Source organism: Nicotiana attenuata, unplaced genomic scaffold (assembly GCF_001879085.1).
Source record: "Nicotiana attenuata strain UT unplaced genomic scaffold, NIATTr2, whole genome shotgun sequence".
Lineage (NCBI taxonomy): Eukaryota > Viridiplantae > Streptophyta > Magnoliopsida > Solanales > Solanaceae > Nicotiana > Nicotiana attenuata.
This window is the reverse complement of record NW_017670879.1, coordinates 347,296-405,949: the sequence shown is the minus strand read 5'-3', so window position 1 is coordinate 405,949 and position 58,654 is coordinate 347,296. Positions and strand designations below refer to the sequence as shown.

Genomic DNA, 58,654 nt, shown 5'->3' with positions numbered 1-58,654 from the left:
CACAACAGTAGAGGGGTTAGACTTCTGTTATTCTGCATTCAGCAGAACTTCTTTGAAATTGTAAGTATTGTTCTCTTAGATTTCCAATGAAATAAGTGATTCTCCGCTAGCTTGATTAAAATATGCCTGCAATGATTTTCTGGGATCACAGTGTGAACAGATGCTGGCCAATCAGGCATCACAATAAGTTGTTGACTTGTTTTATTTTTTATTGCTAGACAAAAAAAGGGATACCTTGTCCTGGTTGACTATTGACTATATTTAACAAATTCGTAAGCAAGATTCCAGTATGTAGACTCTGTTTTTGGACTGTTGTAGATACTGACTGAGAGTTGAACACTATAGGAGTGTCAGGTCTAAGTAACAGTTAAGGTCTAATAGTTAACCTAATGAGTCTTTGATAGCCTGCTTGAACTGTTAGTACAACATCTTCTGCTTAGTTTGTCTTGGCAGAAATGTTCATCCAATTCTCTCTGAGTGAAGTTTTTATGTTTTGTGTGCATAGGTGTGCTCTGACAGGTTTAGATGGCTTGCATAATCAAGTTCAGATATTTAGTTTCCAAAGGAATACTTTCCTTTGATGCATTAGGATCCTTGCTTTGACCTTTGCAAATTCTAATGTCCAAGAAAAATTACCTTTAGTTCTCCTAGATCCTTCCTTTGAAAGCTGTTCAAAGAGCTGCTTTTGGTATGCCTTGTATCAAGTTTCAGATTGTCTCCTGCCTAAAGCAATATCATCTACATATACCAAACAACAACAATAGTTCCTTATCAGTTTCTTAACAAATTATGAATTGGTCATATGGGCTTTGTTTTGAATTGAAACTTTCAATAAGTTCTGCAGCTTTGAGTTCCATCTGCCGATTGGTGAGCTTGTGTAAGTGCCATACAAGGATTTTAATTGTGGAGTCTTGACACACAGGTTATACTCCCCTAACTTCGTTAATCCTTGTGGAAGAGTCCATGTAAATCTCATCTGAAGAACACCTGCAAAAATTGGCATTTATAGACATCCACCTGATTTGCACATGCCATTTTCTAGAGGCTGCAATTTTGTAATACAGTTCTGACTGTTACCATTTTTAACCACTGGAGAGAAGGTTTCTTGATAATCGATATACCTTCTCTTTGACTGTAGCCTTTAGCTACAAGTCTAGCGTTTTAATCTCTTCTCCCCTGTTAGCCTTATATTTGATTTTGTATATCCACTTGCACCCTATAACAGTTTTACCTTCTAGCAAAGAAACAACTTCCCAGGTGTGGTTGTTTTCAAGGGCTTCAATCTCTGATTTCATTGCATCAACCCATCTAGGATCTTTAACTGCTTCTACATAAGTATTTGGTTCAGTTGTTGTGGAAAATGTAGATATGTATGCTTGATACTTTGGTGAAATGTTTTCATAAGACAGATAGTTTGATATTGGATAGTTGACATCATGATGCACATTTAAGGAAACAAAGTCCTTCATCCATATTGGAGGATGTTTTTCCCTGCCAGATCTTCTAGTAGTGTTGTTTTGTTGATTCTGTAGATTATCTACTGAGGCATTAGGAAGAATAGTTGTTAAGTGATCCTGTTGTAGATTTGCAGTAGCAGATTCTGTGATAGCTTGTGAGTTTGAGTTAGGAACCTCTTCTGCATTTGTATCTGTGTAGTCAGCTTCATAGACTTGAGTGTTTGAAGGTTGAGAAAGGCCAACAAGCTGCTAATTGTAATCCTCAAATTGTCTATTGTCTAAGTTAGGTTGAGATACAAATATAGGAGATGAAGATGTAGTAGTATTCCTGAATGGAAATACATCTTCCCTGAAAATAACATCTCTGCTTACAAAAAAAGAATTAGTAGTTAAATCATATAAGATATAACCTTTTTGTACCTCTGGTTAGCCCATTAATACTATAGACTTAGCTCTTGGTTTCAGTTTGTCTGATTCTTGTATAATCTTGGCATAACAAAGACACCCTATAACTCTTAAATGAATCAGTGAAGGTTTCTTTTTGTATAATTTTTCAAAAGGGTGAAACTCCTATAACTGATGAAGGCAGTTTGTTAATTATGTATACAGCAGCTAAACACAATGACCCCAAAATTTAATGGGTATATTGGCCTGAAATCTGATAGCTCTGGTTACTTCTAGAATGTGTCTATGTTTTCTCTCAGCTACTCCATTTTGCTGAGGGGTATAGGCACGTGTTCTCTGATGAATAATGCCTAATTTCTTAAACAGATTACTGCAGATAGTATTAACAAATTCTGTGCCATTGTCTGTTCTTATTATTTTAACTGTTTTGTTGAATTGTGTTTGAACAAAATTCAGAAAATATTGAATGATAACACACACATCAGACTTCAATTTTAACAAGTAAATCTATGTCATTCTAGAGTAGTCATCAACTATAGTCAAGAAAAACCTATTTCCATCAAATGTAGGAACCTTATAAGGCCCCCAAATATCCATATGAATTAGTCAAAGCACTCAGTACTTTTAATACAACTTGCTGGAAAAGGTAATCTGATTTGTTTTGCACAAGGACACACATTATATTTATTTGATACTTCTGCTATAAACTCAGTTTTATTCTGAACCATTTTCCTAAGAACAGACAAAGACACATGACCAATTTTTTTATGCCACAGGCTTATATCTTCTGCGCTAAGCACTTCCTTTACAAGGAGGCTGAAATTCATATCTTTATTAGCAAGTTGACTCAGTAGAATGTATAGGGCATCTCTTTCTTTACCAATCTCCTTCACCCTCCCATTGAAGAGATCCTGAAAAACACAAAAATGAGGGTAGAAGGTTGCTGCACAAGCTAGTTCCTTAGTCATTTTTGACACAGTCATTAGATTAAATTTGAACTGAGGCAAATGAAAAACATTTCTAAGTGTACATCTAGCAGATATTGAGCTAGTTCCAGTGTGAGTAACATTTGAAACTTCACCATTAGGAAGACATACCCTCTTAGGATTAGTATTTTCAACTATAGAGTCATGATTTAACATTTTAATATCAGACAACATGTTGTTAGTTGCACCAGTGTCAATGATCCATTCTTTTGGACAATTTGAAACTAACAAAGCAGTACTCATACCTGCTATATTTGCTGCAGAGTTATTGTTGTTTCCTTCTGTGTTAGTTTTGTTTAGAATTTGTAATATCTGCTCATATTGATCTTTTGTGAATGCTCCTATTTGAGGCATTGAATGTGAATTATCAGTGTGGCCCATGTTTTGAACATTTGTCATCTGAGATGCCTGCTGGTAAGTTCCCATTGAGTTCACATTAGGCTGGTGATGTGGAATTTCTGCAAGAACATTATAAGCTGCTGGACCTGCTGGACCTCTTGTTCCATTGTTATAGGTTCCTGGCCCTTTCTTTTTAAATTTGAAATCTGGAGGATAGCCAACTATCTTGAAACAATTTTCTTTGATATGACCTTTAAGTTTGCAGAAATCACATTGAACATTATAGTTCCTTTTATATCTTTGATTCCCCATATTTTTTGTATACATTGCTATATCATAATTCTCTGTAGTAATAGCTGGATTTGCACCTAAGATTCCAGAAGTAGCAGTCACAGCTTTTTGACTTTCATCACTTATAACCATTGAATATGCTTGATTTACTATTGGGAGTGGACGTCTCATAAGAATTTGACTCCTCGCTTGAGTATAGGACTCGTTGAGGCCCATAAGAAACTGGTATACCTTTAGTTTCTGTAAGTAAACCACAAAATCTCTAGACCTTGGACAATCACAACCAGGAACTGGAATTAACGCTTCAAACTCTTCCCACATGTCCTTCAATTTTGAATAATACACTGACACAGACGAAGTGACTTGAGTAAGAGTGGAAATTTCTTTGTGCAAGTTAAAAGTTCTTGCATCATCTACTTTATAGAATCGTTCATATAGATCATCCCAGACTGTCTGAGCATTAGATGTATATATTATACCACCAAGAAGGCTACTATTCACGGAATTCATGATCCAAGAAAGTACAATAGCATTTACTCTCTCCCAATGGTTCCACTTAGTGGCAGGAAAACTTTCTTTCCTACAAGAACCATCCACCAATCCTAATTTGTTCCTTCCTAGCAGTGCTACCAGCATGGAACGATACCAAACAGAGTAATTCTCAATTACAGTCAGCTGAAATGAGATAATTTGTATTCCACTGACATCTGAAGGGGTGAAGAAATAGAGGATGATTGTAATCCATACCTGCTTGTTGAGAAGTCCCTCCAGTGGTTTGATTTAGATGAGAATCGGCTTGATTCAGCTGAGACCCATCTTCTTGATCATTGTTTAAACTCATTTCTTAGTTCTTGAATTTTTCGATACAACCAAGAATCAACAAAACTGAATTGAACTTGCGGAAACTTTAATCAAATCAAAGCTGTATGAACTTAGCTTTGAGGGCTCTGATACCATGAACTGATCGAGAGAAGAATGATAGCCACAAATCAGTGACTTAAGTGAAGAAGGAGACGTAGCAGAAGAAGATAGAAGAAAGCGAGAGAGAAGAGAGTAGAGAGAGAATTAATCATTCTTTATTATTTGAACTTACTGGAAATGATAATGTACACCATTATTTATACTATCTAGCTAGTTTAAGCTAAGTAATCTAAATTAACTAACTAACTAATTCTGGTAAAAGTGAATTAACAGAATAACTAACTACCATGGTGATATTATAAAACTGCCCTTATGAGCTTTGAAGTATATTTTCTTTAACAACAAGAATATCTTATAGATCGCCATAGTGGCGGAACCGCATGTATTCAAGGGGTGTCAACCGGCACCCCTTCATTAAAAAATAACATTGCATAACTAGATAAATATTGCTACACACACACACTACATATTGACATCCGTTGGCTTCTTCGCAGGTCTACCTTTTTATATTTTGATCCACTTAATAAAAATCCTAGCAACGCCACTGGTTGGGATATCACACGAGATTAGCTATCATACATTCTATATGGGACAGCTAATTCCCCCATTTTAATATATAATTTAGGACAAAATGTGTATCGTTATTAGTTAATACTCATACCAAACATTGAATAAATACAATCTCAAATTTTATCCCGAAATTAGTATTATAAGCAAACTCTTAAAATGTCGCGAAAAATTGGCCGGACTAGTCATAAAGTTGCTAAGAGAAAATTTAGTGGCGTGAATAGGCCAATGAAGGAAAAAAAAGTTTAAAAAATTTATGATCCTAGTCATGAGTTTTTTTATAGTTATAAAAGCATATCATTAAAGATAAAATGAGATATATAGAATTAAGTTATTTTCAAATAATGTATTATTTATTTTGGAACAGATAATAAAGAAAATAATGTCCCTGTTCCTAGTGCAACATAAAATGGAACAGAGTGATACTAAGGGTGTTAAACGGGTCGGGTCAGCCCGGTTCCGGACTGGCCCAGACCGGTTAAAATCGGAACCGGCCCGGACCGGTAGAAGGGGACTGGGTTGGGCTGGGTTAAGGGTATTTCGCGGGTTGCACCGTTCACATTAGATATACCGATTATCCGGACCAGTATAACCCGGTAGATGAATAGTGATATGAAACCGGTTAACCGGCCCGGACCGGCCCAGACCGGTTTAACGGTAATTTTTTTTTAACTGGGCCCAGATCTGACCGTTGGCAATGGTCCATTTCAGAAAATGGCCGTTGCCCAACGGCTGAATTGCACAATTAGCCCAATTTTGAGTTTATTTNGTATTTCGTGGGTTGCACCGTTCACATTGGATATACCAGTTACCCGGACCGGTATAACCCGGTAGATGATCAGTGATATGAAACCGGTTAACCGGCCCGGCCCGGACCCGTTTAATTAGCCCAATTTTGGGATTTGTTTTTTAAAAATTAACCCTCCTTTCAAAAACTATAAATACCCCCCCCCCCCTCTTCCTCGTTTCTTCACTCATCTCTCAATTCTCATATTCTCTCATTCTTCAATCTTCATTCTTCACCTATTAAAGTGCAATCAACTATTTGGCTCTTCTTTTTTTTGGAATTTAATTTATCGTAGTATTTATTATTTAAGTTTGAACAATTGAACTTCAAAATTGGAACAATTGACGTTTCTTCGTGGTAACATTGGAGTTGCGAAATCATCAAGTGCTCAATTTATTGCTGAATTCGGTGCACTCCCTCCAACTCTTTCTCTTATTTACTATTTTATTTGCATATTTATTTGTTTTGTTGCTAGTAGTTAAATTTTTACAATATGTTTAATGCTGCAAAAAGAGTTTGTAACAAGGTTACTAATCGGAAAAATAAAAAAAGAGGTAGTACTTCAGCTTCAGCATCTGGTAGTAATTTAAATACCTCTCCTAATATTCCTGAAACATTACCTGCTAATAATATAGATTATGAACAATTGCAGGAAGATTTTGGTATAGATGATAATGAATTAGAAATGGAAGATGAGATACTACTTACACCTAGTAGTGTTGGAGCTGCTAGCAGGGGTGGTGGGCTAGTAGTAGACCACCTGTGGCCCTGACTAGTAATCGTAGAAAAAGAAGTAAGGTTTGGAAATTTTTTGAGGAAATAGAAGGTACTGATAGAGTTAAATGCAAACTTTGTAATGATACTTTTAAACATAAGACTGGGGGACAATTAGGGGGGACTAGGATACTTAGTAGACATATGAGAATTGAGCATCATATAGAATGGGGATCTGATGGAGATGAAAATCAATCAACTCTAAACCCTACTACTGGAGGTCTTGTGAAATATGATAAAATGAAGGATCGTGAGGAGTTAGCAAAAATGATTGCTTTGGGTTGTCTATCTTTTTCTTTTGCTTCTTCATCATATCTTATTATGTATATTCAAAGGATTTACAATCCTTTATTTAAAGGTATCCCTAGAAGTACTTGTAGATTTGATATCTTTAGACTTCATGGACAATATCAAACATACATACGTTATTTGTTTAGCCACCTTCCTTGTAGAGTTTCTCTAACTTCTGATATTGGCCATGCTGTTAATGAAAATGATTATTTGACAATTACGTGTCATTGTATATATGATACTACTTGTATGCAAAAACGTATTATCGCTTTTAAATATGATGAAGATCAGAGTCATACTGCTGCGTTTATAAGTAGTACTATTTTTGAAGTTGTTGAATTTTATAATCTCAAGCAAAAAGTATTGTGTATGTCTTTTGATAATGCTTCTAACAATAATGCCGCAATTTCAATATTAAAACTGCATTTGGAACCACCTCTTGATGAAAATTTTCATGTTAGGTGTGCATGTCATGTTTATAATTTAATTGTTAAAAGTGGCCTTGATTTATTTTCAACTGAGATTACTCATGTTAGAAGAGCAGTTGGTGTTATTTAAGGAAATAATAGACAATCTAGAATAAAGGAATTTAAGAATAAGTGTGTCCAGTATAACCTTAAACCCAGATTCATACCAGACGAAATTGTTACTAGACGGAATTATACATATATATTTTTAAAATGTTGCTACAAATATAGATTCCCAATAACTGAAGTTGCTAATGCGCATTGTACTGATCCAAACCGTATGTTAACAACTACTACTTGGGAGGTCATTAATGATGTTAAATTTTTACATAAATTTTATACAGCTACTGTTGAGTTTTCTGGAGCATATTACCCTAATGTTACTATGGCTTTAGTATATATAGCTGAAATTTCTTTTCTACTCTTTGAATTTAAGAAGAAAGAAAAATATAAGAATGTTGTGGAAAAAATGCAAGCAAAATTCAAAAAATATTTCTTTCCAATTCCTCCGATTTACTTAATTGGTGCTGTTTTAAATCCTTCTATTAAGATGTCTGATTGTCACCAATTAATGAATGCTTTATATACTTATATGAAGATTGGACCAACTGAAACCCTAGATTTATATAATTGTATGAACAAGCTAAATGAATATTTACAACAATTATATAATTATTATGCAAATGTAATTTGATGATGCTGCTCGTAGTGTAGGCAATGTTAATCCCACTATGCACTGTACCACTTCTGCTACTGTGGATGATGAAGAAGGCCTTGATAGTTTTAATATTTTTTCTACAGTTTCTAACACTCAAACCAGTAGTAGGAACATTGATGAACTTCAATTCTACTTGCAGAAGTAAAAAGAGCCTCGCACAAAGGAATCTTCACCGTTGGGATGGTGGCATGAGAATGGAAAGCAATTTCCTGTTCTTTTCGCTATGGCTCGGGACGTGCTGAATGTGTCAATTTCAACTGTTGCATCAGAGAGTGCATTTAGCCAAGCAAGACAACAACTTGGAGACACTCGTCACTCATTGGGAAGCAATGCTTTGGAAGTTTTAGTATGTTTCAGAAATTGGATTAGATCGGAACGAAGAAATCAAGGACGTGAAGATGTTGATAGCCCAGAAGACGAGGAACTTGGAGATATATTAACACATGGTAACCCATCCGAATTTAACACTCCAGAAGAAGGTCACTCAGTTCATATTGATTATGAAGAACTTACTAAGGCAATGCAAAACTTTTGAATTTACTCTTTTTTGGTTAATTTACTTGTTGTTAAATGTAAATCTTTCAATTTGTAAATTTGAATTTTGAAATAAATGTAGCACTTGCAATTTATAAGTGCAATTTTTTCCCATCTTCCTTGTATTCTTTATATTAATACAAAGTATTCATATAACTTACAATAGTTTACAAAATACAAAAAAAAAATTAAAAAATACACTCAACCCGTAACCGTATCAGTTCAATTTTTACCCGGATGAACCCGAACCCGTTAAACCCGGTAAGCCCCAACCCGTAACCGGCCCGGACCATAACCCGTACGGGTACAAAAAATCCCTACCCATCCCGGCCCACCCGTTAAACACCCTTAGTGAGTACACTTCATTAGAAAAAAGGTTTCCCAAATTTCCGACTTTCCACCTCCTTGCTGCTATTTTTCTTTCTCTTCACTTTTGAACTCAATTTACGGGAAAAACGTGCTGAACATAATCCGTACAACAAAGAGAAGAAACTGCTTTACACCCTTCAAATGTAACTCAAATGCTAAAAGATTGAGACTCACTTGTCCAAAAACCAACATTAGACAGTGGTTGCCGCCCAAAGTTAACCAAATACTGAAAATAACATATCACAATCCTACAACAATCAACTCAGTAAATTCTCATGTGGAACCTACACACATGAAATATACTTCTCAGCCAAACTACAAGGCGAAGCCCTTCAAATATTCTGGATCTCGCTTTGCTCGTTCCTGGAATTTCTTGAACCAACGATCCAATATATCCATAGGCACCACCAGCTTACTGCCATCCACCCCACAAAACGACTGCATAAAATTGAACAAGTTTTCACCAACTTTCAATGCCAACCTCTCGATTTTCTTCCCTGCAGTGACATCAAGGGAGGGAAGTGTTGCAAGGTCCTCAACTGAGACACCTATCTTGGCAGAGACTGGAGTTGCATCGGCAGTGAGCTGCAGTTGGCCACCGGACTCTGGCCAAGGGAGCAACAGCACGGCAGAGGGTCGCGTCAGCGTGACTGCACCACAAAAGAGGAAAGGTGAGCCAGGGGATTGGATATACACAGCAAGGGCCTTGTCTGGTGGCAGCGTGAAGTTGTTGATGAGGAATATGCAGACTTCACGAATTGAATCGTATTCTTCCCCTGCACGCGTTACGTTAGAACTGTCAGGCTGGTGAAAAAGCATAAACTGTCTTTGATTGAGCGTGTTGGAACTTACCAACAAAGGTGTTCATGTCAAGGACCCAATGGGTTGTGTCAATTTGAGCAAAGGTGGAGATATCCATAGGGAAGCTTCGGTTCGGGAACACTACTCCAAACATTGTTCGTTACTTTATTTCTTGTGCCTTTTTCCTGAGGAGAAGAAGAAAGGAACCACGGTTAGGAAAATAAATTTTCACAGCATCTAACCAACCACAAGCAGATGTTTCGAAATGATTCAAACTCAGAGCAACATCTGACCAACCACAAGCCGATGTTTCGAATTGATTCAAATTCAAACAGCCATACGATATCTGAAGTTGCACAAAACTGCCTAGATTGTAGTGTTAGGTAAAGATCATAATCTAATTCAAAGTTGCTACTTTGCGTTCCACACAAAAACACTGCAAAATTAAGTCACACTTGCTCGCAACCTTTGAAATTATGTTAGCAAAATGCACAATGAAAAGAGAAAAGCTCATACATTCTTACAAACAGCCCCAAAAAGAATCATCTGATACTGCTGCATGGCCTAAACTTACTTTAAGAACATAAATCAAAGAAAGTAAGAAAGGGAAATTAGGGAGCAATCTAATATCAAACTCAACTCGGAAAGAAAATTTACCCGCACATGATATTTACACCAAACTAATGGACGCAACATGTGTCTTGCATGTATACTTTTATTATCACACAAGGATTAAGTTTTATTACTACAGAACGATGAAGTGATATGTATTCTCATTTTAAATTTGACCCTAAAGTTAATTATTTTGTTTAGTGTAAACATTGGCTGCGTGTAAAATATACCTAGGAAAACACTTGGGAGCAATCCTCCTACACCAACTCTATTAGATTAACTAAAAGGGTGGACAAACTACCCCTCTTTCTTTCTAGAGTACAAAATTACATTTAACTATTCCCAGGACAACATTTGGGAGTTATCCTTCTACACCAACTCTATTACAACAACAACAACAAACCCAGTGTAATCCCACAAGTGGGATTTGGGGAGGGTAGTGAGTACGCAGCCTTACCCCTATCTTGTGCAGGTCCACACCAACTCTATTAGATTAACTAAAAGGGTGAAAAAAAACTACCTCCTCTTTTTTTTTCTACAATACAAATTTATATTCGACATGATAATATACCATGCAATATACCATTCAATTTACAGTCATCTGTGATCTGCCTAAGAAGGAACATTTACAGTAAACATGAAAGTTGAACAGACTAAAACATGCAAATAACACACCAAAGACATTAAAAAGGCAATGCTAATTCGATATGAAATGCTATGTTAACAAACCGGTTTACAGGAAGCTGAAAGAAAAAAAAACCCATGAAAACTCATCTGTGATCTGCCTAAGAAGAAAATTTTCTTTAGCAAGATAGCCCCTTGAAGGGGCTCACGCCAAAACGGGGTAGTGAACTTATCACATCCCCTTTTACAAAATCTAGATTTTAAACCTAACTCTAGCACAAACCCACAATAATTATGCCATACATGGTACTACCATAGCTCTATGAGGAGGTTTTATGGGAAAACCATCAGCTAAAGACAGAGCTTAATCAGCTAAAACCCACAAAATTTCCACTGGAATCACCATAAAAGTAAATCAATCAACTAAGCCTCAATTCCAAATTAGATAGAACCCACCATATGAAATTATCCGTATCCAAATCATTCTATTCGGGGTCATAATTACTCCCAAACTTTAAAAAATGATTCTTTTCCCCATTTACGGACTAATTCTGACACTTGCATACAACACCATAAAAAGGAGAATAATGACAGTTAATAACAAAAAGAGAATGTAGAGGGTGCTAAAAATTGAGTTGATTCTGTACCTGAAGTTGTGAATTTGTCCCAGCTATACAGCGAAGGAGAAATTTTAATGGGTACCTTTCAATTTTAACATATATGATAGGGTTTTTGGTGGGTTTATGTAGAGGGAAGAAAAGGGACGAAGATGGGGGAACAACAGATTGAAGATGTTATGTAGAAATGACGGGAAGATGAAGGCACAAAAAAAAAGAAAGATCTAGAACATTTGCAGTCGACTAAATTTTTTTCCCCCTTCATTTGCAGTCGACTATTAAGTACCTACCAAAAAGAGATGCAAGTATAGAAAAGAAAAATGCATTAGAAAGCCTTTTTAGAAACTAAAAACTACTTTTAATCCAAGCTTAAGCATCTTCCTGGCCTAAAACCCTAAACTAAAACCCCTTGTTTTGTGAATTTTTTATTCCTATAGGTTGGAATTATAATTTATGACTTACCGGTATGATTTAGGTTGAGACCCATAAAATTTAAACGCGTCCTCGATCAAGTTAAAATTTAAAATTTATAAGTGATAACATGTCTAGTATGCGTAAATAAATTTATAATATGTCATAGTTAAGTAAATATTTTAATTTTTAATTTTTTTTTACAAACCGACCAACTTTGGGTCGGTTTTCTTTGGCGCAAAAATACGGAAAACTATTTTTGAGTCCCGCGAAACTTATTTTTCAAGAAACCGACCAACTTTGGTCGGTTTTTGCAATTAAAATAAATAAAAATTAATAATAAAAAAACCGACCAACTTTGGTCGGTAAATTCGGCCGGTAATTTTAAAAAACCGACCAACTTTGGTCGGTAATTTTATTTTTTAATAAAACCGACCAACTTTTGTCGATTATTTTCGTGCGAAAATATAATTAAAGAGTTTAAATAAAAAAAAGACAATCTTAAAACAAAATGCACCAATGGTCTAGTGGTAGAATAGTATCCTGCCACAGTACACACCCCTGTTCGATTCCCATACGGTGAATCTTTTGATTACACAATTAAAATACCGACCAACTTTGGTCGGGCTTTTTTTGCAATATTTTTTTTTGAATTTAATTTACCGACCAATGTTGGTTGGTAATTTCCGACCAACTTTGGTCGGTATATTAAAACGACCATCAAAATACCGTTCAAGCGTATTTGCTCGCATTTTGGTCGGTAGTTGGCCACTTTAGTCGGTTTTTTTGGTTGGTATTTACCAGATTTCTAGTAGTGATGTTCAAAATTTAATATTTAACATATACATATAAAAAATATGTTTGACCTATATACACAATATAAATTTTTATATACGCAAAATAGTTTTTCGAAAAAGGATGTTCGGTCAACTACCCTCTAATATATGTGGCTACGCCACTGGTCATAAACATAGGAGCTCGGCTCAAGCAAGAACGCTGCAGTAGCAGTTGAATGTCTGGATTATGATGGTACTCTTGTATAAACAGATCAATTCGCCATTTTAGACCTTATTTTTACCATTTTTAAGTGTTAACTATTTTGGACTAGGAATTCACCTATCGGACTAAGAAAATTATTTTATTTAGTTGTTTGTGTTTAATACTTAATTATGTATGAATTTTTACACTTTAAACATGAAGATTCGGGAGTAAAATTGTGAATTTGGGCCTCAAGTTCCTAAAATTAAAAATTAAGGTTTTGAAGACCTAAATGGTTCTCAATTGAATATTCAATTATATATTTGAACTTTACGATATATGAGTGACCCAAAAATATAATTTATTCGAGATCTGACCAAAATCAAAAAATTAATGTTTGGAAGACCTAAATGAGTCTCAATTGAAAATCCAATTATACATTTGAACTTTACGACGTATGAGTGACCCAAAAATATAATTTATTCGAGATCTGACCAAAATTAAAAATGAATGTTTGGAAGACCTAAATGAGTCTCAATTGAAAATCCAATTATACATTTGAACTTTATGCATGCACTACTAGAAAATGGCTATTTTGCGACTGCAAAAACGGTCAGAAAGTGGTCAGAAAATGCTAATTTTCGACTACTTTTAGACTGAAAAGTCGTAGTCGCAAAATAGTTGGTCTAAAATAATTTGCGACCGAATTCGTCCGTAATTTGCGACTACAGCGGTCGCTAAGGCAAAATAGAAAACGACTAATAAATGCGGTAAAGTTTCTGACCGACGCGGTCGCAAACAGGTTAAATTAAATTTTAATTTTATATTAACTTTCTCACTACTTCGGTCGCAAACAGCATATCTAATTATAATAGTATTTAATTTTATTTGATTTTTCCCACTACTGTGGTCGCAAATCTGATTTAAAATTATTTATTTATTTATTATTCTGACTACTGTGGTCGCAAATCTAATTTAAAACTATTTATTTATTTGTATTTGCGACTACTATGGTTGGAAATAAGTCGGAAAACTGGCAATTTTTTGCCAAATTCCAGCTCTTTTAAAGCAATACCACCTACCAATTCAAATATACAACAACCAATTAATCTACAATGCTAACCAATCAATCCACCATTGCAACTAATCAAATCCATAAAATGCAAAACATAAATATTTGTAACTAAAAGATCCAAAAAGAGTTAAACATTCTAACACCATTCAATCTAGTCTAAAATATTACAATCATAGTCAAGTGTAAATATTACCAAGTCTAAACATTCAACTACAACAAATAATAATGTCTCAAACATCAATAACCATAACAAATTAAAACTCATTATCCCCGCCATTGTCAATATTCGAAGGAGCAAATGGACGTCCGCTCATAAATTTCTCCACTAGACTCTGCAATTTGTTAAAATTTGCGCGATCTTCTTTCCGTTCCTCCTTCAATTCTTCAACTTCTTTTCGTAATGCTTCCACCTCTTCGTGATCTTGCGAATAACTCGCATCACCAGACAACAATGTGGTAGAACGACCTACAGAATATTGTGATCCAAGACCGTAGGTTCTACCTTTCTTTGCGCCACCAACCACCTGCATCCATATTGAAGCTACATCATTGAGTGACACTTGGGTTGAGCTACCATCCTCGGAATCGGGTTGACTTTGACGCCATTCCTCAAAACGTTGCTGATAGGCTTCCTGAAATTAAAATGGAGACCGAAAAGATATTCAGATAGAGTACCAGCAGATTTTCCCTCTTTGTAAAAAAAACAGCACTTGAATTTAAGGATATAAAAGCTAGCTAGTTGCCCGGGGTGATTGTTCTGAGGGCACTCTGATTTTTTCACAACTATGAGGTAGAGAGAATTATCAGCTGCTGGAAATGATCAGAATTATCAGATGAACTGGTCAGACACCACAAGCAGCACATAAGTTGCCAGCCGCTTAGTATATCTAAAGTTTCTTGTAAGCGTAACAGTTCATGTGCATATGGTTCAACAGGCAACTGCAACTAAGCAAAACATAGGAAATGCTAGTTCGATTACAACTAGTGCAGTCTGAATCAATGAACAAGAAAGAAGATATAATTTACCAAAAAAGGGAAGAAAAAATGCAACACAAAGTGTAAATATAACCAATGTTGTCCTCAAGACAATGAAAAAGCAGTAACTATTAGCTAAATTTGAAGCAGCAACTCATCGATACTTCTTGCTAATGGGTTCAGTAATAAGGAATATTGTGAAAAGTCAAGGAATTCAACAAGACGTAAGACATTGAAAACAATGAATGAAACTTCTTATAAGAGATGACATACAACAACTAAAGCTGTCGAGTTAGTTAGACTGAATAACTAGATAAATTCTCCTTTTACACCAACTACCAGACCTGATACCCGTGATTTCCTGACGCTGCTCTTTTTACCCAGTTTACTAATCACTCGACAAAGTGAATACTGGATTAATTCTCTTAGCTAGATTATGCAGTTGGTGATTCGAGTTGCATGAGTAAACTATAAACATCATTGAACTGAGTTCTTCATTTTTCCTAGATATATGAGTCTTGAACAGATGACATGAAAATAGGTTCTTCATATTGATCCTCCAAAATGGTAAAATTAAATATACATACAGGACTTACACCAGAAATTAATACTTCTAACTTAGTCTGTTTTGACTCCACAACGGGCGATAACAAGTTCCAGAACCACGAGGCAAAGTATCAAATATTGATCAAAATCAATCAAAGACATTGCAAGAAGGATATCTCAATCTCGGGGCAATGAATCAAGTTCTAAAGGAGTGAAAAATAGAAAGGGTGAGGACTGGACAGTATTTAATCATGCACAGCAGTCAACTAGCAATAAAAAGGCTCCAGTTAACAAAAATTAGAATAGTGCATCGAAGAACTGTAGAGTTTCTAATTCCTTTGATGCTTTGATGAATGAATACGAGGAGGATGCTGGGAAGAACTGGCAGCAGGCTAGTCTTGAGGCAGAACAAAAATCTGGGCAATTACCAGGTGATGGAAAACAGCAACAATTACCCAAACACACAGCAGTTTCAGCAAATGTCTCAAAGGACATTGTTCTTGTAGATGGAAAATCAATCTCACAAGCTGGACAGAATGCCTCAAAGAAAAATCTGATGGGGGAACTAACAGGCAATCACAGCTCTAATACTCCTACTCTACATTTTTCTAACCCTCATGTGGAAAAATTATTAAAGAGGTTCAAAATGCAATGGTGTTGAATAATAATATGGTGAAACAACCTATGGTTACTTTGAACACCTCTGTTTTTGAAGTTCCAACACAATCATTGGAGTCTTGTGGAGAGCAACATATATAAAAGTATAAGGTCCTTGTCTTATGACTAGAAGAATCATCAACCCCAACAAATCAAAGAAGAAGAAGAAGAAAGAAGAAGAGACAAAAAGGAAATAGAAGGATCTTACATATACCCTCGCAGCACGCGGCCCGACCCATTCTCTTGTCCCATCCTTTTTCTTTTTCAAATGTTTGTCCTCAAAGACCTCAGCATAAGTCACAAGTCTCCCTTTTTCCTTTTCCTGCAAAAAAAAAAAATTAAGTTAGATAAAGTTCAATTGCATCTAGTTAAAATCAAAACAAATATAATAAGAAAGTTACCATTCTCCTTCGATGGGTCTCCATACTAATTGAACCCCCAGTGTGCAATGAGCCACCCGTATTGGAGGCTCGGGCAGCCTTTGCAGCATTGCTCCTCTTCTTAAATTCTTCGGAAGCCCATATCACAATAAGTCTATCCCACAATTCTTTTAGCATCCAACCGGGCTTCTCGCCCTTCTATCGAGCTTTATAAAGGAGATTTTTAAGCCGATCAGCAGCTTTTTTCTCGAAATTATGACTTATTTGCTGATGATATTTGGGAATCCATGCACACCTTGTCTGCAAATTATTTAAAACATTAGATGAAATAAGGGTAGTTTGATAAATAATACAAAATTTATTGATTTTGTACCCTAAATTGATTCCACATCTGATTTCTGTAAATATACGGTACATCTGACCATTTACTCCAAGCATCTCGATAAAATCCTTTAACACAATCCACAACCACCTTCGTAGATTCCTTGGAGGGAACAAACCTGCATTAAAATTAATATATGTTAAAAATATATTCAACAATTCAAACGAATAATAAAGTAATTTCTTACCCAGTAGTCCCATCAGGAATGATAATCAGTCTATGAAGGGAATCATATGATACAATCTCTTCAAAAGTCTGAGTCTGTGTATCATCAGGAGCAGGTGTAGATGTATCAATAGATGGGGATGACGGTATGGTAGAATCTCCAACATGCGGCCTAGAAACACTAGGAGTGGATGATGATGGAGATGAAGATGGAGTCATAGATGCGGAACCACCATTCTGACTAACATGGTAGCTTGGGTATGGAGTGAATGATGACGGAGGCATAGATGAGGAGCAACCATGCTGACTAGTACGATAAGCTGGCGAAGAAGATGGTATAGTGTGCATGCTCTGGGAATTAGAGATAGGCTTATATCGAACTGGATCACAAGAGGGCAAAGTGAAAAAGCCAGGTGGCACTGAAGTCTGCTGAGGAGGCGGAGGAGGAGGAGGCGGAGGAGGATGAGGATGAGGAGGACCCATAAATGGCACAGACGAGGTAGTAGGACCTGAAGTGTGCTGAGGAAGCTGGGAATTGTGTCTTATCTTTTTTTTTTTCCTGGCGCCATCTGTGTAACATAAGTATATTAAAAGCATTAGATAAAATATGTTAAGACATAAAAAATGTAAAGAAGAGGATAAAGTGTTTGATTAGCACCGAAGAGTATGTAAAGTTGGCCTCGTCTGAACTTTGTACAAAGAAAACTAAGAGGAGGCCACCAAGATCCTGAATACGATAAAACCTATAAATATCCTTTAATGTAAGACTATATGGAAGCTCTGTAAAAGAAGTGTCAACATATCAGCACTCTAAAACACAAATTTTTTTATCTGCATTCACACACCTCACTTTTCAAATTTTCTAGATATTTGAGGCATTGACTCATATCAAAGTTTGAACACATCTATTAATCAACCTAACTTTCAAATGTTCTTTTCTAGTGAAACATCACATATTACTATCCTAGAACATTTAACCAGGTTCATGGTAAATCGCGAATTAGTAACCTTGTACATGAGGATTGTAGACAAAGCACATGTGCTATCTAATTCACATCAGAGAACAGCATGAAAGGAATAGCACATTTAAGCTGAACATTTGCTATTTTTTGAACAAATGAGAAGATACTATCATGTACCATAACCTTTTGATATTTCAAGTGAATTAGGAATTAACATAGATATCTAGCAAATAAAGTAACCAATTCAATCTAATGAGTAGTACCATCCTTTCTCAGAATTCCAGTTTCATCTAGGTGAAAGAAAGAGCAAATGAAAAATTTGAATCAAACCAAAAGCTAAAAGTGAGAGAGACCAAGTAATAATGAAAAGAAGCTGAAATAGAGCCGGAGTAAAGTACAGAATATGCGACTGTTGAGTGCACATCTGCAAACGGTGTAACCTACCTGAGAAATTTACAGACCAAAAAACAAATTAGAAATGAAAATGGAAGACAGTTGTCTTACACAAATAAAAAAAGGCTAGTACATGTCGTTAAAATAAAACCAACATGTCAATCCTCTTCGCTTGATTGATATTCATTATTTAATTCTTCCTCATCGCTTGTTTCATTTTCATCAAGCAATTCTTCCTCATCGCTTGTTTCATTTTTATCAAATGATTCTTCCTCGCTTGTTTCATGTTCATCGGCGGGATCTTCCTCCATGTTTGTACGGGATGTTCCTTCCCCAAAATCATGCTTATTTGCTCTACGAGTAAGGACCGAAGGATCATATTCTTCATAGATGCCTGTACTATGCTGCAATTCGCCCACTAATTCATAATCAACACTTTCTTGAACACTCGAAATATCATTCTGGTACGCGACTTCTAATGCATTCTCAACTTCTACTCTACCAACGGGCTTTGTTTTTATAACTATCCGTCATGTGGACTTATTCTTGCACAAAGAATAAGGAACATAATACACTTGTTTCACATTTTGTGCAATGATAAATGGATCATAGAATCCATACTCCTTCGTGTGGTTAATTTCAACTATTTTATATTGAGGGTGAACTTTTGTACCTCTAGTAGGTGTTGGATCATACCACTTACACCAAAAGAGTACCAATTTTTTTTCGGCCAACCGAAATACTCTAGTTCTAAAATCTCTTGAAGCACACCATAATAATCAACATCTCCATCACCCTTTACCCACACCCCACTATTATTGGTTTTCTTATTCTTAGACCATTCTTCTGTATGAAACTTGTACCCATTGACAAAGTACTTAGACATCATTCTGACTTTATTATAGTCAGGTCCCCAAGCTATATCACGCAAAAATGGGTCATTAATTCCATTCACTGGATTATGAACCTATATAAAGTTAAAGAAAAGTTAGAATTTTAAAGATACATGTACTGAATTTGTAGCCACAAAATAGAACTTACAAACTCCTTAAACCACTCTGAAAATCTTGGATAAATAGCATCATGCCCGTTTACACCTATAAAGTAACTGCCGGACAAAATTATAACTTTCATTAGTTAAAATAACTTTGATAATGTAATAATCGCCTTTAGTATAAATTAAGACTTACTTATAATAAGGTTGGACCTCTGGACAATTCAATAATACATGTGTTGTAGCGGATTTTTTCTCCATCTCAGTCAAATTTCGCTTTTTACTAGTTTTGCGGGCCTCTACCTGGTTGATTGAATATGGAAAATGGTGGTGCCAAAGGATCATTAACACCTCCATCATCATGCCGATTTGGCCTATTTCTCAAACATGGCACATCATGTTCAAAATAATATGAACAGAAAAAAGAAGTTTCTTTAGCCAGATGTGCCTCGCATATCGATCCCTCAATCCTAGATCGATTTTTTACGGTCCACTTACATTTTCCAATAGTCCTACATAGCACAATGTTTAGATGAAATAATGTTTAATTAAAACAAGTCAAGGAAAAATAATTTAAAGTCATTACCTCTCGTAAGGATACATCCATCTACATTGTACAGGACCTCCAAGTCGTGCCTCTTGTGCAAGATGAATTGGAAGATGTTCCATTACATCAAAAAACCCAAGAGGAAAAATTTTCGCCAGCTTGTTTAAAGTTAAGCAAATGTTACTCTCCATGTAAGCTAAGTTCTCCACCTTCAATGTGCTAGAACACAACTCCTTGAAAAATAAACTTATCTCAGTAATGAGTTTCCATATTCTATCAGGCAACGCTTTGAATGCAATAGGCATCAAAGATTCGAGGAAAATGTGACAATCGTGGCTCTTCATAGACGTCAACTTCCCTTCTTTCATGTCAACACACCTGGATAAGTTTGACGCATATCCATCAGGCATCCTCAAATTCTTAACCCAATCACAAATCTCTCTTCTCTCATCCAAAGTGAATGTGTAACTGGCCTTGGGCTTCTGAATCTTGTTGTTCAAGTATGTCAGGTATAACTCACTTCGCCTACAATATTCCTTTAAGTCCATCCTAGTCTTCAAGTTATCTTTTGTCTTGTTATTGACATCCATTATTGTATTAAACAAGTTGTCAAAAAAGTTTTTCTCGATATGCATGACATCCAAATTATGCCGAAGAAGATTATGCTTCCAATAAGGTAACTCCCAAAATATGCTCTGTTTAGTCCAATTATGCGTAACACCATAACCGGGTATCTTATTAGATATTGGAGCCTCTGTTACCTTTGGTAGAAACCTAACTCTGTTCCAAATTTCTTCTGGCGACAATGGTGACGGTGGCTCCTCAAAATCAGTTTGGTTCTTCATAAATGCACTAGTATTTATCCTAAACTCGTGATCCATAGGCAAGAATCGACGGTGGCAGTCAAACCATGTATTCTTTCCTCCATGTTTCAACGTGAATGCTTTTGTGTCTTCCATACAAGTTGGGCAAGCTAACTTTCCTGCAGTCGACCACCCGGACAACATTCCATAAGCAGGAAAATCATTTATAGTCCACATCAAAGCAGCACGCAATCTGAAGTTTTGTTTAGTTGATATATCATATGTTTCCACACCTTCATGCCACAATAACTTTAACTCGTCAATTAAATGTTGCATGTATACATCAATCAAACTTTTCGGATTGCGCGGACCTAGAACAATGCAAGTTAGGAACAAATATGGACTTGTCATACACAGCTCAGGAGGAAGATTATACGGCATAACAAACACTGGCCAACATGAATATGGTGCAGCAGAGACGGAAAAGGGAGTGAATCCGTCTGCACATAAACCCAACCTAATGTTTCTTGGTTCACTAGCAAAATCCAGAAAAACCCTATCAAAATGCTTCCATGCTTCTCCATCTGACGGATGACACAGAATACCAGGTGGCCTTCTATTTTCATAGTGCCATTTCATATGAGGAGCAGAGCTCATTGATGCATACAACCTCTTTAACCTAGGTATAAGGGGTAAGTAATGCATCGCCTTAACTGGAACCTTCTTGCTTTTTGAATTTATGACTTTTTTGTAACGAGGTTGGTTACAAAATTTGCAATTTTCTAAGGCTGCATCATCCTTATAGAATAACATGCAACCTTTCTCACAACAGTCAATCCTCTCTGATGAAAGTCCTAACTTAGAAACCAATTTCTTTGCTGTGTAGAAATCTTTGGGTAGGTCAATTTTATTCGCATTAAGTTCATTCATAAGGCCAATGATAGAGTCCATGCCCGCTTGAGAAATACTTGAATCCGATTTAATACTTAATAATCTAACTGCGACAGACAACTTAGAATGTATTGAGCCTTCATACAATGGACGACTTGCTTCCTGTAATTGTTCATAGAAGCGCTTAGCATCATCATTTGGTTCAGACTGAGCCTCCGGGTGCATCACAAAAGCATCCCTAACCATTTCACTGAATCGAGAATTTTCAGTATTATTCTCTGCTAATGGACTACCCTCACTACCAAAAAATTTTTGAAAATCGACGTTATCAACACTAGCAACATCCTCTCCATGAATAGTCCACACGTAATAATTTTCCATAAATCCTTTTTTATAAAGATGAACTTTAACAACATCTGGATGTAATAACTTTGCACCCTTGCATTTGACACAAGGGCACCTAATCATCCCTTCACTGAGAAATTTATAAAGTGTTTTCGCTTTAGCCACAAATTCAGCAACCCCTTCTATAAATTCCTCACTCAATCCACTACGATTAGGATAAGTCCGATTATACATCCATCTACGATATGCAAGCTCCATCTACACAAATAAATCCAAGATATTTAAAACAATATATATTACTTAGTATTATGCCAAACAATTTACTTATAAAAAAATTGGCTCTTTCAACAACACAAATATATTTTGTGGCCATCCTATAATATTCAAGACTTCAACAACCATTATGTGTTATCTATCAACAGTATGTGCCCTATGCAAATGAATTATCAAAAACTGTTTGTGGAGACATAGATCATGACTTAAGATATATATATATATATATATATATATATATATATATATATATATTTGTGGAGAAAAATTGAGATGTGCGTAAGCTGACTCAAATACCATAATTATCAAAAACAATCAAAGCGATTAATAAGAGAAATTCTCTAAAACTTTTGAGTAGAATATTTTCAGCATTAACTAATTAATAATCCCCAAGTATTCTTACCAACTTGTTGAGGAAAGGTCTATCTATCGAACGCAAAGCAGAGATTCAAGAATAAGGATGAAACCTTACATACAAAATTATTCAGCCCTTGCATATTTCAACTTCAGTTCACAACAGGCAGCATAGATTGAGATTAGTGTGACCACTTAAAGAAGAGTTACTTTGACAGATTCAACACACTTGTAACAATGACAACTGTTATCTAAACAGAAAGACCAAAAAGAGAAGAAAGAAGGCAACAACCAATTACTTTCATGGCAAGTCACTGTCTAATGTATTGGTCCAATTTTGCCTATAAATATTACTGATACCATCACAATTTACCCAAAGCTATATTCTATAACTGAAACTACAGCTACCAAATTAAAGCTCTCCTACTAAGCTACTATTTCTCAAGTACGACTACAAGTTTGTGAAGATCAAACACTTTGAGATAAGATCAAACACTTTGAGATACATCCTAAACACATCTCCATAAATATATTCTCAGAAATCAGTTTCCAAGAAAATAACAGGTTGAGATCAACAACAATGAAGTTACTAGAAGCTTCTTCTTAATTTGCAGAACATTGGTATGAACATAAGCTTAACCGATATATTAAACATAAGAAAAAGCTTTAAGTTTTTAACTCACAAATACTGTGAATTTTCTGGAAATTCAGAGAAAATCCGAATACAGAGCCGGCTGAAAGAAGCAAAATCAAATTCACACATGCATTCCACTAATTCTGTATGTTAATGTTAAAGAGAAAACAGAGAAATAATGCTTCAAAAGTTCACCTTAAATAAGGAAGAAAACTTCATACAGAATATGGGTGATGAAATTAAAAGGCACCTGCTATACTCTTTTGCTCGGTTGAAACGAATTTCAAGCACAGGTATGGTGGAAGCTTTGCTTTTTCTAGGTTTGCCTCTGTCAGCCTTTGCCTCGTCCGCCGATTTGCCTCTGTCAGCCGCTCAGATTGAATGGAAGATATCGAGAGAGAGAGAGAGAGGAGGGAAATTGGGGAAATAGGGCGCGCACAAATTGGGGAAATAGGGTTTTGGCCTGAAATATTAAATTTAGATTTGTGACTACCGCGTAAATATTCTTTTACCATTTTAATTTTAATTTAGCGACCGACGCAGTAGCTTTTTTGGCCAACTAATATTTTTGACTTTTCATTCTCTGACCGAATCGGTTGCAAAAGTGAAGGCGAGAAATTGGCCCGCTATTTTCACACTGCTTTCGTCGAAATAATAGTCTAATTTCTTTTCTAGAAAAGGTAATAAAAATTCAGATCTATTTCCGACTACAGCAGTCGCAAAAGTAGTCCCATTAGCGACTACTTTATTTTCAATCACAAATTAATGTTTTTCTAGTAGTGATGACATATGAATGGCCCAAAAATGTAATTTATTTCAAGGTTTGAATACATTGATTGGAAATTATTATTTTTTGATTGACTTTGATTTTAACAATTATGAAAACTGAGTCCAATGAATTCATTTAACAATACGAAAAAGGGTTCAACATGCCCCTAAACAATTGGAAAAGGTTTTAAAATACCCTTTATTCACCTATTGGGCTAAAAATACCCCTCCATCCACCTTTTTGGGGGGAAAGTGCACGGTTGGCCACTAATAACACATGTATTTACTTTTAAGCCATCGTTTAAAATGTCTTTGACCTTCCTCGTCACTACCCAACCGAGGTTAGGCTTGGAACTTACTGAGTACCGGTGTGGTGTACTCATGCCCTTCCTGCGCATGTTTTTCATGTGCAGATCATCCAGGTACCTCTACTCAAGCGCACTATCAGTGAGAGAGGAGGACTACGGAGACTTCGAGGTAGATCTGCTGCGTCCGCAGACCGACGAGTCTCCCCCTTACTCTATCTTTAGTACTTAGTTTTCCTTCTTCGGTTGTTAGAAATTCTGGAGTTTGGAACCATTATTATACACTTCTGTAGCCTGTGTTGCCAGGACTTCAGGACTACATGTCCTTAACTTTTGAACTTAGAACTCTAAGTTCAGGACTTCAGGACTATATGTCCTTAACTTTTGAACTTGTAACTCTAAGTTCAGGACTTCAAGGCTACATCTCCTTAACTTTTGAACTTGGAAATCAAAGTTAAGGACCTATTGTCCTTAACTTTAGAACTTGTAACTGTAAGTTAAGGACTGCTTGTCCTTAACTTTTGAACTTGTGTCCTTAACTATTGAACTTAACTTTAGGAATTCAGGACTATATTTCCTTAACTTTTGAACTTGAAACTCTAAGTTCAGGACCATGTCCTTAACTTTTGAATTTAACTTTAGGACTTCAGGACTACATGTCCTTAACACAATTATCTTTGTCCTCAACTTTTTGGCTTTTTACCATATTTTTCCTAATTATCTGTTGTTTAAGAAAATCTAAAAGTCACTTCTTTTAGAAAACCAAAAGTCACGTCCTCCCACGTTGTGATTATTATGAGTGAAACCAAGCAATTTAACTCCTGAAAGTAGACACAAAAGAAAATGAGAGGCTTATAAAATTTATATGATTAATGCATTTCGTTTCTTCTGTTCAAAATTGGGTTTCATATATGAAAATAATGGAAACACTCATATGGACCCCAGAACGCCATTGCAGAAGGAGAAGTGGAGCTGTAAGGAATGGATCTGAAAATGGCGTATTTCCGTTTGGGAAGGAAAGGGTAATACTGCCTTTTCATATTAATTTTAATAGACTAGTCGCTACTTTTGATCAGCATTAAAAATGCTGGATAAAAAGTAAATACCACTTTAAAAAATTGGCTACCCCACACAATTTTTACCCTTTTTGGTTCACTTATGCCCTTTGACTGTTAGGTCAATGCTGAATTTAAAATAATTATTATTCTTTTTGTAAAACTTAAAAAAAAATATTTCACAAAATATTTTTGGTTTTTTTAAACTAATGCACCATTAGTCCCACTAATTTAGTAAAGTTTTCTTCTTCATTTTTTTAGTTTTTACAAAAAACAATTCAGTTTTTACAAAAAACAATTCAGTTTTTACAATTTTTTTTTTACATTTTTCAGTTTTTTAAAGCATTTTTTTTCAAAACTGAAAAAAGTTGTAAAAAAAGAAAAAAAAAGTTTTTCATAAAATATTTTCATTTTTTAAAAACTGAAAAAAATATATTCAATGAAATATTTCCGTTTTTGAAAAATATTTTTTTTTCAGTTGTTTTTAGTTTTTTTAAAAAAATGATTTTTTTTCTTTAAAAAAACAGAAAAACGAAAATAAAACAAAATATTTTAAAAACCTGAAAATAATATTTTTCAAAAGCGTAAATATTTTGTTGAAAATATTTTTTTCAGTTTTTGAAAAACGAAAATATTTTATTAAAAATTTTTTTTTTTCTATTTTTACAAATTTTTTTCAGTTTTTACCGAAAAAAATACTTTAAAAAAACTGAAAAAAAATAAAAAAATATTATTTTTTTTTGTAAAAAATGAATTGTTTTTGTAAAAACTGGAAAAAAAATAAGAAGACTTTACTAAATTAGTGGACTATTGGTGCATTAGTTTAAAAAAATAAAAATATTTTGCAAAATATTTTTTTTAAGCTTTACAAAAAGAATAATAATCATTTTTAATGTAGCATTGACCTGACGGTCAAAGAGCATACGAGAACCAAAAAAGTGGACGGAGGGGTATTTTTAGCCTAATAGGTGGATGAAGGATATTTTTAAACCTTTTCCAATAGTTTAGGGGCATTTTGAACCTTTTTCCGTTAACAATATTTTGTGTGTGTGTGTGTGTTTTGCATAAATCAGTGTCGTCCAAAAGAAATTGGACACGAGAAAGCTATTTTGGAGTAGTAGCTTAGCTCAAATTAAGGCAACTTAAGACTTTGAACTTTTTAGGATATTTTTTTTCAAAAAATGACATTATATATATACATGGTATGTATATGGGGCGATTGTGTATGTAAGACGAGTATATATACCAGAATCAGCTTAAGATATGGTTGTATTGTTGCTAATTAAGCTTATGTGCATGGTGTGTCATACCTGTTATCAGTTATATATGCTTATTCTTTATGCTAAAATATAGTTATGCACATTCAGTATATGCTAGAATAAAAATTCAAACTATACGTAAATTAGAATACATATTTAGTTTGGATAATCATGCACCTTGCTTTTATGTTTTGAACATTTACTCACATTGGACATGTAAAATTCAGTTAGGAGCATGTGAATTCACAACTCTAAGTTATTGGCGACAAGTATAGGTTGTTTCGGATTTCAGTATAGTTTTACATTTTATCCTTTGTTCATATCGTTATATGGTCATTTTTTGTGCATATTGTTATATGCTATATCTGTGAACTAGATAAATATAGTGAATATTGTTATGAAACTATTATGTTGTGGATGTCCATTTATTATTTCGCTATAGAGAATCTTCCTGAAGAAGATTATCCATTTAGTACTCTGTTGAAGTTTATCTACAAGCAGCTGATGCAGGCAGGTTGCAAGCAACTCAATGAAATGATTTGCAGCAGTTTCTTATTAAACAGATAGGTTGCGAGCAGCTCATGCAGACAGCTTACAAGCAGCTCAAGAAAAACCTTGCAGGTGCTTCCTGAAAAGCCTTGCTTCGTTTCCTCTATAAATAGAGGAGTTTTCAGTTCATTGTGTACATCAGTTTATTTACTTTACAATTATTATTTTATAACAAGTTATCAACACGAGACTCTACCTTGAGCACTTACTTTGAAAGATGTATTACTATAGTTATCCTCATCCAAAGGCATCAGTTCTCACTGTAAGTAAGACCAAATTATTTTATTTATGGATATCTTCCCTTTTTATAGTGGGTTGAACATTGATATTTCTTAAGCGTCACTATTTCATTTCCATATTTGCAAACTAAGCATGGAAATGATTCCTTGTTGGCTTAAAGGTTTTCCTATATCACTGTTTATGAACGACGAATTATTTTCCCTTGTTGCTTTGCCATCTTGAAGTAGGTTTGTAGCAAAGGACTTGTGACATTAATTTTTGCACTTTCATATATTGCTTAACACTAACTATTCGTTGAGTTGAGTTAGCAAAATTTTTTATGCTATAAATCCGATCCAATCGCCATCATTAAGAATTCTACTCAAAAGGTTAGTACTTCCTTCATATCAGATATTCATGTTTTTTTTTGCTACTAACAGTATAATTTTTGTTCATTGGTCCTAAGGAGCCTAATTGGTTCTCTTGGCAGTTCATGCCATAAATTTTTCTAAGTCTTGTTATGGCTTAATTTTATGGTTCACTTGAACTCTAGCAAAGTACGACCACCAGAAGTGAAAATATTTTGTATATCTCATTGTAACAAAATTTTGATAACCACCAAAAGTGGTATATGCCTATGACCATCAGAAGTGATAATTTAGGCTTGTTATGGTCACAATTGAAGATAAGTTAGAGAAATTTTTTTCATATTGCATACATGCTTCGATTTGCTCCTGAAGTAGAAAATATCTTGAGAGGAGGTTCGAAGCATCGTAATGTGATGTGGTTAATGCACGTTCAGATAATTATATTCTATTCCCCGAAGGATGAGAATTTTTGATAAATATTGATTCATTCCCATAAGTGAATGTGACAATGTTAATAAAGCGTGTAAATATGAACGTGCTCTTGATATGAATATATTATAACTCACCTCCAGAAGAGGTAATATGATATACTCAATATTTTGTATTTTAAATTTGCTCCTGAAGTAGTAAGCAATTTAAATTTCCTCCTGAAGCAGGAAAACGTTAGGTAGTGGTCGAAATATTAAATTTCTTAATTTTCATCATTTAATAAATTTAGAATTGTCTTTGTGTGTTAATTTGATTATGATTTTCTCTCATGACACCAGAAGTGTCTGAGCAATATTTGGTAGTACAATATTTATTAAAAGATCCTGAAGAGATAACTGTTTGTCTAGAAGACTCATGACACAAGTAGTGTCTGAATAATATTTGATTGTGGAAAATAAATTGAAGGCTCCCGAAGAGCTTATATGCAAATATGTCATTCATATTATATGATTGTAGTCAAGACATGTATTGCAATAAACCAGAAACCCACAATCCTAGGGGGTAAAAAGAATATGTATGTGAGAAGTTACCCGCCTTATTCTTCAATTTGAACTACATCATGTATCACGATAAATCAGAAGTTACTAATGCAAAAGCAATCACAATAAACCAGAAGTTTTACTAAGGCAAAAGTAGCCACAATAAATCAGAAGTTTACTAATGCAAAAGTTTATGCCATAGTAAACTAGAAGTTTGCTAAGAGATAGCACATGCCATGATAAACTTGAAGTTTTCATTTGCCATTTTTAAATGAGCTATTTGAGAATTCAGATAAGCATATATTGAAGAACTAGAAGATTCTTCAAGAATTCTCATGTGTTGCTTGTTCTCATAATAAATTGATTATACCAGCTAAAGTTGGGACTAAGACCCCTGATTCTAAAATATATAAAAGGTGAATATGGGCCCATTCATCTGTCATGTGAACCACTTATAAATGCATATATAAGATGGTTACACGTGTGATTATTGTCAACCTGCAGTTTGGCATTTTGGAATTTCTTTTCTCAATTAAGAATATAATTTTCAGATGAAATCAAGACAATTCATCTTGATAATGCTGGTTTTTATCCAAGCCGGTTTAGCATTGAATACCTCCTATTAATGGTTGAACCATTGCTTATGAGAATAAAGCTTCATGTGTTGGTCTAAGATTTTCTAAATTGTATATAGCAGCACTTGTATGCATCAGACCAACAGTATATGATAAGTCCTCCCCTCACAATTGGTTTAGGATCAGAAACCAATTATTTTTACTATCTTTTGATGTGTGGTATATGATTAATTTCTCTACCACAACACAAAGATATGTTTTCCAAAGAAGATTAGGGATATATGTTAGTTTTTCTAACATTTGGGGGATGGAATAAACAGCTGAAAAATATGCTATATGAATTGAATTATCATTAATATGATCCTCACTTAGAAGATAATTCAAGTCAAATGCCAGAAGCATTTGCTGATCCAAAATTAAATATCATATTTCAGCTGCAAATGCTCCTATTAAAATTAAAGTCCCTGAAGGATATAGTTTACTGTACGCATGAAGCGTGGTAGACCAATCGGTTCCAAAGGTAACAATCCTTGAAAAATGATAGGATCTAATGATCAAAATGATCATAATGAGGAGGAAATAAGCTCTAGAAGAGCACACGACATCACATTTCATGAAACTCCTGAAGAAGTTTAGGTGCCCGAAAATAAAAAAAATGATGAGATCTCAACAAGTTATGTCGCTTGTGAACTGATATGAAATGATCGTCGACGATATATTTGATACAATATAGTGCATAATATTATAAAAGATTGTGAGGATCGGACCAACAGTCCAGATACTTGAAGATGTCATGCCATTTAGATACAAGTCATAACCTATATGACTCATTTGATTAAATCTATATGAAGATCTCTGAAGGATTTAAAATGCCTGAAGCATATAGTTCAAAGTGTCGAGAAATATACTCGATCATATTACAAAGGTCTTTGTACGGTTTAAAGCAATCTGGGAGCATATGGTATAATCGCCTCAGTGAATATTTGCTGAAAGAAGGTTATACTTGTTGTTCATATTGATGACATAAATCTTGTTGGAACTCCAGAAGAGCTCCAAAAGGTAATTGAATATCTTAAGAAAGAATTTAAGATGAAAGATCTTGGAAAGACAAAACTATGTCTTGGTCTGCAAATTTAAAATTTAGCAGACATAATCTTTATCCACCAATCTGCCTATACAGAAAGGGTCTTATAATGCTTTTATATGGACAAAGCGCACCCATTGAGTATACCAATGGTTGTTCAATCACTTGAAGTGAATAAGGATTTGTTCCGACCTCCAGAAGAGGATGAGGAACCCCCTGGTCCCGAAATGCCTTATCTTAATGCAATTGGTGCACTTATGTATCTTGCTAATGCTACAAGGCCTGACATAGCATTTTATGTTAATTTACTAGCAAGATATAACTCTTCTCCTACACAGAGACATTTGAACGGAATTAAGCATATATTGCAATATTTAAAGGGAACTCTTGATATGGGTTTGTTTTATGCTAACAAAGATAGTGCGGATCTTGTTGGTTATACAGATGCAGGTTATTTATCTGATCCCCATAAAGCTCGATCTCAAACCGGGTACGTATTTACATATGGAGGTACTGTCATATCATGGTGCTCCACAAAGCAATCTATTGTTACTACTTCTTCAAATTATGCTGAGATAATATCTATTCATGAAGCAAGTAGGGAATGCGTATGATTGAGATCAGTGATTCATTTCATTCGAGAAAAATGTGGTTTGGAATGTGATAAAAGATCCACAATTTTATACGAAGACAATGCTGCATGCATAGCCCAATTGAAGAGAGGATTTATAAAAGGAGATAGAACGAAACACATTTCGCCAAAATTATTCTACACACATGATATTCAGAAAAATGGTGACATTGATGTGCAACAAATCCGTTCAAGTGGCAATCCGACAGATTTGTTCACTAAATCTTTGCCAACTTCAACTTTTGATAAGATGGTATACATGATTGGAATGCGGAGACTCAAATATTTGAAACAAGGTTTTTATCAGGGGGAGTGAAATATGCGTTGTACTCTTTTTCCCTTATTAAGGTTTTTCCCATGGGGTTTTTCTTGTAAGGTTTTTAATGAGGCAGCTAGAAATGCGTATTAATAAATATGTGTACTCTTTTTCCTTCACTAGGATTTTTCCCGCTGGGTTTTTCCTAGTAAGGTTTTAACGAGGCACATTATATTTTAATGAACATCCAAGGGGGAGTGTTATGAAACTATTATATTGTGGATGACCATTTATTACTCCGCTATAGATAATCTTCCTGAAGAAGATTATCCATTTAGTACTCTGTTGATGTTTATCTACAAGCAGCTCATGCAGGCAGGTTGCAAGCAACTCAATGAAATGATTTGCAACAACTTCTTATTAAATAGGCAGCTTGCGAGCAGCTCATGCAGACAACTTACAAGCAGCTCAAGAAAAGCCTTGCAGGTGCTTCCTGAAAAGCCTCGCAGCTGCTTCCTTTCTTCTATAAATAGAGGAGTTTTCAGTTCATTATGTACATCAGTTTAAAAGTTGAATAATATATTAGTTTCTCTATATAGTTGTCTTTGGTTTATTTACTTTACAATCATTATTTTATAACAAATACGGATATTTGAATTATTGTGCATTTTATCATATGTTTATCGTGCATTCTATTATATGATTTATTTGTGCGTCTGAAGCAAGCAATATCTGTTTTTTTCTTGTTTATGTGCATATGATTATTGAATATATTATATGTATAATTCATACTTTAACTCTCATCACGACCTTATTAGGACGGTCAATGATACTTATTGAGCATTCCTCCGTACTCATCACTCTCCCCTTTCTTTTGTTATGTGATATTTGTATACGGTTAAAACCGGGCCCACTCAATTTTACTGATTAACCGAGACCAGGGGAATGGATCGAGGATCGGCCCCATAGCATATTAGATCGAGATACGAGGATAAGGTATCGAGTTCGGGATTTAAAGTACATGTCGAGATTGAGATCGAACGGGATAGACATCGAGCAAGACCGAAGATAGCGTAGTAATGGAAAGGCGAGATATCCGCGACTGGTCGAGGATCATGGCAGAAATCTCGAAACATATCAAATCAAGAGCGGTTGTTTAGATAATCATGAGATTTCCTTTTGTAATTAGAATTATACCGTAAATAGGATTCCTATACTATATAAAGAGGGTATTAACCATTTGTAATCATCTGACATTCACACGTATCAAAGCAATATATCACATTTTTATCTCTTGCAAGCTATGTTGTTCAGTATATACGTTCACTAGCTTGTTCAGTTGGTTCGAGGGCAATTAGCTCGAAGGCCATAATTGTTCATCACATTGGTTTGCTTTATTCTACTGTAATTTCTATCATTAATTCTTATATTTATCCTTTTGTGCCAAGTGAAATCACATATTCTTAAAACCACTTATAAGTTTAATTGTCATCCGATTTTAAGGGTAAATAGTTTGGCGCCCACCGTGGGGCTAAGGGTGATTGCTTGGTGCAATATTCGTAATAGACATAACTTTACACTTGTTCTTTGAAGTGTCTTTGATTCCAGGATCAACATGTCAAACTCTCAAGTAGCACCCACACACACTAATGATGGCCTTGGTCTCCATGGAGAAGAACGATAACGTACCCGCCCTAGGGAACACAATACCTCCGGTTAACCCCGATGGAGCTCCGGCCATGGATCCAATCGACGTCAGTTCCCACATTTCCATTAATGGAAATTCGGGCGTCGATTCTGAAATAGCGTCCGTAGGAATGCTCGAACAGCCGATCAACACACAGGGCGGTGAAGAAGGCGGGATTAGCCTTCGAATGATATTCGAAATGTTGCAGACCCAGCAAGCCGCGATAGCGCAACTCCAAAATCAGAACCGTGCACCGAGAATGATCGATCTCGATCCATCACAAGAAATTGTTCATAGAGCTGAATCGGCGAAGAGATCGAATGGAGGAGAACCGGAGACCAATCCTGCTATCGTAAAAATGCTCGAGGAACTAACGAAGCGAATTGAGATAGGGGAAAAGAAGATCGAGGAAAATGATAAGAAAGTGGAAACTTATAACTCTAGGGTTGATCAGATCCCGGGGGCACCACCGGTATTGAAAGGACTTGATTCCAAAAAGTTTTTCCAAAAGCCTTTCCCCCCGAGTGCGGCTCCGAAGCCAATCCCAAAGAAGTTCCGTATTCCCGAGATTCCGAAGTATAACGGGACGACGGATCAAATTAACACGTCACCTCATATACACGCCATCAAGGGAAATGACTTGGAAGATGACAAGATTGAATCGGTGTTGCTGAAGAAATTCGGGAAGACCCTATCGAAGGGTACTATGATATGGTACTATAACTTACCGCCTAACTCTATTGATACATTTGTTATGCTTGCATATGCTTTCGTAAAGGCACATGCCGGAGCCATTAAGGTCGCCACAAAAAAATCGGACCTCTTCAAGGTAAGACATAAAGACAACGAAATGCTCAAGAAATTCGTATCTCGATTCCAAATGGAGCGAATGTATTTTCCATCGGTCACCGACGATTGGGCTGTTCAAGATTTTACTCAGGGTCTCAACGCTTGAAGTTCCGTAGCTTCACAATAATTGAAACAGAATTTGATCGAATATCCAGCTGTCACTTGGGCCGATGTACATAATCGGTATCAGTCGAAGATCAGGGTCGAAGATAATCAACTGGGAGCTCCGATCAGTTCGATTTATCCTAACAGGCCCATGGACAGAGTTAAAAGAGATGTTGACCGGGAACCTTGGTCGAACGGAGACCGATATCAGCCATACGGTGGAGATTGGAGAAATAACGGGCCTCGACGCAACTCCATTCGAAATGGTAGAAGGAATGATCGAGGATAGAGCTCCCGAGGGCCCATGAGCAAAAATGGTTTCGATAGGGTTGTAGGGACCAAAGAAGCACCTCGATCTTCAGAATATAACTTCAACGTGGATGCTTCTGCCATAGTATTAGCCATTGGACGTATCAAAGATACCAGGTGGCCTTGACCTATGTAGACCGATCCGGCCGAAAGGAATCCAAACTAAATATACAAGTACCACGGTACCCATGGCCATAAAATAGAAGATTGCAGGCAACTAAGGGAGGAAGTAGCCCGATTGTTCAAGAGGTTCACCTTCGAGAATTCTTAAGTGAGCGGTCCAAGAACCACTTCAAAAGCAGAGATTCAAACACATAGAACGAGCAAGAGGAGCTGCAGCACGTGATTCACATGATCATTGGAGGGGTCGACATTCCCCAAGGATATTTAAGCGCACCAAGGTGACTATCACAAGGGAAAAGCGAACATGGGACTACTTACCGGAAGATACCTTGTCTTTCAACGACGAGGATGTGGAAGGAACCGAACAACCTCATAATGACGCACTAGTAATATCTGTCCTTATGAATAAAATTCAAGTTAAACGTGTTTCGATTGATCCAGGTAGCTTGACCAACATTATTCGATCAAGGGTCGTAGAATAGCTCGGCCTACAAGATCAAATTATGCCCGCAGCTCGAGTACTTAACGGTTTCAACATGGCAAGTGAAACCACCAAAGGTGAGATTATTTTGCCTGTAAACGTGGCCGGGACCATCCAGGAAACAAAGTTCCATGTAATCGAGGGCGACATGAGATACAACGCTCTGCTCGGAAGGCCTTGGATCCATAACATGAAGGCGATACCCTCGACCCTTCATCAAGTTCTAATGTTCCCAATATTTGAAGGAGTCAAAACAGTATACGGGGAACAACATGCCGCCAAGGAGATGTTTGCAATTGATGAAGCAATACCGGTGTCAGCATTCTTCAACAAAGGGATCGGACTCGAAGGGAAAACAAGAGGCTAAATAGCAACCACAGACACCGGCATCGACCCAATCGGAGAAGCGGGAGATGGATGAGGACGATGACTATGGGATACCTCGATCTTTCTTAGTTCCCGATGACTCCGACACCACCAAATTAACGGTCAAAGAGCTGGAACAAATCACATTGACCGAACATCAGCCAAAACGAAAGGTATACCTGGGCACGGGGCTAACCCCCGAGCTTAGGAAAAAACTTATTCATTTCCGTACAACTAACACAAATTGCTTTGCTTGGTCCCATCTCAACATGACAGGGATCCCACCAGATATCACTACCCACAGACTGAGCTTGGACCCAAAGTTTCGTCCAGTAAAGCAAAAGAGAAGGCCCCAATTCGAGGTTAATCACGCATTCATCAAGGACGGGGTGACCAAACTTTTTAAAATAGGGTCCATTCGGGAAGTAAAATTTCATGAATGGTTAGCAAACACAGTGGTGGTCCCTAAGAAGGGAAATAAACTTAGAATGTGCGTAGACTACAACGACTTGAACAAGGCCTGCCCTAAGGATTCTTTTCCCTTGCCGATATCAATCGCATGAACGATGCCACGGTCGGCCACGATATTCTCAGTTTTCTCGATTTCTACTCCGGGTACAATCAAATACAGATGAACCCGGAGGATCAGGAAAAGACCTCGTTTATCACTAAGTACGGCACCTATTGTTACAACGTAATACCGTTCGGACTAAAAAATACTGGTGCAACTTATCAACGCCTAGTAAATTGAATTCTCAAAGAATAAATAGGAAAACTAATGGAAGTTTATATTGATGACATGTTATTTAAGTCCTTGCGAGCAGAGGACCATTTGAAACATTTGCAGGAGACCTTCGACATATTAAGAAAGTACAACATGAAGCTTAACCCGGAAAAGTGTGCATTCGAGGTCAACTCGGGCAAGTTTCTCGGCATCATGGTGTCCAACCGGGCGATCGAGATCAACCCCAATAAAATCAAAGCTATCAAGGATATCAAGGTAGTAGATAATGTAAAATCCGTACAGAGGCTAATCGGGCGCATAGCCGCCCTAGGGCAATTCATTTCGATGTCCTCAGAGTGGAGTCATCGGTTCTTCTCGCTACTTAGGAAGAAGAAAAATTTGGCATGGACCTCGGAATGTCAGCAGGCCTTGGAAGAACTGAAACAATACCTGTCGAGCCTGCCACTGCTTCACACCCCGAAAGCGGACGAGAAACTCTACTTATACTTAGCAGTCTCGGAAATAGCGGTAAGTGGGGTCCTAGTTCGAGAAGAGCAAGGTACACCATTCCTTGTTTACTATGCTAGTTGGACCTTAGGTGAGGCCGAGACCCGATACCCACACTTAGAAAAATTAGCTCTTGCTTTAATAAGCGCCTCTAGGAAATTAAAACCATATTTCCAATGTTACCCAATTTGTGTTGTAACTACCTATCCCCTTCGCAATATTTTGCAGAAACTTGAACTTTCGGGTCGTCTGGCCAAATGGGACCTCGAGATCAGCGGGTATGATATTGAATATCAACCCCGAACGACCATCAAGTCTCAAATCTTGGCAGACTTCATGGACGACTTCACGCCAGCCCTCGTACCTGAGGTCGAAAAGGAACTATTATTGAAATCAGGTACATCATCGGGGTTGTGGACCCTTTTCACAGACGACGCTCCGAATGTGAAAGGGTTCGGGCTGGGCATTGTTCTGAAGCAACCCACGGGTAACATAATTAGACAATCTATCAAAACCTCCAAGTTAACTAATAATGAGGCCGAGTATGAGGCCATGATTACAGGTCTCGAGCTGGCTAAAAGTTTGAGAGCAGAGGTCATCGAGGCCTAACGTGATTCCCTACTTGTGGCAAACCAAGTCAACAGAACTTTCGAAGTTCGACAAGATCAAATACAGAGGTTCTTGGACAAGCTATAGGTAACTTTGCATCGGTTTAAAGAATGTACCTTACAATACATAGCTCTAGAGCAGAACAGCGAGGCCGATGCCTTTGCAAACTTGGGGTCATCGGTCGAAGATGACGAACTTAACTCGGGGACTGTCGTGCAGCTCTCGAGGTTAGTAATCGAAGAAGGCCATGCTGAAATAAACTCTACAAGTTTGACTTAGGATTGGAGAAACAAGTACATAGAGTACTTTAAGAATGGAAAGCTCCCATTAGATCCAAAGGAGTCGAGAGCTCTGCGTACGAAGGCAGCGTGATTCACTTTGGCCGAGGATGGAATGTTATTCAAGAGGATGTTCGATGGGCCACTGGAGATATGTTTGGGACCGGGAGACACCGATTACGTCCTACGGGAGATTCACGAAGGCACTTGTGGGAACCACTCCGGTGCCAAAACACTGGTTCACAAAGTTATCAGACCGGGATACTATTGGGCTAATATGGAAAAGGATACCAAAGAGTTCATCCAAAAGTGCGACAAATGTCAAAGGTATGCGCCGATGATTCACCAGCCCGGGGAGCAGCTCCACTCGGTCTTATCCCCATGGCCATTCGTGAAGTGGGGGATGGACATCGTCGGCCCCCTTCCATCGGCCCCAGGTAAAGGTCAGTTTATTTTATTTATGACTTATTATTTTTCTAAGTGGGTTAAATCACATGCTTTCGAGAAAGTCAGAGAAAAAGAAGTCATAGATTTCATATGGGATCACATCATATGTCGATTCGAGATGCCCTCCGAGATCGTATGAGATATGGAAAGCAATTCATTGGTAGCAAAGTAACTAAGTTTCTCGAGGATCACAAGATCAAAAGAATCCTATCGACACCTTATCGTCCCAGCGGAAACGGACAGGCCGAAACGACCAACAAAACCATCATTCAAAACCTTAAGAAGAGATTGGCCGATGCCAAAGGGAAGTGGAAAGAGATATTGCTCGAGGTTCTACGGGCGTACCGCACAACGTGAAAATCCAGTACCGAAGCAACACCGTTCTCGTTACTCTATGGCTCCGAAGCTTTAATCCGGTCGAAGTCAGAGAACCCAGCATCAGGTTTTGATACGCAACAAAAGAGTCAAATAACGAGGCCATGAATACGAGTTTAGAATTGTTGGACGAAAGACACGAAGCTGCCCTCGTCCGATTGGCCGCTCAAAAATAGCGGGTCGAAAGGTACTACAATCGAAGAGCCAATCTTCGACATTTTAACGTCGGGGACTTGGTGCTAAGAAAGGTCACCCTCAACACTCGAAAATAGAATGAAGGAAAGCCAGGTCCGAATTGGGAAGGACCGTACCAGGATCTCAAAATTAATGAAAAAGGGTCCTACAAGCTCGGTACAATGAACGGCGAACAATGACCGAACAATTGGAAGATATCGCACCTAAAATAATATTACTGCTAAGGTACGACCTTCTCCATTTTCATTTATATTTAAACGAACTCCTATAGGTGTTTGACCAGAAAAGATAATGGACTCCTCAACGCGAAGACTTTAGGTCCGAAAGCACGCGTTGCACTCTTTTTTCCCTTAGACCGGTTTTGTCCCAAAAGGGTTTTTCGGTAAGGTTTTTAACGAGGCAACCATTGATCGTGCTAACTTAGAACGAGTCAATAGTATCCGAGGCTTCTTTACAATCAACTTCGAATACTGGGGGGAATTATCCTCGAATGACAACTTTGTTGCAACGAAGTTACTTCGTGACAGTAGGGTCTCGGTAGGTAAATTTTGTAAGGGCCAAACGGTCGAATGAGCCGTGCCCACATAGGTTGCTCGAGCCCTGACATCAAACATGTACACATGTATAATCATCTATTAAGAGAAGTATTTTTCCTTGCCAAATATCTCATGCCTTAGAGAACTTTTACTTTACAATTTCATACTCCTGATCTATTTTATAAACAGGCTTAAGGGCCGATCACAACTGAAGTTCGAACAATTAACCCCACACTCGGGGACTGCTATCTGATAAAATAGACAAGATCGAATTAGTAAAGCCTCGAGACCATAAGACCTTAAAAAGGCGACCCTTAATTTTTATAGGCCACGACCACCCCACTTAGGGACTGACACTTCGAACAAGCTCGAAGTATAACAGGAAAACAAGCCCAAGAGGCAAGTCGCAAACTGAAAAGGCTACGGCCAAATTAACACGGTTCGGAGACGTCCGAATTCCGTAATAAAATAGGCCTTCGAATATTCTTATAAACCGGTTAAAAAGGCTACCCTCGGCAAAATTATAAAGGGCTTCGATAATATCAAGCCTCGAGAACCCTAAAGAATACAAAATTGTCCGAACTCTCGAACAATTCCTTATTTCATGCTAAGGCATAACAAGTTTTGTATAATTAACAATGAACTTTTTAAGCCGAAAAAGGGAAAAAGCCAATCTTTTTACTTATGCCACATCGGCCTAATACAAAAGCCTAAGGGCCATCTATTGTTTTGAGTTCGAGGGATCATCCTCACTTAATTAAAATCTGAGGGTTACCCTACTTCGAGTTCGAGGAAGCACTTACTAGATAATATTTCGGTTTCGGTCCAAATTGCCTAAGCCTCGAACCTATGAATGCAATTTCATAAGGCATAAATAAAACAAAAAGTAAATAAAGACAAGACAAGGGAAAATACGACAGATCCAGAAAGGAAAGGAATTTTTTATATAAATATCGAAGTTTTTCTTACTAGGGCCACATGGACCGATCAAAAATTCTTTACAAAGGTCGATCGACCTCAAAGCAAAAAGAAAATTACTAGGCCTAGCAGCACGGTCACTATCAAATGAATCTTCTTCGACCTTAGAGTCTTCTCCACCAGATCCGCTCTCATTCTCGAAATCTTCGTCAGGAAATGCTAGCTTCCGAGCCTTTGCTTCCTCAGCCTTGGCGATCTCGAGTTCGGCAGATATGTCAAAACTTTGGGGAACGATCCCCTCTAAAGCCTCCCTTAGGGCCTGCCACTTCGAATGATCCACCATGCTCTTGGCCTGCTCAAGAGTGGCTTCAACGTCGATTTTGTATTGGGCCGCAGTAGCTTGGGCCTTAGAATTGGCCGCGGCCGCTTCAAATCTTGCAACCTCGACCTCTTTGGCCAAACTGGCTAAATTGGACTCAAGCTCTTCGACCTTCTTTGCCTGAACTGAAGCATTCTTTTTTACATGTCGAAGCTGTGACTTGGCCGAATCTAGCTCTGCTTGAATGGTTTCCTTCTGTGCGGCTAGAATATCCATGCATCCCTTGAATTTTTCGGCCTCGGCTCACACCTTATCTATTTGCCTTTGGAAGTCATTGATCTGTTCAAGCCTTTGTCGTACCTGTAGAATTGGATCGTTAGTTGTTATCTCCAACTTAGCCTTGCTATCATGAAGAACTCGGAATACCTGCTCGGCCATCTCAGCACGCTCATCTCGAGGCTCACCAGGTCTACCTGAAGCCTCTCACTAAGAAGCTTGTAAGTATTACATTTCTCCGTGAGGTCCTGGACCTCGGCCTTGAGCTCCTCTCAAATTCGGAGAAAGGCCTCGTGGTGCAACACCGAAGCCTGCAAGAAAGGAAGAAAATGTTAGAGATACCTACAATTCAAAGTCATAAAAAGATAAAGGCCGTTAAACTTACCCGATTCAGAGCATGCTGGGCCTCGTTGAATAAACAGGCAACATCCAATGCATTCATTTTTGCTTGGTCCTCTTCAGTGACCAAGCATCGAAGATAACTTGCCACCCCTACGGGAGCAAAGAAAACTTGTGTAATGAGGAGGAATCCTCGATCACCATTGCCCCAAGTGGGCCTTGAGAGACATCATCTTCATTCCGGGGAACCTCGAACTCAGTTTCTGCGCCGGCCTCGACCTTCTCTTCAGTAGCCTCCCTACCTCGAGGTGAGGCATCTTCGACTCTTTTTGGCTCGGTTTCATCGGGTCGGACAAAGCAGCTTCGGCTCCCGCCTGGCCAATGGTTCCTTGAAGCTCGGTACCAACTCGCACACGAGTCACTAATTCAGAGTTTTCTTCTTCTTTGTACTCATCTCTAGTCCCATCCATTATCTGTTGGACGGATTCCAAAGAGACGTGGATGATATCCCTCTTAGGTTTGCGGGGCCTCCTGGCCGGCCTTTTCCTTTCCGGGCCTGTAGGACTCAGAGCCTCCTTTCTCTTCTTCTCTTTGCCCTGTTTCGGGGTGGATGGGGGGAGAAGTGTCTCTTCTTCAGCAGAGGGGGCCTCATCGGCACATCCTTCCCGAGGCCTACAAAATGAAGAAGATGAGTAAGTACAATATCAAAGCCCCAATGAAACCTTTTTAAGGAAAGAGCATTACCATGGTTACGGGCCTCTTATTGGCCCTTTGACAACTCCATCCAAGCACGTTCGGAATAAGTTTTTTGTGACACCAATCCCTCGACCCATTGCCTCAGGTCGGGGATCACTTCCGGCACATCGGCCGTAGTTGCAACAAAAAAGAAAATTTTGGATGAGGGGAAGTCAAGAAAGCAGAATGGCAAAAATAGATATTCAAAAGGCTAAGCAGTACTTACGTTTCATGTTCCACTTTTCAGGGAACGACATATCTCTGGCGGGGATTAGATCCGAAGTCTTTATTTGGACAAACCTGCCCATCCAACCTTGGTCTCGAGTCTCATCTATGCTCGAGAATGGGGGTTTGGTGGCTCGGTGATAAAGCATGATCACGCCTCCACGATAAAGCTGGGGCCGTAGAGACGCAAGAGGTGATCGAGGGTAAAAGGATGCCGCTCAATCTTGCTTACAAAGAATCAGAGGAGGATCACAATCCTCCAAAATGACGGGTGGATTTGGCCCGAAGTGACATCGTACCTCTTGCAAAAGGCAACGATGATAGGGTCTAGGGCACTTATCGTGAATGGGTAGGTATGGACAATCAGATACCCCTCCTTCCAAGTTGTGATGGATTTTTCGGGGCTAGGCACTACTACATCTTTGCCTACCTAGTTGCGCTCATCTTTCACCTTCTCGAGGAGACGTTCGGTGATCGTACACATGTACCTCGACATGGGTTCACATTGGCCTGGTGTCGAGGGTGTGTTCTCCACCTTGAAATCAGCAGCAGTGGCACATTTCGTCGGAACGAAGTCCGCAAGGGGATGTTCCGCTGCGGCGCCGCCGTCGACAGACTTTGATGAAGAGGCGGTTTCTTTGTGAGGGACAATTTTAGAGGTCTTAGCCATTTTTGAGAACGAGGAAGAACAAGGGTTAGGATATCTGGCGTTTTAAAAAGAGGTTAGCTATAAAACTTGAAGATTTGCGGATGAAGAACTTGAAGAATGCAAAAAGCTTTGAAGATTAGAGCAGAAGAGATTAAAAGTAAAGTTGAAAGAGTGGAAAAGAGGCCTATTTATGGGTTTCACGGCGACGGTTCAACATTGCTAGTGGCCGACCGGTAACTGACGCGCCTTAAATGCCTAGGAAATTGAACTGACAGGACGTTTGGTCACCTCGGTCACTTGCGTCACAATGCTTACGTCATGGTAACCTAAGGTCCGGCTCGAAAACTCAATTCGTTTCTTGTCATTACATTCCACAAAACGAGGGGACTATCTGTATATGGTCAAAATCGGGCTCACTCGATTTTACTGATTACCCGAGACCAGGGGGATGGATCAAGGATCGGCCTCATAGCATATCAGACCGAGATACGAGGATAAGGTACCGAGTTCGGGATACGAAGTACCTGTCGAGATCGAGACCGGTAATGATCGAGATTGAACGGGATAGACGTCGAGCAAGACCGAAGATAGCGTAATAACAGAAAGATGAGATATCCGCTTCTGGTCGAGGATCATGACGAAAATCTCGGAACAGATCAAATCAAGGGCGGTTGTTTAACTAATAATGAGATTTCCTTCTGTAATTAGAATTATACCGTAAATAGGATTCCTCTACTATATAAAGAGGGTATTAACCATTTGTAATCATCTGACATTCACGCGTATCAAAGCAACATATTGCATTTTTATCTCTTGCAAGCTCTGTTGTTCAGTTCATACTTTCACTAGCTTGTTCAGTTGGTTCGAGGGCAATTAGCTCGAGGGCCATAATTGTTCATCACATTAGTTTGCTTTATTTTACTGTAATTTCTATCATTAATTCTTATATTATCGTTTTGTGCCAAGAGAAATCACATATCCTTAAAACCACTTATAAGTTTAATTGTTATCCGATTTTAAGGGTAAACGATATTATAGAGGAAAACCTGTATAATAGTGGATCACATGGTTGATCGTGATTCTGAGTTACAACTTTTTCAACAGGGAGTCAACTATATAAATCAGTGGTCGCTGAATCTTCTCGTGTTACTTTTTATTTCATTTCCCGTTGATGGATTGTATTCCTACACTTTGAAATTCTCTATATCACTATTGATTGAATGATTGAGCTGGGGATTTCGATGGTTTGTCCGTCAAATGGGCTGTTGGGTGTCGGTCACATATCGAGAAGTTTTTGAATACTGACAGTTACGAAAATGTTCGAGATGTTAAAGAAATTATGTTCACCACGTTAAAATGGAGTGGATATATATATATATATATATATATATATATATATATATATATATATATATATATATATATATATCATCAATCATTCATATTTATTCATATCATATCATATCATCATACCATACTAAAGGTAGAAAGCTTCACCTATCAAATTGAATTACAAAAATATCCTTGTTAGTATTGCACCTATATTTTCTTGTTAGTATTGCACCTATATATATTTTTTGTTGTTATTATTGTACAAATATGTGATATACATTGCAGTTTTGTTCAAGAGTAATCGCTACCGTTTCCAGTAAATTGTAAGTTACATTTAGTACAATGAATCGGCCAAAACGTAAGAAACATCTTGGTGTTTGGAGTTTTTTTTGAACAAGGAGAAACTTTTATTTAATACTAGGAAACATTGTCACAAAGATCCAATGGATAATTACACATAGCATTGGTGCCGTCTACAACATTCCGATTTCCCAACTTAGCAAAACTTCTACACGTGCTTTCAAGCACTAATTTCTCCATCCTTGTTCGCCAGCATCCTGGAGTTACATGCTGCAACTTCTAAGCAGTAACTGCAGACTTGAATTTAATTAATTGCTCTTCTGGGAATTGAAGTGTCTCTAATGTAACCATGTATGCTTCACTTGTAACAGATATGAAAAATATGATTTTGCATTGAACTTTAAGAGTTAAAAGGAAGAAATGTGATCTATAGATAATTTGAAAGAACTTATATACATCGATAGTGTAAAGAATTTTTACACTATCATGTTACCTTTATCTATTGTAAAGAATTTATAAATAAAGATCGACTTGGTAGTGTAAAAGTTTCTTTTACACAATATGTGGAGTATTAGTTAAGCTTGTGAAATAGGCAACAAGGCCACAGAATAGCTGAACCTATTACAGAAAATGTTCGATAAATTTTTTGCTAATAGAAATGAAATGTGTAAAAAACAAAAACTCAATAGAAGAAGAGAGGACCCCTTCTTACTATTCAGATCCTTAACCCACATTGTTGTTACCAGCATTTCCCGCAACTTCTTCTTGTACTGGAGGAGAATGAAACTCTCTTCTAGACACCGCGACACAGTGTACTTTCTCGGGCGGAGGAACGTACTGAGGAAGAGGATTCACCGATAGGGGTGCAACCACTAGTGAAGGCGCATGCGGCCTCACACTACGGGGTTGGTTGGCCGCACCCACGGATCGTCTCGCTACTGACGATCCTTCACCCACAGCCAACATGCTACACTTGTAGCATTTTGGTCGTAGGTTCTTTTTAAGGTTTTGGACGAGCATGTTGTTTTGCTCTCCAATTTGAAGATCCTCTGTTACAGCGTTTTGGTCCTTTTCAACCTAATTAAAAGAATGTACATTAGCTTGTTACTCACATATACTATTAATTTAGAGAAAATGACTCACTTTAGTATTTTAAGAAAGTAATTAATCGTCATTAATGGTAAAATAATGATGAAATTACTAGAGCACTTTGATCTATGGGCTAACCAGAAAGGAACCAAAATCAGCAAAGGTTGAATCAAGCATGTTTTGATTATTCTTGTTGGTGCTTTCTTGTGAAAATGCTTCTCCATTCGATATTTTAGTTCCAAAAAAATCCTGTATAATATGCCGAGGGTCACAAAATAGAAAACGAATTAGTAATGTCAAGTAATTTACCATGTCACCAAAAAAAAAAAGAAAACCTATAGTAAGCATATTTGATCGAATCAACAGATATTGTTATTGTAATATGCTAATCTGGAAATATGAAAATAAGGATACACATAGAATCTATGTTTCGATTGCTGAAATTAATTAGGAATATAAAGTAATCACTAAATTAAGGTCCACATTTCAGTTTAACTACTATTGGTTTTCTGACAGAGCTAGGGGTGTTCATGGTACGGTTTGGATCGGTTTTTCCCTAAAAAGAAACCAAACCAAGTAAGTCGGTTTTTCAAATATTAGAACCAAACCAAACCAATTAAGTCGGTTTTTTCTCGATTCGGTTTATGTCGGTTTCTTCGGTTATTTGTCAGTTTTTTCTTAAATATGAGACATACACTACCAAACACATATTTTGGAGACCACATTTTCAACGTAACACTATCAAATCAATTGCCCTTTGAGAAATCTATCATTTACCAAGATATATTGATGATAATTGAATCAAATAGTGATGAATAATTTAAGGACTCAATTAAAAATATATTATTTTTAACACGAAATTGATTCTTACACTTAACAAAAGAAAACTACCAATCAAACTAGAATGTAAAGGTAATCAACTATACTAAAAGTGCAAACTATTAACATTTACCATTAAATTTTTGAAACTTTATATAAAAATATACATATATATAGGTGTAATAATAAATTTGAAATAGCTACTCCTATAGTCGGTTTGGTTCGGTTTTTTCCTGATTAAACCAAAACCAAACCAAATTTGATCGGTTTGTAAAATTCAAAACCAAACCCAAACCAAACCAAAAATTATCGGTTTTTTTGGTCGGTTTGGTTCGATTTTTCGGGTTTTTATGAACACCCCTAGACAGAGCTGTTCTAGAAAGAAATCACACATTATTGAAATTTATAGAAAAACTGTTTTATATTATATGGAACGTTTTGGTGGTTATTCCCTTTTTTCCCAAATTTTTTTATACAAATTTGGAATTATAGAATTAATTGATTAAGAAATAAAATATAATCCATGTAACAATATATCTAATAAAAGAAGAAGTGAGAAAATATGTATGAACTGCTTCTATATGCAACAAAGAAATACTTAGCAACCTTAAGTGGAGCAAGTTCACGTAACAATAACTCCAACATGGACCTATAAAAAAGGAATATTAGAACGAAGGTCTCAATCAAGATAATCTAATAAATAAAAATAAAATAAAATCAAAATCAGGAAATATAAAATAAAAAAGTTCCTTTTAATCTTTGGAATTATTTTTCCAAAAGATTTTCTAATTGAAAATGAGGAATGCCACCTGATATGTGGAATTTTTGGATAATCTCTCCTCCGTTGTTTATATTCTTGCTCAACAGCTTCTCTCTGCATTCATTAATGGAAAATTAGAAACATGTTTTCTTTAAGAAATAAATTAGAAACATGTTACTTACACGTTATAGACCATTACATATATAAATCTACTGATAACTCAAATTTCAAATAAAAATGGTTAAATTACTGAAAATAAATTAAGGATGAGATATACTTGAACGAGAAGATGATTGACGCAACTCTCTTGCCATTTTTCGGTATGCATAGTTAGCCTGCATTTATTTAAATAAAGAAAATTAACTATTTCATATAAAAAGAAGTTCACATTTTCGTTAACAATTTAAGGATCCAAAATTATGGTGTCACAAAGGTCTTCCACAATTTTATCATGTATGTGCAGATAAAAAGTGACTCCGATTTCTAATAGAGATATTTGTTGAGAAAAAAAAAATTACACATAAATCTCGCATTTCTTTAACTACTTAAACGTTTGAATTCGGCAAAAAATCATATGATATACGGTTCATTTCTTTGCTAAACCAAAGATTTGAAACCTTCGTCTATAAATACACGGTTTTTTGCAAATAATTTTTTATGAAAAAATATGTTTGATTATGTTAAAAATCCATGTTTAAAAAAAACATATAACTATTACCTGCAGATGACGAAGGCTTCCTGAAACATAACGTTATAGATCTGATAGGCAGAATAGCTAGGAATTTGTGAAATCTTCTCATACTGACTTCCAGAATTATCACAATTTCGAAACCTAATTCAGGCATACAAAAACATATTAGAATCTTTTAGATAAGAGAGTGCAAAGTCCATCTTTTTAAATTAAAATATCCGAGGTTGAATACATATATGATTATTAAGGTATTACCTCTAAATAATTCAGATTGTTTATTTTTCAATATGAATATATATAGAATTTAGCTTATTAATACATTAATAAATACAAAATTAGCAACAGAAATGATTGTTGATGGTGGTGGTGGTGGTTGCCGATGATAATTTAGCTTGAATAGTAGATAGAGTATTTATAAAAGGACAAATTTACATGAATATTTAACATCATCTCTCTCTTGATGTTTTCAAGCGTCTATACAAGATCTGAGCTGATCAACTGAATGGTTATAGAAAAGAAAAATAAATATGTTTAATGGGCTAATATTTGAATGAATCAGATTAAAACCTCTGTATGAAATCAAACAGGGTTGTTGCCCTATAACAGAGAAAATAAAAATAAAAAAGCTAGAGAAATTCACTTACATTGTTAAATCAAAGAATCAAGAGAGAAAAGCAGAGAACCATAACTTCACAGATGATCATTTGGAAAAGCTTACAATTGAATATATTATTGAGCGGACACATGCATCTTATATATAATGCTCGAAATTTAGTTCTACTTTCTCACTAGATTTTTCTAGATTTATCATATGAATGCCGATGGAATGAAATTAAATTTTAACAGCTCGGCATCCAAATTTCGTACTTCGAATTTGGTAAGAAGATCTGTTTTAAAATGATATTTTAAATTACCTTCACAATTGGAGAGGATTATATATATATATATATTAATATATATATATATATATATATATTATATATATATATATATATTATATATATATATTTATATATTATTATAAAAAAATAACCTTTTTATATTAAGCATAATAACTCACAATAAAAGGACATAACCGCGAATTCTAGACATTAGCCTTGTGATCCTATTAGTTTTTAGGAACATAATAGTACACGTTGGAAATCCTACATGATTAGCCTCTAGGAATCCTATTAGTATAATTATTTTCGGGCATAAATATATAATACTACATTCTAGCATGTAAACCTAATACCTTTAGAAACACGTTAGATTTCCTATTAGTATAATTACTTTTGGATATGGACATATTTTTAACCATGTAATCCTATTTCTTTAGGATATATTTCTTATAAAATTTCTATTACTAATTTAATTGAAACGTATTATATTGTCCAAATATATTAGAAAACAGGAGAGCCTATATTTTATTTTAAAAGCACGAAATACAGTATTGATAGACCAAAATAGCGCTAAAATATTAAAAAGAAGAACTTCACTGTAACGACTCGGCCAGTTATTTTTGAGAGTATTTAGCCCCGATCCCCTATTTATTTCTCTCTGTCTTCATTTTATGGTTACTTGACTCTGGCCGGGGTGGTTGTTCGGGTTCGGTGTCGGGAGAGTTTCGGGGTGGAATGTGACACTTAGTCCTTAAGTATGAGTTTGAGTTGTAAGGAGAGTTGACCGTAGTTTGACTTGGGTGAAGACGACTCCGAAATGGAGTTTCGTCAGTTCCAATAGCTCTGTAGGTGATTTTGGTCTTAGGAGCGTGTCTGGAGGTGATTTGGAGGTCCGTAGGTCATATTCGGCGTTAATTGCGATAAGATAGAAAGTTGGAAGATTTTGAAAGTTTGACCGGAGTTGGTGTAAACGACCCGACTGGTCGTTTCGCTTTTTAGACCCCGTTCTCCTAATAAGACTTCCCGCGCTTACTTTTAACTAATTTACGACCTGCAGGGATGGTTGGTTCGGGATTTGGAAGAGTTTGGTTGAAATAGGCACTCTTGATTCCCACAAGATTTTCTTAAAGGCTAAGTTTGACTTGGGTCAACATTTTTAGTAAACGGACCGAGCTCGTGTTTTGACGGGCCCTGGAGGGCCGTAGGAAAATATGGGACCCTGGGCGTATGCCGGAATAGATTTCCGAGGTCCCTAGCCCGAGTAATGAATTTGTTAGAAATTGTTAAACTTGAAATTTTAAGGATTTAATGAAATTAAATAATACTTTATTCATGTTGGTATCGGGCCATATGTTGGTTTCGGAGCCTGGTACAGGTCCAAAATAACATTTAAGACTGCCCGCAAAATTTGTGTCAATCCGAGTAGTATAAGTACGTTCCGGCGCGTTAGAAGTAAATTGAAGAACTGAAGTTCATAGGTTTGATTCAATTGGTTTTAGGGAGTGATTCTTAAATTAGCATTGTTTTCAGGCGTTCCGAGGTTCGAGCGAGTCCGTTTTATGATTTCAAACTTGTCGGTTATGTTCGGGCAGGGGCCCGGGAGCCCCGAGTGACAAGCGGACGAGGCTCGAGTTGAAGTTAGGAAATTTTTGAAGGAGCTGAAACTTCAGGTTTGCTGTCATAACCGCACCTGCGCCTGCACCTCCGGTTGGTCAGCCGCAGGTGCGGTCCTTCCATCGCAGAAAGCGGCCAAGGGCGGGGAGCCCAGGAAACCGCAGATGCGGCTGCCTCCCGCAGGAAGCGGTTCGCAGGAGGCCCAAAGACCGCAGAAAGCGGCCCAGCCCGCCTGGCCATTCCGCAGATGCTACCCTCCTCTCGCAGAATGCGAGACGCAGATGCGGTCCCCTAACCGCAGATGCGGAATCGCTGAAGCAGTGCCTTCATTTTAATATTTGGAATGTGTCATTTTTGACACATTTCCACCATGTTGGGCGATTTGGGAGCTTCCAAAGAGAGGATTCCACCTAGCATCTTGAGGTAAGTTTAATGCTACTTATTTCTAGTTTAATACTGAGTCCCCCCTGGGTAGATTTTAACACCACAAAGATTAGGGAAAATCATGGGGATTAGAGAAAGTCTAGGGTTTGATAAACTTTGTTATGGAATGCAAGTTTAAAAAATCATATTACTGATTTGATCCTAAGGTTTATAAGAGAACAAACTTTTTTTTCTTCGAAAAAATATCGGAAATTCCCGCGGGCACGTGGGCCCGGGGTTGGATTTTAGGAAACTTGTGTTTAGGTTGGGAAATTACTTTAGTTAAGTTAAAAAAGCAAACCTCTGAGCTTGTATTGACTAGTATCCTACCTTCGTTTAATTAGTTTCGATCAGTGCGGCTCCTCCAATTTGAGGGTTGAGCACGTTCTTGATATTGGAGTACGTTTGGAGCGAGGTTGCAGTCTCCTTTCTAACCTTGTAGAGGGAATTGTTCCCTTAGGCCGAGTGTTTAATTGGATCATGCATTGCTAATTGGTGGGGGACTACGTAACGCACGAGGTGACGAGAGTCTAGTGCGTAGCTTTACTATTATGTTAATGGTACGCCGGTAGTAAGAACCAGCGTATCCCATACTATGGTTACCCCGTCATGTCAGCCTCTTAGTTGTCGATGCGGTCCAGGACATGCACCCACGATACCATGCTATACAGCCCAGAAAATGAACTAGTGACTCCCCTGTGGAGTGACTACGACCGTCGCACTAACTCTCCCTACCCTCGCCTTAAAAGAGGGCGTTTCTCGCTATATACTACCGCTCCGACACCACCTGGCCCGATCCCACTCTCAGCACTGTCCCTCTGCCCGAGTAGTGTCTAGCGCCCATGCCAGCGGTCTCGTACTGCACCGCGCCGGTGTCACCTGTCACTGCTTCTCTCCCCGGTACTCAGCCGCGCTGTGACCTACGAACCTTCTCATCTTTCTCCATACCACGCCTATCCACGCAGTAATAACGTTCTCGCCAGTCTTCGCAGCAGAGCTGCACGGGCCGCCGCTCATCGCAGCTCAGTGGCGCCTCTCGCCCTTACATTTCCGTCGACAGCCGGGTTACGCTTCCCCTGACGGACTGGGTATGTCTAAATGGCGTATCTTGTCGCAGACGCCCTCCTCGTCCACGACCTCTTCCGCGTCTGTCGCGACTCCCTACGCACACGAGTAAGACTGTGCGAGCAGCGTGAAATAGTGCTATATCCTTGATGTCCAATTGGAGATCACTTAGGAACTTGTTAGAAGATTGGAAATAAATGTAATAGAACGCATGTAACTCACTTGAATGAACTGTGTATGAAGTTTATTGTGACTCATGACTTGTTGCCTAGTGCCCTCTCTGATGATGACTTATATTTGCTGGATCGGGTGCACTCACGATCGCGCCGTGCTGTGGGTTAGAAAATTTATGCATCTATGGTATCGCGCCCATTTTCGACTCCGCTCATTGCGCCCTCAAGCCTGGCAAATTTCTTTTATTGTGTTGGACCGTACTGTCCTCGCCTACGACCCATAGCGTCATAACTATGTGGCCGAGCATCATGTGCCTATATTCTACGCCTGATTCCGCTCTTATATATTCGTACTGACCTTAGGTCTTGCTCCTAACATCCCAGCGCGACCCGGAATGTAAAACTGGGCATACACTACCGCGCCTTATTATCTAGGTGAATTGCTTCTCTTTTCCCAGTGCTGATACGCGACATTTCGGCCTATTAATATGTGACATCCCGTGCGTAGTCCGTATAACACTCTTCTATATATTAAATGACTCCTAAGTAGAGTGTCAAGTGACGACCGTCTCGTCCTTTACTTTCTTCCGCAGATTCGCACGGAGAGTGGATACTTACTGGGTACATTAATCGTGCTGTCTCTCGTTACTCATACTCGGTATTACTGCTGCCTAGTACTCTTAATTGGCTCTACAGGAGATCTTGCGTAGACCTACTCTGTTGTTATGAGTGCCTCCACGGATACTCACCACTCTACCTGACACAAGCTCACTTGGTACATCTGGTAACCAGTCCGTTGCGCACACTTGATCGTAGGTCCGAGAGTTCCACCGGTGACTACTGCTTCCCTTTCCTAATGCGTCCGCAATAGCTGTGCATGGGAGGTCTTTCTGTCTACTTTTTGGCTGTCTATTCTAGTTCAGAACAGTAGATAGATTTACTTGTTGGTATTCTACTAGATGCCCCATTATACTTGTGACTACGTAGGTCTGTGCCAGCACACAAACATTAGTTAGGACTATTCTTTGGGTATTGATATAACTTTTTATGGTACGTGCTTAACTTATCGCTTGTTTTTAAATTCAAAATTTACAGATCATGTAACTATTTTTGGAAAGTAAAAACTAACCTTATTAATATTTCCGCGTTTGTTGCCTGACAACGTGTTGGGGCGGCCACCACGGGCCTGAAGTGAATTTTGGGTCGTTGACAAGTGACCTTTGTGATATCAGTCGGTTCGGATTTTCGATTTCTGAAGTTTGGAGTAGGTCCGTAATGTCAACATGTGCTTAGTCTGTGCCAAATTGTGAGGTCGGATCGGACAGATTTGATAGGTTTCGGCAGATGAATGTGGAGGTTAGAAGTTTATAAATTCATTAAAGCTTGAATTGGAGTGGCGATTTATGGTTTAGCGTATGTTTATATGATTTGGAGCTCTACTAAAGTTTGTATGAGTTAGGACTTGTTGTATCGTTTCGTGGTTGAGGCACGAAGGGCCTCGACGGTGAGTTTCAGATGGTAACAGATCATTTTTGAACTTGGTGTTATAACTGAAGATTTGACTGGTGCACTGATCTGGTTTCCTTCAGTTTGATTCGTGGGATTGTTACGCGATCGCGAGGTTTTTCTTGGTGGATTGAGTTTTTCTAATATACGCATTTCGCAGAGAAAGGAACACGAACGCGCGAAGTGTTGGTGTCACAGCAGTCGTGAACGGCGTGGTGAATGTTGCGTTCGGGGTAGAGGTTTTAGGGGCAGCAAGTCACGCGGGCTCCATTGCTAAGCTGTCGCGGTGGCTTGGTTCCACGATCGCGTAGGCCTGGCATTTCGTTGTCCCATCGCACTGTAGTGCAAACCATGTCGTGTTGGGCCATTTTTGGGGCAGCCTTGCTTTCTTCTTCCCGATCCGAGGGTTGAATCCTGCGATCGCTTAGTGTAATGACCTGGGCACAGAACTTAAATTGTAAAATCAAGGGTTTGCTCTCATTTTCATTTTTTGGGACCTTGAGAGCTCGGATTTTAGGGAGAGAATTGAGGATTTTCAGAGGAAACATTTGGGTAAGGATTCTTGACTCATTTTGTGATTATATTCCACTACATAACTATCATATATTTTCTCATTTAATTAAGATTTGGGTTGGAGAAATTGGCGGGAAAAAGGTTGTAAATTTCTTAGACTCAATTTTGAGATTTTATCGAGGTTTTGATATCGTATTTGAGAAATTTTTGATTATAGGTGGGACTCGTGGTTGAACTGTGTTTCGGATTTTTGTTACGTTTACCCTGTTCGAGCGAGGGCGGCGTCGACTTTTTGGGCCAATTTTCTAATTTCTTGCTATAGTTCTGATTTCTTTGTTTAGATAGTTTTTTTAGTATATGTTATAGTTTGTAATTGCTTTTGGCTAGATTGGGCCGTCGGAGTCGGAAAGGTCGAGGGGAAAGGCATTCTTATTGATTCATTGAGCGAGGTTTGAGGTAAGTGACTTTTCTAAGCTTGTGTGGGGAAATCCCTTAGGATTTGGTACGTTGAATTTTGATATGGTGAGTGCTGTGTAACGCGCAGGTGAGGTGCGTACATGGCTAAAGTTGAAATTCCGTCTTTTCTAATTAGTTTCCTTTCTACGCTTTAAGTTGAGTATATCTAGCATTGTGTAGTCATCATGATGTAGCCTAAGTTCACATTGTTCTACGTGTCTCTTCTTAAAAGCTATATTGTACAAACATGGCTTTAGTTGAATTACTCATTTCCCTTGATTTCCGTGTTCGTTTCCTTAACTGTAAGATTTCCTTTTTGTATATTCATTTTTCATTTACCAAATACTGGTGTTGGGCTTTTGTGATTCTTGTTGAGTGTGAGTGTTTTGGTTCGTGGCACGAGGTTCTTTCCGAATGCGGGGTGTTATCTTGGCACGAGGTTTCTTCCGTACGGAGAAAGTGCTAACTAGCACGAGGTTTCTTCCATGCGGAGTGTTATGTGCACGAGTGTTCTTGCCATGCGAAGTGTTGATGGGTTACGATGTTTCTGCCGTGCGGAGTGTTATTGTGCACGAGGTTTCTTCCGTGCGGTTACTATTTTCCTCTAGTTCTGTGTGTTTGTTTGCTATTGTGTTCCTTAACTTGTAAGGACTTTCGTTGCTACGTGTATGTAGATTGGTACATCTCGTTTTCATGTGCTGTTGTCTCGTCCGTACATTTCTTACAACTGTTTCATTAACTTACATTCTTTTTATCATTTTACCTTCTGTCTTATTTTCTTATAATCCAGTAGGCCCTGACCGCACCTCGTCACTACGACCGAGGTTAGGCTTAGAGCACTTTACTACGGTACCGTTGTGGTTGTAGCATTACTACGCTTCTGCACATGTTTTGTGCAGAGCCAGGTACATTCTTATTGAAGTCCCCCGTTGATAGTAGCCAGTGTTGGTGCTGGCAGCATGGATACTTTTAGAAGTTGCATGATCGCCAGCGTGTTTGCTGCGCATGAGGCCCTACAGCTCGGAGAGTCCCCGCTTCTTGATTTAAGTTGTCTTTTCGCGTTATTTGCTAGACTGCTTATGCCTTTGAGATAGTATTTTACTATACCTCTTTGAGCTTGTGGCTTGGTAACACTGCTGAGAGTTTTGGGAGTTGTCTATACGCTTGAGTTGTAGATTTTATATATAAGCCGAACGACAGTTTCCATTATATATTTATCTATTTGATGTTGGGATTTGTTGGCGTTTATTTCAGTTCTTTTTTGCATTTTGTTAAGCTTTACCTAGTCTTAGAGACTAGTCCAATCACGGACATCATTACGGAGGGAAATTTGGCGTTGTGACAATTGGTATCAGAGCTCCGTAGGTCATAGGTGTTATGAGTCCAAAACAGGTTAGTAGAAGGTTTCTTGCAGATTGCCTATATTTAGTCTTGGGAGGCTATGAAAAGCTGTTAGGAAAAAGTTTCACTTTTTTGATTCCTTGCTCAGTGCGAAGAATGTTTGACTTTCAGGATTCTAAACCTTTGTCTTTCTATTCTCTCACAGATGGTTGAAGAACCACGTTGTGTCCCCAATTTTTTTGCCTATATATTTTCATAAATGCAAAAATACTTTCAAAATAGCATATGTATGGCACATAATAAGTAGTCCAAATGTTTATATTTTTCCTAATTTTTAATGATTTTTTAATCAATTTAATTGCCCCATGTATATTTAGAGAAACCCAATAATTACCCCCAAAATTTATCTATTTTGGCGATTGCATTTATTGGATTCTCATTATTACTGCTAAAAATATAAGCAAGATAATTTTACTATTTGACAAATTTTTCTTTTAGCATTTTTTAACTAAATGCATAAATTCAATATTATTCTCTTAAGATTAATTACGTTTATGTCTATAAAAATTAAGCCCAGTATTTTTAGTTTGTTAATTATGTACTATTAATCATTTAGTACCTTTCATATTTCCAGAGTTAGAGTATGTTTTACTACTTTTTTATTTATAATCAAATTAGGGAAAAGGGCATTTTAAACGTTGGCCTTATTTTCATTTCATTCTAAACCTGATTTGGCACCCCAATTAAACCCAATTCAAACCCAATTACCAAGAACCCAATTCCCCTTTAAATCGACCCATATCCATTAAACGACCCACCCGGATCCCTCTACCTTAACCCTTCAATCCTGACGTTGATTCATTTTTAGATCAACGCTCGACATTTGGCCTTTCCTAACTTAAGCCCATAACGAACCCCAAAATCCCCTTCATTTATTCACACCCCGCTCCTTTCTGAATCCCCCCCGTCTCTCTCAATCCTCTCTTCAACCTAGCCGCCCCCCTCAACTACAAACCTAAAATCTCCCAAATCAATGGCTTTCCAAGTCATCGGAGGCCTGTATCCACCCTCTGCCTATTGCTTCTACATGCCCGATTTATCATGGTTTCAAGGCTAAATCCTTGGGAAAAACTTGGTCCAGACTTTGGTCGATTTCAGTTTTATGGTTGTCTCCGGTCATCTTTGACCTTGCTCCGGCCGGCCATGGCTATTCGAGTTTGACTCTGGACTCTCCTGCTTAGATCGATGGTTTTCAAAGCCTTTCTCACCCTTTGGGGTTCTTCTGAAACCCTAGCCTTTAAGGTTCTTCCGATTTCTTTTATGTCTGTTTCAGACCTGTGCTTGCTCTAAACTTCAAAATATTTTCTCAAAGTTTCTTTTAAAACTCTACCTTCAAAAACCCTTATTTCTTCCGATTAGGTTTTCTGTTAAGTTATTTGACATGTTTTGCTGTGTTTCCTTATGTCATTCTTCTACTTGAGTTTGCATGTTAAGGGCCTTAATTTCATATCAGGTTTCTGAATCTATTTTTGTTATTATTTATTTGATCTACTTGCGCTTCATCTCCAGACTATGGTGTTGAAAAACCCTGGTTTTGGGTTCATTCGAGTTCTGAGAACATTTGTTGTGTGATTTACTTGTTCATCATCTTTGAATTCGATTGGTTTCAAAAACCCTAATTTCTTTAGGGCCTATTCGGGCTTCTGAAGCTGCTTCATCTGTTTCTTTATGTGATTTGGTTTCTTGCAATCATTGAAACTCGAATGTACTTTTCAGAAGGGCCTTTACTTGATCCTTTGCATGCTTGTGATACCCTATTACTAAGTTAACGATGTTGACCTAGGTGACTACCATGTTTCCATGTTCACAGTCTACTGACTATGTGATTGTTATTGCATGTTGCTTCTCTTTGCCATAGTTTGGCCTCCCATGTTTATGTACTCTATTTATATGCTGAATTCCCCTTATGAATGACCCCCAATCTGGACTGATTTCAAACCATTCCTTGTGAGATTTTGATTGCACTCGTGTTAAGTAATTGATTTTTTCCTTGTTTCACCTTACTGATTTCCTTGTTTCTTGGTCTAATTTGAACACTTTCCTTTGAACCTTCGATCCCTACCTTTTCTACTCAATTTGATTGATTCCCTTACCTTGGTTCCATTGGTATTTGATTCTTACCGACCTTTCCTTGTTTAGAATATGATGAACCTAGTCTTTATTACCTATTGAGTACTTGTACTATGCTGAAAATATTTCCTTATTTGTTATATTCAGCCTTATGTGATTTCTTTCCTTACTTAATATTTGCATTATTGCCGTTTAATTTAACTCCTTAATTGAAGGAAGTCCTTATAATGATTTGATTTTAGTTAGTACATAGTTCCATAATTACTGCTGAACTATGATTCTTGCCTTATTTTCTACCTGTTTTCAAACTATAAATACCTTGCTCTTTCATTAGCACACACACGGACATTCTTAGTTCTGAACTCACACTTACACTAAAAAGAACACTCTCTCTTGCTCTACTGCTTCTACTGCGGCTTGTTTAGCTAGTTGAAAGCCAAAGTTGTATTTCAAAAAGTCCTGCCACCTTTCTTTACTGCATTTGCTTCTTTGAACTGGTATGTTCTAGTTAAGATTTCAGCATCAACAACAACATGGTTACTTAATGTTCTTACATTTTTGTCTGCCTATTGCTTCAGTACTTTACTTAGCGTGCTGTAATTTCTTCTCTCCTGTTCTGAATATTATGAAACCCTAAATCCCTACCCCAATGTGTTTGATAATTATTTTGTTTGGGGCATGACAGCATCAAATATTGCTGAGCATGATTCAAACTTGGTCCTCCTAGGATCATAACCTCTATGCCACCTTTACATGTTGTGTGCTCAGGTTGATTTACAAGCATGACAACACTCCTATTGCAGTGAATGCCCTGAATTGACCTATGCCTAAGTACATAGGCCCTTGCAATGAATCCCCAATCCCCTGCCCCCTTTTTTGTGTAAAATTATTAACTTGTTTGAAGTGTTACTGCCTCTTTCCCTCTTCTTTACTTCCTTAGTTCTTAAAGCTCTGTTTCTGCACTTGCACTATCTTCCTAGACTTAAGCTCTGCCCCCCTCATGTGAGCCTTGCCTTGGGACCCATGAGCTCCCTCTGAACTGGGACACATGAGGGCTGGCATTTCCACACTGCACTTGTCCCTATTCTGGTTTCAAAACTTGGGTGTGAGCACTGCCCGGGGTCCTTTGAGGACCTTAGGGAACTCT

At 37.5% G+C, this 58,654-nt stretch overlaps 3 protein-coding genes across 3 annotated transcripts; all 3 read right to left on the bottom strand.

Moving 5' to 3' along the window:
* Positions 1–8,968: 8,968 nt before the first annotated feature.
* Positions 8,969–11,896, bottom strand: LOC109244158 (protein OPI10 homolog). The gene is made up of 3 exons (XM_019411203.1): positions 11,591–11,896; positions 9,759–9,892; positions 8,969–9,682 (listed from the first exon to the last, which is right to left on the bottom strand). The coding sequence occupies exons 2-3, from the start codon at positions 9,859–9,861 to the stop codon at positions 9,222–9,224; spliced, it is 564 nt and encodes a 187-aa protein (XP_019266748.1). The 5' UTR covers positions 9,862–9,892; positions 11,591–11,896; the 3' UTR covers positions 8,969–9,221.
* Positions 11,897–14,099: 2,203 nt separating this feature from the next.
* LOC109244157 (pollen-specific leucine-rich repeat extensin-like protein 2) lies at positions 14,100–23,755 on the bottom strand. Its single transcript, XM_019411202.1, has 7 exons — positions 23,576–23,755; positions 17,788–17,856; positions 17,152–17,698; positions 16,956–17,082; positions 16,604–16,882; positions 16,411–16,524; positions 14,100–14,656 (listed from the first exon to the last, which is right to left on the bottom strand). The coding sequence occupies exons 3-5, from the start codon at positions 17,610–17,612 to the stop codon at positions 16,781–16,783; spliced, it is 690 nt and encodes a 229-aa protein (XP_019266747.1). The 5' UTR covers positions 17,613–17,698; positions 17,788–17,856; positions 23,576–23,755; the 3' UTR covers positions 14,100–14,656; positions 16,411–16,524; positions 16,604–16,780.
* Positions 23,756–44,601: 20,846 nt separating this feature from the next.
* On the bottom strand, positions 44,602–48,231 carry LOC109244154. Its single transcript, XM_019411196.1, has 7 exons — positions 48,050–48,231; positions 47,433–47,546; positions 46,992–47,049; positions 46,764–46,828; positions 46,561–46,603; positions 45,274–45,384; positions 44,602–45,123 (listed from the first exon to the last, which is right to left on the bottom strand). Coding segments are annotated over exons 1-7 (747 nt in total). The 5' UTR covers positions 48,052–48,231; the 3' UTR covers positions 44,602–44,769.
* Between the last annotated feature and the right edge of the window lie 10,423 nt (positions 48,232–58,654).

What these genes read in the sequence shown, in the direction of transcription:
- LOC109244158 (XM_019411203.1), bottom strand. Translation starts at nt 9,861, where the DNA reads ATGTTTGGAGTAGTGTTCCCGAACCGAAGCTTCCCTATGGATATCTCC. An exon ending in TGACATGAACACCTTTGTTG is followed by an intron (nt 9,683 to 9,758) that starts GTAAGTTCCAAC and finishes TAACGCGTGCAG; the next exon opens with GGGAAGAATACGATTCAATT.
- LOC109244157 (XM_019411202.1), bottom strand. Translation starts at nt 17,612, where the DNA reads ATGGGTCCTCCTCATCCTCATCCTCCTCCGCCTCCTCCTCCTCCGCCT. An exon ending in ATTCCTGATGGGACTACTGG is followed by an intron (nt 17,083 to 17,151) that starts GTAAGAAATTAC and finishes ATTTTAATGCAG; the next exon opens with GTTTGTTCCCTCCAAGGAAT. An exon ending in AGATGTGGAATCAATTTAGG is followed by an intron (nt 16,883 to 16,955) that starts GTACAAAATCAA and finishes AATAATTTGCAG; the next exon opens with ACAAGGTGTGCATGGATTCC.
- LOC109244154 (XM_019411196.1), bottom strand. An exon ending in TCAATCATCTTCTCGTTCAA is followed by an intron (nt 46,829 to 46,991) that starts GTATATCTCATC and finishes TAATGAATGCAG; the next exon opens with AGAGAAGCTGTTGAGCAAGA. An exon ending in CCAAAAATTCCACATATCAG is followed by an intron (nt 46,604 to 46,763) that starts GTGGCATTCCTC and finishes CCTTTTTTATAG; the next exon opens with GTCCATGTTGGAGTTATTGT.